This window comes from Pituophis catenifer, unplaced genomic scaffold (assembly GCF_029215685.1).
Source record: "Pituophis catenifer annectens isolate HBS135680 unplaced genomic scaffold, rPitCat1.0.hap2 SCAF_11, whole genome shotgun sequence".
NCBI classification, from domain to species: domain Eukaryota; kingdom Metazoa; phylum Chordata; class Lepidosauria; order Squamata; family Colubridae; genus Pituophis; species Pituophis catenifer.
In genome coordinates this window covers 27,507,597-27,577,656 of record NW_027256891.1, presented here as the reverse complement: position 1 = coordinate 27,577,656, position 70,060 = coordinate 27,507,597, and the positions used below count along the sequence as shown (strand labels likewise).

The 70,060-nt window shown below is 48.4% G+C and overlaps 2 protein-coding genes across 3 annotated transcripts; both read left to right on the top strand.

Annotated features, from left to right (window-relative positions):
• Positions 1–19,018: 19,018 nt before the first annotated feature.
• On the top strand, positions 19,019–54,256 carry PLS3 (plastin 3). Of its 2 annotated transcripts, none has more exons than XM_070951695.1 (16): positions 19,019–19,045; positions 40,303–40,390; positions 42,024–42,187; positions 43,356–43,485; positions 44,145–44,277; positions 44,421–44,502; positions 45,192–45,357; positions 47,212–47,354; positions 47,806–47,901; positions 48,403–48,598; positions 48,900–48,978; positions 49,090–49,204; positions 49,599–49,732; positions 50,087–50,210; positions 51,501–51,625; positions 52,537–54,256. In XM_070951695.1, the coding sequence occupies exons 2-16, from the start codon at positions 40,324–40,326 to the stop codon at positions 52,667–52,669; spliced, it is 1,887 nt and encodes a 628-aa protein (XP_070807796.1). In that variant the 5' UTR covers positions 19,019–19,045; positions 40,303–40,323; the 3' UTR covers positions 52,670–54,256. The 2 variants fall into 2 exon arrangements, with proteins under 2 accessions (XP_070807796.1, XP_070807795.1); XM_070951694.1 differs by lacking the exon at positions 19,019–19,045 and adding an exon at positions 27,234–27,407.
• A 5,940-nt stretch (positions 54,257–60,196) lies between these two features.
• AGTR2 (angiotensin II receptor type 2) lies at positions 60,197–61,511 on the top strand. The gene has a single exon (XM_070951874.1). It carries the CDS (start codon positions 60,197–60,199, stop codon positions 61,325–61,327), a length of 1,131 nt encoding a protein of 376 aa, XP_070807975.1. The 3' UTR covers positions 61,328–61,511.
• The last annotated feature ends 8,549 nt before the right edge of the window (positions 61,512–70,060 follow it).

The window sequence follows — 70,060 nt, the reverse complement described above, 5'->3', positions numbered from 1 at the left end:
TGGGACTTGGGAGGCAGAGAATAGATGGGGGCGGGGCCAGTCAGAATTTTTACTACCGGTTCTCCGAACTACTCAAAATTTCCGCTACCGGTTCTCCAGAACTGGTCAGAACCTGCTGAAACCCACCTCTGGTTGGTCCGTACATCTTCTGGACCTCAGTTCCACATTTCCCTGCACTAGGAGAAGATGATCTTCCTTTCACCTTTCTTGTATCTCCTGCCCATCAGAGGAAGATCCCCCTTGATCCCCCGTCTTGATTCAGTTCTCTCCTTATCGGTTTTTTGCTCTCAGATATTTCCCAACTTTACCCATTTTAACAGGTGTGGACTTCAATTCCCAGAATATCCCAGCCGTTTCTGGGGGTTGAAGTCCACGCGTCTTAAACTGGCTGAAGTTGAGAAACCCTGGGAGAAACGAACTCTCTGGCTCCTCTCCCAGCTGACCGGCTCTTTTCCTGCCCAAGTTGAAGGTCTTCACGAAGAGATGCAGCCATCCAAATAATTATTCACGGAAACCCACTTCTCATGGCTGCCAAACAAGATTTATGTGTCTCCCTTGGCGTTTCTGGTCACTCAAATCAACTCAGGCATCACCTGTGTGCCCATGAAGGAAGTAGATTTTTGCTTCAAAAGTGTTTCCGTTGATGTTGGCTTCAACAGAAGCTGCCCAGATGTTTTTGACGCCGTTGATGGACACCCAATTCCCAACTGGGAGGGATTCTTTTGCAGCTCATCATGGTCTGTGAAGTTGAAAGCATTTTGGTGGGCATCCACTGCTTCCCCTTGCCCCTCTTTAGGAAGGTCCCCTGGGTGTGCCCTCTTTCTCTGCCAGACACCCAGTCAGTGCCACTTTTCTACTGCCAGCCTTGTCAACATCTCCTTGAAATCTCATGTGCACATTTGCCACATGGCTTAACAATAAATAAAGTAGGATAACCCTTTGTAGAAATCAGGCCAGTTCAACTTCAGCGACATCCGTTCTTCTCTAACATTAATGAAGGAAACATACACTGAAGGAAGGATCTGACCACTGAGATGTAATGTTCTCTCTGGATGATTTGTCAATTTTTCATTTGTTAATAAGGCTTCATCTCCTTCCTTCCTTCCTTCCTTCCGTCCTTTCTTCCCTCCCTCCCTCCCTCCTTCCTCAGGTTAGGGGTGGATCCAGTGGTGAAATGTAAAATTTGTTACTACCGGTTTTGTGGGTGTGGCTTGGTGGTGGGGTAATGTGACTGGGTGGGCGTGGCCAACTTTTTTTTTTCTTTTAAAAGCATTTTTTCTGCAACCAAAGAGGTTGTAGAAAAAATGCTTTTAAAAGGCTCTGACGATCCCAGCTGAGTTGCCTGATCATCAGAGGCTTTTTTTTTTTACTTTTAAAAGCATTTGTAGAAAAATGTTTTTAAAAGTAAAAAAAACCCAAACCTCTGATGATCGCGTGGCTCAGCTGGGCATGGGGGGGGGAGGGATTTCTACTATCGGTTCTCCGAACCACCCACCGCCATCGCTACTGGATCGGGCGATCCGGTCCGAACCAGGAGCATTTCACCCCTGGGTGGATCTCCTTGTCCGTTCTGAAGACCAACTGATGTCATTTAGGAGAAACGCTTGAGCTGGTTTGAACAGGCCTCTTGCTGTTGGTTCCATCCAGCTGCATGTTCCTTCCATCTTGATAAACAAACACCTGATGCGGGACGTACGGTGCGTTTTCCTTTTGACAGCAAGACTCACAACGGCTGTCCATCCACGGGCCAACCATGCTTGTCTGCTTTTAGAAGTTGGGGCAGCTTCCTCTATTGTTACAGATATTCCTCCTCCTTTTCGGTAGCTTACACTTTCGGAGAGCTTGTGGGCAGGAAGTGGCCACCCTTCATTCTCTTTGCTACCTTTAATATGCTTTTCTAAAAAAAGGCCTGCTTTGGAAGAGGATGTGATAATTGCAGGGGGGGAGCACAGCCATGCAACAGTGGCAGAGGCAAAATATACGGGGATTGTCCTCGGAATGTGTCAAACGGGTTACGATGGTGGCCAGTGATGCACCCAGAAAAGGGGCAGGGTGGTGACTTCAGCAACTGAGTGGTCAATGCCTGGAATGCACTACCTGACTCTGTGGTTTCATCCCCAAATCCCCCAAATTTTAACCTAAGGCTGTCTACTGTTGGCCTCACCCAGGGGTGGGTTCTACTTACCTTTACTACCAGTTCGCAGCAGGGCCACGCACACCCTTCTGTGCATGCGCAGAAGCATTTTGATGACGTCAGGGTTGGTGGACGGAGCCTCCCACCAGTTTTACTACCGGTTCTATAGAACCGGTGTGAACCGGGGGCAACCCACCACTGACCTCACCCCATTCCTAAGAGGTCTGCAAGGGGCATGCATAAGAGCCCAGCGTGCCTACCGTCCCTGTCCTAATGTTTCCTCTATTTACCTTATTACCTAATACATTCTTGACAAATAAAATAAATAAATAAATAAAATGTTGCCTTTTGTTGACAAACACATATAACCCACGGAGGCATCTGCAAATACTTCCTGGTATTGTTCTAAAACTTGCTTTTGTGTCCCTGTTCTACTTAGTTTTCTCTTTCCCCTGGATTTCTGGACCCCGTTTAGAACAAAGTTGGCTTCAAGAAATGTTCGGCCCTTGGTGTCCCCTGGCATTGTCCATGCCGCTTTCTTGGAAGTCGTTGGCACTGCCTGCCTGCCCTTTTTGCCTTCTAATTCTCCCAAAGGAAAACACCTCCCCAAGCCTCTAGGCCAGCCCTTATACCCACCCTGCTGCAGCCTCACAAATCCATTGTCCAGAACAACATCTGGGACTGCCACGCACCCAGGGACCCACCTTGCTGAGTAGAGTCCAGGGCCACCTGAAATCCCACCTTTTGCACTGCAGGCGACTTCTGCTGATCACGGGCTGCAGTTGGGTCTCATCAGGCTCAAGGTTGACTCAGCCTTCCATCCTTCCGAGGTCGGTAAAATGAGGACCCAGGTTGTTGGGGGCAAGAGGCTGACATTGTAATATGCAGAGCCTGTAATATGTAATATACAATATCAATATGCTTAGAGAGAGCTGTAAAGTCCTCTGAAGCGGTATATAAGTCTAAGCTATGGCTATTTATTTATTTTTTTTGCACTGATATTTTTGGAGAATAGCTTCCCATGAAAAGAAAGCCAAACCTTGGGTGAGGTGGCCCACCTGATTGTTTACTTGGCACGGAGCTAAGCCGGGAGTACAAGAATAAAATAAATTGCAGTCCCTTGTCCGCTCTGGAGCTCAGACCATTAATCTGGCTGCAAGCTGGAAATTATTTGCACTCCATATACTTGCACGCTTCACTTATTGAACCATAAGGCAACTTGCTCTGGGCATCCTTCAGAAGAAGAATTTAAAAGTACAATCTCGCCGCCGTCTTTCTCATTCTTGGCTTGGCTAGCTTCTGTTTGACTTGCTCTTCGTTCAGTTGGACCTGAACCTCCTTCAAATTGCCATCAACTCATGCTGGCTTCAAGGTCACCTCTGTGGAGATGCCTTCAACAAATGTGAGGACGTCATTTGCCATCCCCTTCTTTTCAGGATGGTTTAAATGTCTACTTTAGAAAGTAGGCTGTACTTCCTGAGAATGCTCAGGAAGATAAATCTATCTCAGCATCTCCTTCTGTCCTACTATCGCAGCACCATTGAGAGTGTCCTGACATACGACATTCTTGCATGGTATGGGAGCAGCTCTGTAGCGGACAAAAAAGCTCTACAGAGAATCATTAAAACTGCCCAGAATATCATTGGACTCCAGCTACCAGCCCTGGATGATATCTTCAAATTTCGCTGTTTGAGAAAGTAGCATAACATTCTAAGAGACTCTTCCCATCCTGCTTACAATCTTTTTAGATTGTTGCCTTCTGGCAGAAGATACAGAACAATTAAAACTCAGACCACACGTCTTCTGAATAGTTTTTTTCCCAGAGCTATAATTGCACTCAACCATGAACTAAAGGGCCACCATCAGTGAGCTGTTGGACAGCATTACTTGGTCTGTTGTGTGGATATTTGGGTGGTTTAGGGTTGGGGAATTTTTGGGTGGGTGGGGGTGTTTTGGGGGATTGTTATGTGTGTTGGACCTGGTCTTTGGGTGTTAAGTGAATTTTGTTGTATGGGTATAATGTGTATACATGTACAGTGACAATAAAGTTACTATTATTAATATTATTATTATTAAAGAAGGATGTCCCAACCGAATGCTAAAGTAATCTGACTCTGCAGCTTCTCCATCCAGAGAAGATCAGCCCAGTGGGATGACATGCAGATGTTACAACACCTGGACCTGGGAGAAATTCATGTGGGCGTCAATCACGCTGCCTTCATGCGCCCTCAATGTGAACTGAACAAAGCTGTGCAATGGCAACAATTGAACAACTCTATCACACCACGCTGAAGACCAGCAATTGGTGGTTTCCTTGGGTGAGGTTCCTGGCCTGCTCAAAATCACCAGCTTGGAAGAAAGCTACCACCAATTGCCTCCGAGAATGGGTTTCAGGGCGGTGCTTGAATGCTCCGGTCCAATCCAACCTTTACTCCTAATTTTTTGCTAAAGAATTCTAGATGTACCACTAGATGGCAGCAATAGGCACTTCTGTCCCTCTAGGCTGCCCTCTGCAGCTGCAAACAGGAACAGTTCTTAAGAGCAGGCCTGCAAGGAATGGAATTTGGAGCGTGTGAACAAGATGTGAAGCATTCTCAGGAATTTCAGCTGCTTTTTCCCAAGTAGTAAGCAGTCTGCATATTGATCCTTCAGTCAGCAAACTGCTCTAAAGTGAACACTTCCGGCCTGAAAAACTCTCAAAAGTTAAAATCTCGCAGGTTTCCTCCCTGGCGGAAGTTGGCGGGTGGCGTCTTTCTCTTGACTCTTGGAACCTTGCTTCTGAGCAGCCAACTGGAGGATGCTTTCAGACCTCCCCCCCACAGACCCCTCCCCGTGGTTTATTTATGCCCTCGGCTTTTAGTCCATTAGGTGTCCATTAAATCCTCTCAGACTCAGAGAGGCTGAAAGCTGGTTCAGCTCAGAGATTTGACACTGAGGATATGCAGCCAGCAAACGCCAGCAGATAAAAAGAGAGGGGGGGGTTGCAGGGGGCAGCAGCCAGCAAGAGGGACAAAGGCCTCAGCTCTCTTTTCAAAGAACAGAGACAGAAAATGGAGCCTTAAAAAAAAACAAAAAAAAAAAAAACTCCGCAGTCTCTGGGGTTTTTTATTTTTAGAATATGCCACCTCACCAGAGGCAGAATTGTGGGCTGGTGCCTTTCAAGCATTCTCCTCCGCTGGATATGGAGGCCAGCTGGGCTGAGGCCGGCAAGACAAAACCCCGGTGCCCCTCCCAAACTGGAGGTGGTATTTAGCCCCAGAACCTCTTTAGGGAACCAGGGCTAAAATCTCACTCTTCTGCCCAGGAAGTGAGCCATTGAGGCTGAGAAGGCTGATGCCAAAATGGGCACACATCTGGAAACTCAACAGAAGGAAGAAAGAAAGAAAGAAGAGAGCGAACGGGCCGTCCTTCTTAGCAAACCCCAACTGGATTAGGACGGAGCCTTCTCTGCTTGTGCCGAAATTCTGTTGGGGAAGAAGCAGAAAACAGGGAGGGAGGGAAATGGAAGGGAGTGTCATGAAAAAGGGCCGGGCCAGCTGGCAGGAGCAACAGCCCATCCTGCAACCCTGTGTTGCAGTTCCCAGCTGAGTCGGGTTGAAAAGAGGATGGATGCTTTGAGAAATCAGGAGCCAAGACGTTGCCTCAGAGCTCCGTGGGTTTAGCAAGGCTCCAGAGGAAGCGATTTTCAGGAAACCTTCCTTGGGTCACACAGCCACACAGTTCTTCTCGCATATGACAGATTGCAAAGATTCACCAAGAGAGCCTGAAATGCTAAGTTTCAAAACCTCCACACACTGAAGTGTTGTCATCTTCTGACAGTGCAAACCCTGAGAAACTGCAGCATAATTTCCTGCCAGTTTGTTAGTCGAAAACAGGCTTAATTTGGCCAGCATATGATACAAAGTCCTTCTTTTCGCTGAAAGTGCCAAAGAGCCCCCCTCAATTCCCAGCTGTGTGTCACAGTTCCCTCCCCCCCACCTAAAAAGACAAAGGCACGCACGCACACACACACACAAGCATCCAAGATGAACCCCACCCTGACTTCTCCAAGGTGGATTGTTGAGGTTCAGAACAGAAGTGGCTCACCCCGGAACAGCCAAACTCCACCATCTAAATTTAAATCTCCAGCCCTGCAGAGCCCCAAGAAAACCAAAATGCCCTGCTTCCACAGCCCCCCAAAAAAAACACTGGGGGAGAGAAATGCCCCCCCCCAAGACACCCAAGCCTTTTGCAGAGGCACCAGCTGAGCAGGAGGTCCCCAAACCTGAATGTTTTCATTCAGGGCCAGCAGCTCGTCTGCTGCTATTTTTGCAGACGTTTGGCTGAGATCCGAAGGCTGTTCTTAAGCACGAAAAGCTGAGTGCAAATTTGAGAGGTAAGAATTTCTTCTCATCTCCCCAAACCACGGCCTGGAAGGGGGGGGGAGGTTAAATTTGGCTGTTTTGAGGCCGTCTTAAGAAACCTGTCTCCTATTTCTGCACAGTTCCAAAATAAAGAGCTATATCCAGAGCCCCTCTTTAGCCTCCGTGTTTGGATATCCCGCCCTCCATGCGGTGAAAACACAAGTGGATCTGGCCCTTCCTTGCCAGGGCAGCTGGTGAGGAAGGTGGCCGACCCCTTCCTCATCTCAAGGCGGTCTCGAAATAGAAAGGGTTAGATTAGAGGTGGGTTTCAGCAGGTTCTGACCAGTTCTGGAGAACTGGTAGCGGAAATTTTGAGTAGTTCGGAGAACCGGTAGTAAAAATTCTGACTGGCCCCGCCCCCATCTATTCTCTGTCTCCCGAGTCCCAGCTGATCGGGAGGAAATGGAGATTTTACAGGATCCTTCCCCTGCCATGCCCACCAAGCCACGCCCACAGAACCAGTAGTAAAAATTTTTGAAACCCACCACTGGGTTAGATGTCCTAGGATGAGCCGCAGGATTATGGCTGTCATGAAAGAGAGCTCAACAAGGGGCGCAGTGGTCCATACCAGTGGTGAGTTGCTCCTGGTTCTGTCTGGTTCTATAGAACCGGTAGTAAAACCGGTGGGAGGCTCCGCCCACATGCCACGACATTATCATTGGTGATCTGTGCATGTGCAGAAGAGTGCGCACGCACGCGAGTGAACCAGTAGTAAAGGTAAGTGGAGCCCACCCCTGGTCCATACAGGATCTTCAGCTGAGCCCCCCTCCCCAAATGGAACCAAGATTCATGGTGAAGCTGAATATTTGCATAGGTGTCTTTTGCAAACATTTATTTGAGATATTTCTGATAAGAAGGCAAACTCTATGTGCACCAAAAAAGTGAAAATCATGGACCCAAACAGATCAGATTCCACCACAGGGGAAGAGAAAAAGTTTCTTTCTCCAAAATTCTGCAAGTGTCCATGATGATGGGGACTTCTCAAAAGCCACCTGAGATGATGGCAGCACCGCTGGCTTCTTCTACCGGCGCCTGTGCCATAAGCACAACACACACTGCATCAGGGCAAGGCTTGGCATCTTCTGCTCCAGCATTGGTAGCGGAGGGTGGTGGAGCTGCTCTGGTCCTTCAGAGGAGGAGATGTGTCTGTGATGTTATTACAGGGGCCCAAGAAGGTCTGGGAGGGAGCTTTGTCTCCAAGGGGGAAGTGGGGGAGACAGGCAGCCCTTGGGAAGGGGAAGCAGGAGACATCAGCAGAAGGGCCTGGGTGGCTTCCTCCTTTGGCAGAGAGACCCAAAACCTTCAGATGCTCCTCGGCTCACTTTGCAGCCACTTTTGAGGACGACAATGGAGGAAATTAGACATTTTGTGGTTCAGGAGGGAACATTTCTCCAGGGCAGTCATTTCAAAACCATTTTAGGTATATTTAGCTTTGTCTTCTGCAGCTTTTAGCCTCCTATTGATCCACTGGAGGTGTTTTTGGAAGGCTTCATCGGATGCACCACTTCAGCCTCCTTGTCAAGGGCTTCTTATCTTTTGGAAGGCAAAGTTGCTCTGCCAAACAGAATATGAATGTAAGATCATCTCATCCATCTCCTCCTCCTCCCCTCCTCCCCAACCCCATTCTCTTCTAGCACTGATGATGCTACCTAGTTTGGTAATGAAATGAATGCAAGAAAACAATTAGGCTCAGAGTACCAAGTACCCCACAGTTTTCCTCCTCCTCCTCCTCCTCTCCTTCCCCTTCCTCCTCCTCTCCTTCCCCTTCCTCCTCCCTCTCCTCCTCTTCTCCTCCTCCTCCCCTTCCCCCCCTCCTCCTCCTCCCACAGTTCAAACTTAAGCTGCAAATATTGTCTGCTAGTTGAGGATTTCCCTTTTCGGGTGCAGTGACCAGAACAGCAAACAGCCTAGTAGTTCCACCTAGATTTTACAAAGGGGATTATTATATTGCAGGATCCAATCTGGGTCAGTCACTGAGATCAGAGATTTACTCTTCTGAGGACCTGGACTCCTGCTGGAGCTCATCCTCTCCAGGAGAGAAAAGGGAACTTCCCTCTAATGCAGGGGTCTGCAACCTTCAACACTCAAAGAGCCATTTGGACCCGTTTCCCACAGAAAAGAAAACACCGGGAGCCACAAACCCCTTCCCGTCCCTGACTATTTCTTGAGCGGCCACAAAACTAGCATATGTAGTTGAATTAAATGTTCTGGAACTTTTCTTGGATTTATCCATGGTTGGCCTACCAGGGGTTGAAAAGCTCAATAAACCGTGTGCTGGAAGATGTCACACATTGACAGTTGTGATGCATATTTTGAGTGACCGGGAGCCGCAGCAGAGGGGTGAAAGAGCCACATGCGGCTCTAGTGGAACGTGGGCTTTGGGGTAAGATTTGCAAGTTTATCCTGGGACACATATATTTGCCTTTGTTCTATTGGCAGTTTCATTTCCAGTTCTTTAATCTGTCCTACCATGGACTTTCTGCTCTTCTTTTTATAGCAGCCACAGACCAGGGAGACATTTTCCATGTGCCTGAAGAGGACTTTCCTTGACCAGATCGACCAGGTCTGGGGGAAACAAATGTTTCTAGAAGTAACCCATCTCCCTGAACTTGTTGTGACCTAGGCTTCCCGAGTCATTAAAACACACGAGTAGTCCCCAAAACCTCTTTTATTGCAACAGCTGTGAATTACGTTCATTCACAGCTGAGTCCCAATTAGCTGCAAAAAGTCTTTCAGGATAATCACCAACCTTTATCTCCCTTGACACCCTGCCAAAGACCTACTTGGCAAAGCCACACGGAGTCCAGAATCAAACAGAGATGCCGACTGGGAACAGAATTAACAATGTTGCTCTCTTTTAAGCCTTATGGGAGGGGCCAATCATCTCCAGGCCTTACTCCCAAGTTGTCCCTTTTGTTTTAACTGTTCTTGCCTTCTGGCAGCTCTGCACATGCGCACACTAAGAACAGGCTCCTCCTGTTCCTCTGCCTCTCTGATGTCCGACTCTGGAGGCTCCGGAGTCTGCACATCGCTCCAGGATGGCCCTGATCCCATCTCTGCCTCTGATGCAGAGCCCTCGTCCGAGCCTTCCCCAGACTCCAGGACTGGCCCATGTTCCTCCCCAGCCTCCTCACTGTCCGACTCTGCTGCCAACTCCGCAGGCTGCTGGCGGACCACAACAGAACTCCTACAGGCTAGAAAGAGGAATATATTTCAGGAACAGTCCTGAAAATGGCCAAAATGGGATAAAATAGGATGTGAAACTCTTGTTCTCTTTCCATTAACCTCAAGGTCTGTGCGAGCATTAAGCCTCCGGTAGAAAAACCCACCATGTTCCTCAACTCACATCTGTTCAAAAGGGAAGGGAGTTGAAGGCATAAAGCCTGAACATCTGGCACTGAGTTCAGTTTTATCTGCCTGGATTTTCCTTCTCCCCTTCCTCCACATGAATTTTAGGGAGAGGGTTTTTTTAAAGGCCCCCACTCCCATTCGAAGTGGCCTGTTATCTGAAAGGAGTGGGGGGAGGGCTCTGCAAGGTGGCTGGGGGTGGGGCGGGGGGGGAGCAGCCCTCTTCCTTCTCTGCCGCTTGGAGGCTGCAAGCGAAGGGCTGCCCCGAAGCCAAAAGAAACCACAGGAATGCAGTTCTGTCTCTGAAGGGGAGCTGGGGAGGAATGCTTGGCAGTTGGAAATAAGAAGTCTGCCCTGCAAGGAAGATGGAGGGAAGGGATCATCTCGTCCTGGTGGAGAGGAAGCAGGTCCCAAGAAGCTGGGATGCAGGCTCAGGCAGATGCAATGGGAGAGGGGCACGTCCTATGGATGAAATTGCAATTACTTTCCTCCCTGGTTGCAGGGGGATTTGGCTTCAGGATTTAAGCAGGTTCCTTGGTTCGGAAAACAGGTGGATTGTCCAACCTGGGGAATCTGGTACCTTGGCTGTCAGAAAGAACCTTCAGCAAAGATCCAGAGAAACTGGTCCAGACTCTGATGACAACAGAGTCTGAACCAGATCAGGGAGGGAAGTGAAGCCCTCCTGCCTGGGGGAGAGGAAGAGAGCTGGGATGTTGGCCTTAGAGACAGGGGTCTCCAAGCTTGCCACTGGCTGAGGAATTCTGGGAGTTGAAGTCCATAAAGTTGGCCAAGGTTGGAGACCCCTGTGGTAAAAGGAGGCTGCTGTGTGATAGCACACTTCAGGAGGTTACAGGGAAGTGAGTCAAGAAAGATGCTCCACCATTCCTCAGGGTCCTGTCAGCTAAACAATGCCGGCTGGCGGGCCCACGGAGTAGGGACTTCTCTGTGGCTGCCCAGCTCTCTGGAACCAGTTATCTCCTGAGGTCCGGACCATCCCCACCCTATTGGCCTTCCGAAAAGCGGCGAAGGCCTGGCTCTTCCGGTAGGCCTGGGGCCGTTGATCTGGGAGTTGTAGTCCACATCTGAAGAATTATTTAGGCCAAGGATGAACTATTTCCATCCAAGTCCATCCATCAGTTGACCTGGAAAAGGAATTCCGGACTAAGAGAGTCAGAGTGAGGCCCTCTCCTTCATAGATATACCGTCTGTTTTCTGGCTTTTGCTTTGGAACTGAATAGAAAATGTTTTTAAAAAGATCCTTTCATGTAACGCGAGTGCTACAGGGATGAATTTTCCAGAAGGACAAGAAAAAAAAAACAAAAAAAAAAAAAAGAGAGGGAGAGATGCTAAAAGAAATCAACCACAGACAAAGACTCTTTAATATAAAAAGGCCCCACAAGAGGCTATTTTTTCTCGTAGCTTTAGTCCCTTTGCTTTTCCGATGGAATTAATTTAGAAAGTAAAATATATATATATATAAAATCCAAAGTATTGAATGGGCGACTGTAAAATTTCAGTTTACTTGATACTCCGATGATTAAAGATTAAAGCAGCCGAATGAGATGGAAATGAAAGAAATGCGGTTAAAGGATGGAGAATGGAATTTATGTTAAAAATTATTCAAGCGGCTTAGTTTACGTCAGAGCAGACAAAAGCAAAGGATTTTTGTTTTTATTGTCCCTGGTATACAATTTGCGGGTGTGTGTGTCAGCAGTGAAACTGAACAGCAGTTAAACAAGCAAAAGACTTTTAACTAGCATTGTAAATTCTTCTCTTCCAAATAAAACTGAGGTCAGAGTTTGGGTTTTCTGAAATTCACAGCTGAAATCATCAGTGCATTTGTTGTCTGTCTGAATTCATACAATGTGTTCAGCCGAGTGAGTTGTAAACCTGGTGGTTGCCTGCATTACACAACAGGTTGATTTCGGTCAGTTGCTCTTTTGAGGGGCGAAGTGTCGTGCAAGAGACTGCTCAGATCAGCAACCCCCTTTTTCATCTGGCTGCTCCAGGAAGGAAAACTACAAGGGGGAGGACCCCATGCTGTCCCCCACTATTCACTTATGATGTATTTATTATTTATTGGGTTGATATCTATCCACAGAAGTGTGAAAATACCACTCTCTTATCAAGGAATATTTACTGTGCTCCAGTGGTGAAATCCAATTTTTTTTATTACCGATTCTGTGGGCGTGGCTTGGTGGGCATGGCAGGGGAAGGATACTGCAAAATATCCTTTCCCACCCCACTCCAGAGGAACAATACTGCAAAATATCCTTTCCCACTCCACTCCAGGGGAACAATACTGCAAAATCTCCATTCCCACCCCACTCTGGGGCCAGCCAGAGGTGGTATTTGCCAGTTCTCCAAACTACTCAAAATTTCTGCTATCGGTTCTCTGAACTACTCAAAATTTCCACTACCGGTTCTCCAGAACCTGTCAGAACCTGCTGGATTTCACCCCTGCTGTGCTCACTCTCTTTTGCTAACCCCCCTAATTTTGAAAAAAAAAAGGGAAAGAAAATGACTGCAAAAGCTCTTAAGAGCTGGAAACAAAAAAGTAGATCTAAAATATGGAAGTAAAATATGGAACTAAAATATTTGTGAGCTTCCCAATTCACAGCTTGTTCCCAATATGTGTTAAAAATAAGACTTGCTCTGCCAGAGTTTCGGTAGCGTGACGCGAGTATTAATTCCACCCAGGGCATACAGAGGAACCCCTGAGTGAATATGGATTGGGCTAAATGAAATTTCACCTAACAGCAATAGCAATAGCACTTAGACTTATATACCGCTTCACAGTGCTTCACAGCCCTCTCTAAGCAGTTTATAGAGTCAGCATATTGCCCCCAACAATCTGGGTCTTCATTTTACCGACCTCAGAAGGGTGGAAGGCCGAGTCAACCTTGAGTTGGTGAGACTTGAACTGTCGAACTGTAAGCAGCTGGCAGTCAGCAGAAGTAGCCTGCAGTACTGCAGTCTAACCACTGCGCCTCTTGCCAAAAATCTACGTTCTACGGCTACGTTCTAAATCAGCGGTTCCCAACCCTTCCCGTCTTACAATCTGGTAGTGGCGGCCAGCTGTGGCAGGGGAGAGGGGATGGATTCAGGCGTGCAAATGGAGATTTGCACACTCGCCCGTCACTTGCGTGGCCCTGTTCCCAATGGGACACAGACTGGTACCATTCTACAAACTGGAGGTTGGAGACCCCTGTTGTAGATGATTAAACCCTTTTCATAGCTTGCTGCAATTCAAAGATCCTTAGGAGATGATCCCAAAAGGTGTAATACAATCACAGTTGAAACATGTATTGTAAAAATACAAACTTATATAGGATGAGACAGGTAAAAACAAACAAACAGTTGCAGGACAATCTCCTTGCTGAATTAATTTGGTTTCCAGTCTCTTACTGAGGGCCTCAAAAGAGAGGGAAAGTCAAGGGAAAGTCAGTTCTAAACTTTAAGACTTGTGGACTTCAACTCCACAACTCCGCAAAGCTGGCTGAGGAATTCTGGGAGTTGAAGTCCACAAGTCTTAAAGTTGCCAAGGTTGGAGACCCCTGTTCTAAACAACAGTTGTTACCACAAAACATCAGCAGTGCCTCAACTCAGCTCCCCTGGAATGTGGGACCCCCAGCTCTTGTCCCTTCACAAACAAAGTGGACTTCTCAGCAGCGTGATAAAGAAAAGTCTTGGGAGACATTTCTGTGGAAAAGTCCCAATTCAGGTTTTAGAGGATCCTCATCTTAGGAGAGGTGGCCCATTCGTTGGAGATTCAGTTCCCCTCTAATAGCCTTGACCTTGGGAAAAAAAGAACAATACCAAAAGCTGAAACAGCTACCTCTTTTTCTCATCGTTGTCATGAATTTCCACTGCAATTATCAAATGTTTTTTGTGCGTTAATAACACGGGGAAGTCCAGAGTTTCCCCCGCAGCCTCTTTTACTTCTCTTGTCTCTGCTTTAATGATTTCCTTTCACTGGAGCGATTTGGCTGATTTCCCTCGCTTGCTTTAAGAAAGACCCGATTTGGGGCATTTTGCAAATCAAATCAAAAAACAGGGAGAGGCACTTCCAAGATAAAGTTCCCAGGTCAGGGGCAAAGTCAAAGTCACGTTTTCTGCTTTTTTATGAAAGCAAAATTTATGAAAAACCAGCAGAAGCCTGAAGGTCAGCTTTGATGGCAAGACATGATAACTTATTAACGGTCCAAGATGTCGTCTTTTACTAGTTTTATTCTCTTAATTCACCCATCATACAGACAGCTTAAGCGGAGGTGTTGGAGCACGGGTGTCAAACTCGATTTAATTGAGGGCCACATCAGGGTTGTGTTTGACCTGGGGGGCCAGGGGGGCATGCCCAGAGTGAGCATGGCCAGCTCGACATCACTCGTCAAGGCTCCGTTTTTGGCCGTGACGGCCTCCTGCAGCCCTCGGCCAGTGAAAATGGAGCCAGGGAGCCTCCTCGGGCTCCATTTTCACTGGCAGAGAGCTGCAGGAGGCTGTCATGGCCGAAAACGGAGCCCGGGTGTGCTGAGCTCAGCCCTCCCAAGCAGAGGTGGGTGGTACTTACCTTTACTACCGGTTCGCAACAGGGCCACACGCACAGAAGCTACCTGATGACATTGGGGTCGGTGGGTGGAGCCTCCCGCCGGTTTTACTATCGGTTCTTGCGAACCGGTCCGAACCAGGGGCAACCCACCACTGCTCCCAAGCTCCATTTTTGCTGGCAGAGGCACCACGGGCTGGTTCTTCGTTGTTTCCAGGGCAGCCCCAAGGGCCAGATCTAAGTACCCCATGGGCCGGATCTGGCCTCCGGGGCCGTGAGTTTGACACCCCTGTGCTAGAGGGAACCCCGATCTCACACAGACCAGAAAATTGGGTTCAGGAAGGGACAGAGATGAAGGGTCCCTCTTTACTCCCCAGATGTTCAGTGTGTTAATGCTGATGAGGTCAATTGCACGAAGCTCCGCTGATGGGCTAGAACGATTTGTTTTTGCTCGCTCCTCATGGGTTTGGAACTGAGAGGGTGGCAGCGAAAGCTTTGATCCAGAGCAACCTCGGGAGGACCTCCTCCCCCCTTCAGTCATGGGGCTCAAGGTCATTGGGCCCCTGCAAGAGATGCTCCTTGTTCTCAGGAGCAGTCGCTCACAAAGGTTATTCCTGTAATCGGTTGTTGTTCCTCTGGCCATTGTCATTGGCTGATGGCAATCACTCTTCCTCGATAAGAGATCAGAGCCAGTTTGTATCTGAATTTTTTTCTGACGTGTCACAAAACTCTTGCGGCAAGAATGGGCGCCTTTAACTTTGCATATCACTAGCTTTATTCACATTTTCTCTCCCTCTCGAGCTGTTAACCCAGCCGTTGGGCAATGTTCTTTGGGGGGGGTGGGGGGGGAGAGCACCCAAACCACATCCTCCCTCCAGTTTTGTCTCTTTTCATCACCTTTTAAGTACATTTCTTGAGGCCCCAGGAAGTGGGAAGGGCTGCGACACAAATCAGATGTGGAAGGTGATTCGATACTGTATTATCAGCCTGTGGGAGGCAGAAGTCAGCCTTAATTCAAAGAAAGGGGTCAAAGATCGCCTCATCCTCCTCTCCCCCCACCAACCGCATCAACCCCCTTGCACAGGGAGGAGCAAAGATCAAGGTTTTCCCCGGCCATGAAAAGGCCTTAAAAGTGATCAGCTGATGGCGGCCATTGTTTACCGGACTTGTGATCAGTGGGAGGGCTGGGCTGCAACCGGGAATTTGAAGCTTCTGCTACCATGTGCCAGGGGTGTATTTGTGTGTGTGTGTGTGTGTGTGTGTGTGTGTGTGTGTGTGTGTGTGTGGAGTCCTAGATAAAGTCATAGCTCCTCAAAAAGGAACCCTTGAAGAGTCCCAGTTTGGAGGAAATGAACTTGCAATTAGGCGACTCCAGAAAAAACACAAGCGATATTTTCATTTCTGCTTAAGCCGAGAACTCTTTGCCTCCCTTCCATGTTGAAGAAAGACCATGCACAAACGTGACTTCCAGCTGACTAATATTAGTGTAGGACTTAACTCTTCCACAAATCATCAAGATAAAAATATGTACAGATTGTCTTAAAGTCCAAATACAAAACTCTTTTATTGGTTCCTAACCTCTTTTTAATAATTGATCTTCGTATTTGTCCTCGTTTGTTGAAATTCTCTTCTTCTATCCCCATTTCTAGCAGAGCCGTTTGGGTACTGTTTTATTTCTCCTGATGGGTTGTTTTTGTAGCATTGCTATTTTTTTTTTCTTACTAAAGGTACTTTAAAAAAAAACTGTTTAAAAGCACTTCTAAGAGGGCAGTTGGATTTTTTAAAACCCTTCCACAGCTGTCGCTGCCTCCAGCCCCTCTTCACCCCAGCCTTGATCTCCAGAGGAGGACTTGGAGGGTCCTTGGCTAATATTTTTCCTGGCCACGTTCTTTCTTCTGCTGCTTTGGACTTTTTTCATCCAGCTGGGTACCCGGAGGGCCCCAAGTTCCCCTCCCCAAGCCTGGATTTTCTGTCCCCCCCCAATGGCTGCTGAGCAAGTGGCTCTCAGCCTGCCACCAGCTCTGGCTTGGACAGCTGCCGAGGGACTCATGTGGCGTTAGAAGAGAGGAAACCCCAACATTTGTTTCCAGGAACAAAAGATGTTTGGTTGCATGAAATCTGTTTTTGGCTTGGAATGCTAGGAATTCCGCTGCCTGGTGCACACACACACGCAGCATGCTTTGCACCATCAGGGACACCAGGCTGCCAGTAGAGTGTGATCAAGATGGCAAGTCACAATAATGGGATCAAAGTTCTCCCTGGTTTTTGGGTGTATCAGACTGTGGTAGCTACCACCTTGATGTGTGTTTTTAAATATATATTTTTGATGATGTCCTGTGGATACCCCTGCATGACTGCAGAAGGCTAGAGCTCCAACTTCCTTGGGTGATCTCAGTCCCCGCAGCTTCTGGACCAGTTGAGCAGGTGCACTTCCACCAATCGTGGCTTATGGAATGATGGCCTTTTGAGCCCCCCCGTGGTTTATGGGATGTCTAGACCAGAAGTGAAAGGCAACGGGCCCCTCCCACAGGAGAGAGAAGAGGCCCCCAAGGATAAAGAGGAGCATCTTTAGGAAAAACAATGGTTCAAGCAGTCCCTGCTTCAAATTAAGCAAGCCCACCGAACTTCAGAGAAGGCTAATGGGTGAGAAGGAAATGCTGGATGTGTTTAAGGGGCACCTGGGAATCTCCAGGTCTGCTGGATCTGCAGCTCGCCGAAGCTACGCAAGGGACCCACTGGATTTTCTGAATTCAGATCGGGCTGCTTGTGGTTCCACATGAGGAACTATCAGAGAGGTTTTGAAGGACTATCAGAATGGTTTGGGGGGCATTTTTAGCCTGGGCCGTCTGCTTGATTTAACCCTTTTAGCTGTTTTTACGTTTCCTCTAGTTTTCTGCACCAGGCAGCGTCCACTGGTGTCAGTGGCCAACACTTTTAAATAAATAAAGGAGATATTTGCTTTGGTTTGTTTTCGTGAGAGCAGATTCAACCGACGGCCCCTGTGTTTTGCATGCACAGAAAGTTTATTTTAGAGTCACTTAGGTTTGCAGGTAGACAGGAAGTCCCACTTGAGCAGAAAATAACATTGGCCCCGAGGTTGGGTTGACCGAAGGGAAGCTACAAACGGTGAACAAATCCTCCAATTCTGCAGAGCCCACTTCAGCCAGCTCTTCCTTCGGAAAAGCAGCTGACAATCCTGGCCAAGCAGGCCGGGATTGTTTGCTCCACAGCTCTGCACATCCTGGGCGGAGACCAGGCGCTGACAGACAGAGAGTCCCGTGACAGTCTTGCCAGGCTCTGGCACTCGTGGCGAAGTCACGCAAAATCAGCATGCAAAATCCAGCATTCTTCACCTGGCTACAAAACCCGACATTTCCAATACTTTACAACATTTCTAGCTTTAAGTAAAGTTATCCTGCTTGGGGATGTCTACCCAGGATGTTCCTCACTAAACTTTTCAACAGATATTTTTTATCCTACCATGTTTCCCCGAAAATAAGACCCTGTCTTATATTTTTTGGAACCCTGAAATAAGCGCTTGGCCTTATTGCCATGCACTCAAAAGGCCGATTGGGCTTATTATCAGGGGATGTCGGGGGAAACAGAGTATGTACAAGCAACCCAAGATGGTGAATGTATCTAATCCTCCTCCCTCCTCCTGTTTTATCCACAACAACAATCCTGTGAGGTGGGTTGGGCTGAGAGAGAGGGACTGGCCCCCGTTGATTTTTCATACTCTCTCATTTGTAACCTAATTTAGGAACCATTATTCCTAAAGCATAATTCATTTTTAGGGTCTTTGAATGCTTGACTTGACCAAAATAAGGCAGCTCAGCTTGGTAATGTTAGGTTCCAGTGGTTATTTCTGGCTTGGGGAGGTTTAAAACTTGCTTCTTATTTTTACAGAGAGAGAGAGAGAGAGAGAGAGAGCGCAGGGGTCAGAGGGGCTTCCAAGCAGCCCCGGCCCTTCCTAGCAGGGGGAGGTCAGTGCTGGAGGGGGAAGAAGACCCCCACCCTCTCCTAGCACCCTCTGGGCCAACTGGGGGGGGGGCGGAACCTGCCAGCATTGCGGACAGCCCTGGCATCGGTGTCTCTCAACCAGCGGGTTGGACTAGAAGACCTCCAAGGTCCCTTCCAACTCTGTTATTCTATTCTATTCTATTCTATTCTATTCTATTCTATTCTATTCTATTCTATTCTATTCTATTCTATCGGCAGAGGGAGGGAGGGAGGCGTCCGGGATGAGCCGAGATCGCCCCCAGAGACCCCAAAGCGCCCCCGCTCGGCTGGGTCGAGAGCCCCCAGTTGGGTAGTCACGTCCCCCAGCCAGGCCCCTCGGGTTACCCCCTCCACTCCCTCCCCCCCCGCCCCGACGCTCCCGCGGCAGAGCAGCCCAGCCGGCGCAGCAGCCCCCACCCCCAGAAGCATCGGGGGGGGGGATTTACTCCCTCGCCCAACGCCCGCCCCCGGCCTTGACGGGCGGCGGCTGGGCCAATGGCACGGGGCGGGCGGGGCGGGGCGGGGGTCGAGGGCGGGGCGGCGCGCGGTGCCAGCCGGAGCGGAGAGCCGCGGCGAGCGAGCAGCGGGCGAGCAGCCGGAGGGCGGAGCGGCCGAGCCGTGAGTGGTGCAGCGGCGGGGCGAGTGGCGGCTGCGGGCGGGGGGCCCCGGGAGGGAGACAGCTCCTGGGGAGCCTCCAGTTGGAGGGGCAGTCTACCTCGGCCGCCAAAGCCCCCTCCGAGGCAGAGCCCCAGCAGATCCCCGGGGAAACGGCGCACGGACTGCGGGTGGGGGGGGGGAGGCGGGGAGCCTCTTCCCGGGCATCTCTGGGGCTCCTCCTCGGTCCCGGCCTGTGTCGGGAGTCGCCGGGTCGCCCGATCCTCCCCGCGGGGGCCGGGGGAAACTCGGGTGGGCAGTTCGGAAGTTTCCAGCGGGGCTGCCGGTTCCTCGCGAAAGCGCGAAGTGGGTCTTGGGGGCTGTTTGTGTGGGGCTGATGGGGGACTTGGCGTCCCGTGGCCGGCCGGGGCCTTTTCACCCGCTAAGCGGGGCTGGGGGGGTCTGCAGGCACCGGGCTCCCCCTTTGAATGAGGCCTCTGCACGTGGGTTCCCCCGGCCCCACCCGGCGCTGAGCACGCTGGTGTCTCCTGGCTCGTGGCCACGCGTGATGGCTCAGTCCGGGGCTCTGGAATCCGGCTTGCCCATCAGGGCAAAGGGAGCAGGAGAAAACTCGGTTGGCCTCCCCCCCAAAAAACCCAGTAATCGAAGGAGTCGCCCCCAGACCCGTCTTGACTGCTTGGCAAAGGATGCCCCAAATTCTGCCCCTCTGGTTTCCAGGGCGCCCGTCCTCCAGTTGATAAAGGGAAGCAAAACGAATCTTCCTGCCCGTAAAGGGTGCCTTCTCTCTCTCTTTCTCTCTCTCTCTGCTGCACCCCAACAGCTGGGCTCCCCAAGGCTCCTGCCAGGGCCTCCCCCTGTTCAGCCTTGCCTGCTGGCATCATCGCATTCAGGGCTGGGGTGAGCCTCGCCCCTGGAACAAAAGCCTGGCTCCCTGAGAGGTTTGCCTCCGCCCAGAATTGACTTCCGTCCCCGGGCAAAACTCCCCCCCCATCACCCCAAAGAGCTTCAGTAGTGGCAAAACTCAAGGAAGCCGAAGCACCCCTCAGAAGTTGGAGGCTCTTGGGTGAGATTTCTGCAGCACTCCCTGGATCTGGGTGTGTCCACGGAGCTCTCGCTTGGGGGGGGGGGGGGTGGAGGGAGGAGGTGGGCCGGTTGCCATTCTTGTGGCTCTGATGCGGACTTTTTCAGCCTAGATAACTGTGGACTTCAACTCCCAGAATTCCCCAGCCAGCTGTGGGGTATCCTCAGCTAGCTAGCTGGGAAATTTGGGGAATTGAAGTCCAGGTGTTTTACAGTTGCTGAGGTTGAGAATCACTGCTCTGATGAATCCCCTCCTTTTCTTTTCTTTTCTTTTCTTTTCTTTTCTTTTCTTTTCTTTTCTTTTCTTTTCTTTTCTTTTCTTTTTTTTTGATGCCAGAAGCCCTAATTCTGGTTCAAGGGTCAGGGCTGAACCCCTGCTGGCTTTGGGGAGGGGGAGACATCCCCTCCGGCCTCCAGGGCGTCTTCTTCAATGGGTTGATTCAAGGCTGATCTGGAAGTTCCCCAGGTCAAGCTCTCCCATAGACCTACCATTCAGCCTGGCCAGATAAGAGTGTCATTCTCCTCCAGAAGAGGGGGAAGGGCTGCTGGGGGGCAGCAGAGGGGGGAGCACTGGGGGGAAATTCAGGCACCCCAGACACAATGAATGTGCCAAGAAGCAGGAGAAGGCAGCCCTGAGCATTTGGGTCAAATGCCGGCAATTCTGCGCATGAGGTTTCTCCGGTAGCTCCTTTCATTTTCTTTTATTTACGATTCCAATTTATATAACTGCCCGTCTTACATTTATGACTCTGGGCAGCTTACAAGCCATTTCTCTTCTCTCTTTTTGGCTCCGTGCCTGCTTAAACTTCTCCTGTCAAATCTCAGAAGTTGCAGAGTTTCAGAAGTGAGCTCCAGCCTCAGAGCCAAAGCATCCAAGGAGAGGAGGGAGTTAGGACCACTTGGGCTCCCGAGACACAGCTGCAGCCGAGCTGCATCCTGCCTCCAAAATTAAAGCCAAATCTTCTCCTTTAGTCGAGAGAAAAATTCGACCTCAGAAAATTGATTTCTGGATTTACTCTCCCCTTAAGATGCTCCCCCTTCCTAAAAATATTATCGGTAACTCCCGAAGGAAGCGGGGCTGAGGGGGCCTGGGAGACTACGGTTAATATATTGCATAATCCCTGTGGAATGTGAGGGTATTGCCCCAAACAGTGCTTCCTGTTTTTATTCTTTTCTCTGGATGAAAAAAAAGCTACTCAGTACAAGGGACGCCTCTGAATTTACCTTCAGCGGGGAGAGCTAGGCATGAGAAACGAAGCACAGGGCATTTTTTAAAAAGGGATTTTGACGGCTGTTTTTTTTTTTTTTTTATCAAATAACTGTGGGAGTCACCATACAGCTCCCCCTGCTCTCCACATGGCTCCCTCCCGATGGACTAGACTACAAGGACAATCCTGCCAACTGGTTGGGGATGATGGGTGCTTAGCCTGACAACCCTGGGAGGCTGGGAAAGCTGGCCAGGGAAAGAGAAAGAATTGGAAGGCACACACCTTCCAAAGGCAGAGGATTCTGGCAGCCCCAAGGCAGGCTAACCACTTTCATTAAAAGGAGCTTTCGTAAAACCTCTGCCTTTTAATAAAATTAGCCTGCCACGGGGCTGCCAGTCCTCATGAACCTTGGCTAGCTTCAGCTCTCCTCCTGCAGACCTCGTTTGGGGGGAGGGGAGACTTGGGGAACAGAGTAAACCCACTGAATGTTAGAACTTTGGGGTGAAGTCCAAAGGGGAAGGCTGGCACCGAAACAAACTTTGGGTTGTGCTGGAGGGGCGGTCAGTCATCTTCCAGTAATGGATTTTACCTGCAAACACGCCTGGCAAAGTTACCCTCGGTGGATGAAGAGTTTGGGAGGGACCAACATTGCTGCCAAGCTGCCCTGTCCGTTTGAGCTGGGGGAGATCCCAGCCCTAGCAGCTTGCACCCCTTGTTTTAGGACTGAATGTGATGTGTGAGCTTAGCTTAGCCAGGTGGTTTATTTTTTTTTAACAGCAACAAAGTTGGAAGGGACCTTGGAGATCATCTAGTCCGGCCCCCTGCTCACGCAGGAAACCTGTACTAGGGATTCGAACCGCCAAACTGGCGACCCTTTCTGATCGACAAAGCTCAGCATCTTAGCCACTTGAGCCACCTAGTCAGGTTTATTCAGCAAACAGTAGCGTGGTTTGATGTGTGATCCCGGGGAGGGTATTTTTGAGAGAGAATCATAGTTGTCACCGCTGTATCTCTGAGAAAGTCAGAGACCTACATTCTGAGTGAGCCTTGTGGCTGAAGTCATTTGCGTAACCGAAAAATGAAGTATGGTAGCCCTGGAAAATCTGCACCCGATTAGAAAAATGTCAGAGTAGGGGTGGGACACATGATTAAAAATGATGCTGTAAATGTTGAATTGCAGTTGGGTTCCATTGCATCTTCTCTGAGGAGACTTTCTGCTGCCCTCTTCTGACGGCAGATTCCAGGGGACTTCCTTGCCATAAGCTGCCCACCTGGTCCTTTCCTTGCTCTTTGAAAACATTGGTCTCCTTCCTCATCAGTTCAGGGTTATTTTTCTGCCCTTCCTCACCTGCTGACCATTTTTTTTAATTCTGCTGGAATTCTGCTGGAAATCAGTCCTATCTATTACTTGTAAGTAAGGCTCTTAAATTCAGTGAGATTTACTTCCAGAAAACTTGTGGAAGATTGTAGATAGCTCAGAGACCAATCTGAGAAATTGCTTACTTTATTATTTGCAGACTGCTGTATTTGTGTTTTTGGAAACACGGTCGTAAAAAATGCTTATTTGCCAGAATTACTTCTGACTTGGTACGTAAAGCTGATGGAAGTGACTTGCTGGGACTTCTTCTGTCTTTGTGATTACTGCAACATTGTCATAGCAAAGATGCTTTATTTTTATGTAGTTCCTCATTCCTTGCTAATGTAAAACAGATGTGGAATATTTGGAGATGTTAGAAACGCAGTTAAGGCTGAATCTGATCTTGCAGATGTTTTAGGAGCCTCTCTGAAAATACCACAGGGTGGGTTATTTTTAGAGTGAGTGGTCTTAGCTATCTTCCATCTCTCACATAATGTATCCCTTACTCATATCCCAGTTATGGCTTAAAATGCTATTGTAGACATGTTTCTGCTCATTCGCCGGCCATCTGTATAATGTTCTTGTAAGGGCTAATCAAGATGGCACAACAACATGGATTTATTTTTGATTTCTCTTGGGAGGTGAGACATTACAAAAACCACAAGTTGGGGAAAAGGCAAGGGAAAACCCCAAAGTAAGCCAGATACTTCACCCAGGAAGTCCACCTAGCTGGCTGGGGAATTCTGGGAGTTGAAATTCATAAGTCTTAAAGTTACCAAGTTTGGACACCCCTGATTTAAATTGTCTCCTTTTGCAATTTTACAGAAATACTCACTCTTGGTTTGATTTCTTTCCTTCTTTCCATCCATCCCTCCCTCCCTCCCTCCCTCCATCCATCCATCCATCCATTGCTTGGTTGGCAAAATCTGCATTTTCCTAGTTTTCTCTGAAACAATTCCTCAATCCACAATGCTTAGGGCATTCTTCTTAGCCAAGAAGAAAACTTCCTCCCCCACCCTCCCGCCTCTAGTTGTGATGGGAATTGTAGTCCAGCCAATCTGGGGAGGGGCCGGTTTCAGCAGATGATAAAACGGCAGATTTCTGCCAGATGCTACATTTGCCAGCCAGCAGCCGCAAAAAACTCCACTTCCTTTGCTGTTGTTAATGCAACAACGTTCACCTCAAACATGTTTTTGCAACTCACTTTAATTCTCCCTCCAGTACAGACATTCTGGATTTCCTGTTATCTTTGACATTTCGCCTACTGGATATTAGGGTATATCTACTTCGACTATGGGAAGTCAGCAGGACACCAACAATGGATCATCTTCGTTTTTCCTTGCCTCCAGTGGCAGTTGTGATGGAGGGTGTAGAAAGTGTGTTTGTAATACAATTTAGTTGGTGCTTTGACTGTGCACCGAATTTGCTTTGCAAGGGCTGAAGAGTTCCTGACAAAGGAGGCAAGGGAGGTTTCTCTCAACCTCTCTTCCTGTCCTCTTGGCAGGGCAAGTCTGCCAGAGCTGATGGCTACAGCAGCTGGCAGATCAGAGAGGGGGGAGTTGGGGGGGGCAGGATATGAACATTGTAGTCAGCTGACCCAGCCACAGACGATGCAAACGATGGGAGAAAGTGCCCTCCAATTATGCAAACGCCGTCCAGCTCTCTTATGGATGGGCATGTTTGCTTTTTAAAAAAATTTTTTTGGGGGGCTCTGTGCTAATCATAAACTCTGAACCTTCTTTCTGAAATTGCAGGAGTTGAATTGTTCGAAACCGACACTCTTCTCAAAATTATACGTTTTAGGCAAGGCGTGATCCTAGCCTCGCTAAATTTGGAAAGTGGTTATCACTCTGAATGGGCAACCTGCAGGTATAACCCAGTGATAAGGGCTGCATTTTGCAAGAAAAAAACTTGCTCAGGAGATTGCAGCCAATATGGACGTGCCTGCGCATATTGTTCTCCCTGGGTGGAAATACAAATGAAACAAAGTCCTTCTTCAATATGCTCGCTTGCTTTCTTCTTTTCAATGGAGTGTGATTTGAAACCAGAGGCTTGGTGGAATTTATTTTCAAGAGCTTTGCACTGCATCTGTCCAAACACTCTCTCCTCCAAGCAGCCTTGTGGGACAATATTAGCAACCCACAGCAGTTGTCGAGACAGGTTCTTTTTAAGTCCTCAACCCCACAGGATTGGAGAGATGCCCCGAAGACCCCACACCCCTCACGACAAGTGTTCACACAAAGCAAAAGTCTCTCTCTCTTCCCTCCAACAAATGTTGCCAACAGCTGCTGGGGACACACTTGTGTGCAAAAGAGAACAGCCACATGGCTCTCGGTTGCACTGCAGACTCTTCCAAGTCTAATGTGCTAACTCAAAACATACACATTTCAGAAACATAAATATTTTATTTTGTTTGTTAGATTTCTATACTGCCCTTCTTATCTAAATGACTCTGGGTGGGTTTACATCATCATAGAATATAGAACAGAATAGAATTCTTTATTGACCAAGTGTGATTGGACACACAAGGAATTTGTCTTGGTGCATCTGCTCTCAGTGTACATAAAAGAAAAGATACGTTCATCAAGAATCATAAGGTACAACACTTAATGATAGTCATAGGGAACAAATAAGCAATCAAATCATATTAGGAAACAGCCAATATAAATCGTAATGTTACCAGCAACAAGGATACAGTCATACAGTCATAAGTCGGAGGAGATGGGTGATGGGAACGATGAGAAGATTAATAGTAGTGCAGACTTAGTGAATAGTTTGACAGTATTGAGAGAATTATTTGTTTAGCAGAGTGATGGCATTTGGGAAAAAACTGTTCTTGTGTCTAGTTGTTCTGGTGTGCAGTGCTCTATAGTGTCGTTTTGAGGGTAGGAGTTGAAACAGTTTATCATCATCATAGAATCAAATAAATACATGAATAGGAGTGTAGATGACAAACAGAATCCATACCTTAAAAATGACAAGTTAACAACCAAAATCAAGAGTTACCAATTTAAAAAGCAAAAAAAGTATCCAAAAAGGAAATGTTGCTTCTATATAGGAAGCAAAATGGATATATTTTTTTCTATCCACAAAGTAGCACTTTTATTTTTCCTCCTTGTCCTTACATCAAAGTTTCACTTTGCTACTTTTTATTCATTCTTCCTTTCCTTTCCTCTCAAAACAAACCTGTTCCAGTCCTGTGCTTAAGAGGAGAAAAATCCGGGGGCTGTGAAGCTTGGACGAGTGAAGTGTGCATGGCTGCCTTTGGGGTTAACAACAACCGCCAAGTTCCTAGATCCGGCTGCTTTCAAGAGAGACCTATTTCAAGGGCCCCAAAAGAATCCCGAGCAGCCATGGTGGGCCTGCAAGGCAGCTGCTCTGCCCTAGCAGATGTTTTGTGGGTCTCACTTTATTGCACCAGGGCTGAGTGATTCCCACAGGCCTCTGTGGGCAGCCACAGGGGACGCGTTCCTGAGAACCGTAGTGCTCTTTGGGAAGAGCCAGCTTCCCCACTTCAGGCACCTGGTTCGGAGGAGGCTTTTCTCCCCTGCGAGAGCCTTGGCCGCTACCTTTAATGGCTTGGCCAGAAACTCATTTTGTTGTGAAGTCCAGACATGACCTCCACCTTTGATCTGGCTTCCTGCTTGCATTCCTTTCTTGAAATGCACAAATGCTGAGCTCATTCTGGGAAGTGACTCTTCAGGCAGCTGAAAAACTCCTCAAGAGGCCACTGAGTGCCGCAGGGGCCCAGAATCCCGTTCAGGGTTGGGCCTCCCTAGAGCCTTGGTCCCCTGGGGTTTCCCAGACAGGTTGAACTGCTCCCCCATAAAGCTTCAGTCAAAACACCGAGGTGCAGCCTGGCATCTCTGGTTGCTTCCCTAAAACGCTTGACGCTTCGCAAAATAAGTAGAGATAGCATCTTATAGGCAAGCCAGATTAAAAGATGATTTCCCCGAGAAGCAAATAGGAAGGATTATTGGTTTTTATACTGGTGAATCTAGAGCTGACTGATCCAGAAGGACATCAGATGCAACGGCTGGTCTGTCTGGGTCAGGCACACATGGCATTTAACCCTCTTTCTGTGGACGGTGATGCTTTTCTGAAGAGGGGGTCATTTCCCTCCCCTTCCAGCTCCGAATGCGGAATCCGCAGGTGCCCCCGTCCATTTGGCTCGCTTGGTCTGGGAAGGGATTTTAACAGAACCGAACAGGAACTGTTGCCCTCTTTGCATTTCAAACCTTCTGTACCTGTACATGAGCACAGCTTCTGTTGGAAGGAGGCCCATTTTTTGGCTCTGCTTTGAAAGGGGGCGTGTATTAGACTAGCAACTTAGGGTGGGGCAGCCCCCAAACACCCCCGGCCAGTTCAGACCTCTCCCAAGTGGAAACTAGCCAAATGGACTTCTTATTGTTGTCCTGGATGTGTTCTTGTATTTTTAAAAATCCCAAAGCTGTGAGGTCATTTCCTCTAAATACCCACGAGGTGGATCTATAAATAAAGGTCGCCAGGCTCCAGCCTTTGGGGAACATAATGGTTATTTTGGCCTTGCTGGAGCCTGAGACACACCCAGGTGGGGGTTGTAGGAAAAAGGGAGATCTTTACATCTCATTTCCATACGGGCAGAGAATTTGGAACAGGGCAGACTTAAAAGGCCCCAGGAGAAGGCAACCCTCTTCCAGGTCAAGGAACCCACACGGAACCCCATTTCAGGAGGATCCAGGTAAACGCAGTCTCTGTGAATATCACCTGGTGGTCTCCGCTTTTGTCACACTGAGTCTTTGCTTTTGGGCAGAGTGGCTGAATGAGGAATAAACGGAAGGAGGCCACATCTGTAGGGTGACCAGCAGCCTCTTTCCTGCAGCCGCCAGCAGATATATCTGGGAAGTTTCTCCCAGGGTGAAGTCCGTAGCATTCAGCACTGGGAGCCTGGAAGGCTATGGAAGCAAAGGGGTTCCCTTGCCAAGGGGGTCTGGCGGGTGGGGGAATTCATCTTACAAGCCAATAACACTCAAAGAGAAATGCTTTCTGGTAGCCTCCTGGGGGAAACAGATGTTTTGTTTTGGAAAAGTCTGGAGCGATTTTCCCTGCTTGGGATGGGAAGTGGTTAGAGATCGTCTGGAGTTTTTGAGGTTTATCCCAGTTGGGAGAATTCTTGGGTAGCCATCGGTAGCTGGTGCATCGTGGTGAGGTTTATCCATGGCTCTTGAAATACATCATATTCTCCTTAGGAAAACCAGTGCTATTGCTGTAGAGAAAATTCAGAGTGCACGGCTCTAAGAAAGAAGGCCAGCTTCATTAGACAAAAAACCCGAGAAGGCTGCATTTTGGTCTCCTTTCTAGGAATCCCAAGTGAGACGGGAATCTGGGCTGCCCCACTTGAGTCTGAAGGTAAAATACCCTGAGGATGAAAGACTCACCTTCCCTGGTTGCGAGCATAGGAGGCGAGAGAGGCAAATTCCATCCGCCTGAAGTGATTTGTTTTCCTTTCGGAAAAGGGCTTTACTCCCTCGTTTCATCTTGTTTCGTCTCAGCCTGACGTCGTCAGAGCTCTGTTTTCCTGTGCCTGGATTCCAATGCTGTGGTGGATTAGTCTAGACTGGGATGGGGGGTGGGGGGGCAATTGTGGTGACTTAACAACAGTGGTGAAATGTAAAATTTGTTACTACCGGTTCTGTGGGCATGGCTTGGTGGGGGGTAATTGAGTGGGTGGGCGTGGCCAACTTTTTTTTTTTTTACACTTTTAAAAGCATTTTTTCTTTTGGCTGAAGAGGTTGTAAAAAAATGCCTTTAAAAGGCTCTAACGATCCCAGCTGAGCCGTGCAATCATCAGAGGCTTTTTTTTTTGTTTTAAAAGCATTTTTTCTACAACCTCTTCGGCCGTAGAGGTTTTAGAAAAAATGCTTTTAAAAGTTTTTTTTTAAAGCCTCTGATGATCGCAGGGCTCAGCTGGGCATGCGGGGGGGAGGGGGGGCAAGGATTTTTGCTACCGGTTCTCTGAACCACCCACCGCCATTGCTACCAGATTGGGTGATCTGGTCCGAACTGGGAGCATTTCGCCCCTGCTTACTGTAACAACCTGTGGACTTCAGCTCCCAGGATTCCTGAGCCACCATCACAAAACACAAGGATAACGATGACAAAGAGGCACACGAGGGTCAACGAGGAGACAAGAAAGAAGGCAGAAAAAGCACCCTAACCCAAAACGGAAAGATTTTCAGAGCTGCTTTTACCGATTCTGAGCACTTCAGAATTGTAGGGCTGAAAGCATCACCTGAACACAATGGAGACCCACGTCTGGCCTGGAGCCTATAATAACTGGCTTCGACCCATTCATTTCCTGATGCTGCCAAGCTCCGCCAAGCGAGAGGCGAGGTTTAAATTTAGCTCTGAGTCACTGGCATGACTCCTCTGCCTCCGAATGGCCGGCAGGTCTGGGAACGCAGCCACAAAGATGGGAAGCAGTGTCTTCAACAGCCCACAGTTGGAGAAGGCTTGGAGGCTTTGCCCCCACGGATGGAAGGAGAAGAGATGGAGACATGATATACCAGATCCTCAAGGGTGGAGTTTGATGCCAATGGAGGTCACAGTAGCCTTGTGGTTCCTTGGTGTCCCATCATCCGAAGGTGGGAATTGCGTGCGTTTCATGTGGAAGCCCAACCACAACACTGCTTCAACATGAAATGTGCTCTCATGTGCTAAAAACAGCAGCCTGGCCCTGCCTCCCTCAGCAGCATTGACCCTAGTTGGATGCCTCCCCATAAAGTCAAAGCTGCTTCCAAGCCACCCAAAAGGCTGCTCATCTCGGTCTTGGATGATTAAACATCAAAAGCTCTCAATGATTTGGGGGATGTGCTCCTAAACAAAGACACACTGAGAATGCAGGATTCCTTCCCTTGTGACTTCCTGATCAGGGGTGAAATCTACTTACCTTTCTTACCGGTTCGGAAGCAAGCGTGCGTCACATGTGCACACACACCTTCTGCGCACGCGCAAAACCTTTTGTGCATGCACAGAAGGTACAAAACAGCACTTCCTGGTTAAAACCAGGAAATAATGACACCCGGGCAGCAATTGCTACCAGATCACCGAACCACAGGGAAAAATCACTACCGGATTGGATGATCCGGTCAGATCAGGAGCATTTCACCCCTGTTCCTGATGCTTAGGAAGAAATCCATTTATTTTGGTAGAATGAGGGTGGTAAAGTCAGCTACTTTTCATCCTTGATGATGAATTAGTTTAAAGCTTTTTTTTTTTTTTTTTTTTGGCTTCCTTTGGGCTTCTTCTTTTATTCCAACTCCACTCTCTTCATTCTCATTGCTTTTTGGAGGCTCCCACCCTGTTTGCTGCCCAGGAGATCTTGGGAATAAGGCCTCTTTTGCTCCCTGCAGGCTTCAGAAGAGGATTCGGGACTCCTTTCTGCCCTGGTCAAAATTTGCAGTATTTCCCACCCAGAGGCAAGAAATCCCCACCATCCTGGTCTCTCTACAAGCTTGGAGAGGTGGAGAAAAACAGGGCTGCTGCTACTGCTGCATGGCCCTCTCCTCCATTCAACAAATCTGCTGTGTCATCCTTTCCGAGAAGAGCAGAGCGCCCTCCCCTCCCCTCCCCCCCCCAGCCTTCCTCCGTAGCTCTTGAGGGAACGGAGTGCAGGAAAGCAAGCAGCTTTTTTCCCTGGCAGAGAGGCCGAGCCTGCCGAGACACGTTCAGGCAGGTGACATGGGAGTGCTAGGAAGCCTCATCCTCTCCTGGTCCAGGGTGCGGCTGGGGAGGTGATGCCAAAGTAGGTCAAGCTGGCATCTTTTTAGGAATCCCGGGGCCATTTTCCTGCCTTCTCATTTTTGCAGGCATTCCTCGCTCAGGGGCAAAGCTGGCTCCCACGGGCTTTTTTTGGCCTTGCTCGGAGGAGAGGTTCCTCCACGGTTGTCCTCCTCCTCTTCCTCCCATCTGGGTTATTCCAGCTTCTGCCTTCGACTTCAGGGCGTGGAGCCGGGCAGCCGATCTTCTTACGGTGCCAAGCGAAAGCTGCTTGCTCCCGATTTCAGCATCACAGAAACCTGAGTCCTTAGCAAGGCCCCGCCAAGTTTCATTGAGGGATCATTTCCCAACGAAAGAGCCGCTTTCCCCACTATTTTCCTGCCTCCCTCTTGACTGAGGACCCATTTTACTTGAGTGCCTCCTTTGCGGCGGCCCAGAATTCAAAACTGAGGATTATCTGCCTATTTGGAAAACTTTGAACTATGAAGGTAGCTCCTCTTTCCCAGGCTAAATCACTCTCGGCAGGGATTTGATTGAAGGAGGAAGAGGAAGTGGTAGTACTAGTGCTAGTAGCAATTCTAAGAGAAGTGGTAGTAACTTCTGACATCAGCAGGATGCAAGAGAAATGGAGTGAATCCTCCCCATTTTTCTTATTCAGGTTGTTACCTCTCTTTCCGCAGAGCTCTTTTCCCCTCCTTTCCCAGGGGTTCAGGGGTCGGCAATCTTAAACACACAAAGAGCCATTTGGACCCGTTTCCCACAGAAAAGAAAACACCGGGAGCCACAAAACCCTTCCCGTGCCTGACTATTTCTTGAGCGGCCACAAAACTAGCATATGTAGTTGAATTAAATGTTCTGTTTTCTTCTGAAACTTTTCTTTTCTTGGATTTATCCATGGTTGGCCTACCGGGGGTTGAAAAGCTCAACAAATCGCGTGCCAACGGGTGTCACACATTGGCGGTTGTGACGCATATTTTGAGCAACAGGGAGCCGCAGCAGAGGGGTGAAAGAGCCACATGCGGCTCCAGAGCTGCAGGTTGCTGACCCCTGCCCTAGTTGAAAGTCAAATAATAATCATTTGGGCATCTATATTCATCAAAGAGTTAAAAGCTCCTGGCTAATGTGTGGCTGGACCACAACCCAGTAGCCCCCCCAAACTCTGGGCTGGATGCAAGTGAGTTTTGCCACACTTGGGAGAACTTCTTACTCCGGTGGTTGCTGATGGCTGATCTGCAAAGGCCAGAAATGGGAGTGATGTGCACATGCCTGATCTCACGTGTGAGAGCGAAGCCTTTAGTCAGCCGATGCTCTCGGTCCTGTGCTGCAGGGTGACAAGGCGAATGCAGCCTTGATAAAAGGAGTGGGGGGTGTCCCTGGGTTAGCTCACCCTGCTTAATGCAAGGATGCGTGGTCTTTTTTATCTATCATGTACATGGAAGGTGGCCTTTAATTTTGTTGTATGAGGTGCAACGACAATAAAGTAAAGCTTGCAAGGAGCAGGACAACCACCTGACTCCCCGAAAGCTAAGCAGGGTCAGCCTTGATGACTGTTTAAAATAGGGGTCCTCAACCCCCAGGCTGCAGCCCACTATTGGGCTGTGAGCCGTTTGTAACCGGGCCGTGGAAGTGGTGGGTGAGCGGCCGGCCGCACACATCCCCACTTGGGAGAGCAGCAGGCACTCCACGCAAATGGAATATGTGCACACTTGCCCACTGTTCCTGTGGAACCATCCCCTCTCCGGCCGGTCTGCAAAGGTTGGGGGACTCTGGTTTAAAAGGAAGCACCCGAGCGGAGTGCCAGGAGAGAAGGGCAGACGGGCAGTTCAGGAAGGCCTCGAAAGAAGGCTGGGATGGGCTCTTTTCATACTGATGGAGACGTCTGGCTGGCAGATTCTCGCTCTCTTCAGGGCCCCTGAAGGAAGCATTAGATGTCTGCCTGCCCTGCCACTCAGGCAGGTAAGAGCGGAGGAAGCGAGGTGAAGGGTTGGGCTGGCATCTGCTTTGGATTCTTTGGGGGGCAGAAAGAGAGGTAGGAAGAGGACGTCTTCCTGGCAGAAGACTGATGTGGCCGGCCATTCACCCCTCACCTGTTTTCCTTCGGAGGACGCTGGCTCTTTCCGCTTGCCAGGAACACAGGTGAGCAAAGAGGCTGCCTTCACCAGGCAAGGAGGCAGCCTGGGGCAGCCAGTGTCCTCCGGTAGCCTTCTCCCTAAGGAATTGACCGGCTCTTTCAGGTGTGCAAGAGGGAGGCGCCAGCTGATGCCAGAGCCATCCTCGGGAGCCTCAGGTGGCTCTGTCCCAGGAGTCCCCCAACCAGACAGCAGTCTGCCAGCAGGCTCCACTGGGGGAGGGGGGAAATAATCAGATCTCCTTGGCAGGGGGGGGGGGGAGAGAGAGAGATGGCACCACTCTCTTGTGCCCAGACTGGCAAGGCTTCCCTCCAGCTGCTTGCTGAGACTTGCTTCTTGTATCACAGGGAGAATTTAACTATTAATGTTCCACTGGCTTCTAAGTGTTGTTGTTATAACCAATGTAACAACCAATATATGGGTTATTATACTGGTTATACTGGTTAGTTGTAATTGGTTATATCAACCAGGTGTCATTATATTGGTTTATGGGGTTTCTTCTACTCTATTCCCCCGCCTCAACGTCTAAACTCTGAGAGAGGAGGAGGGGGGCTTTCCCCACCTCTCCGATTCCGAAAAGTCATCCAGAATAACAGAGTTGAAAAGGGACCTTAGAGGTCTTCTAGTCCAGCGGTCACCAACCTTTCGGAGCTCAGGGACCACTAAATTCATAATTTTAAATCCCGCGGACCACTAATATGAATTTTTTTAAAAAGATAAGTAGTATTTTGTGCAATATAAAAAATGCAAATAATTTTTCTGCGGACCACCAAAATTTTCTCGCGGTTGGTGAGCCCTGTTCTAGCCCAACCCTCTGCTCAGGCAGGAGACCCTGTAAGCATTTCAGGCCAATGGTTGTCCAATCTCTTCCGGTCTCTTGCTGGGGACCAGGAACATTGGATTTAAATTCTGGCAGGTGGAGAGAGGGCCCTGAAGGGCTTTATGTTCAGCCCTGGCACATGGACGGGAGGGAGTCCGGTGGCTGCTCTGCACCCCTTCAGCCCCACAGGTGGCCTTTCGGGTGGGTGGGGGGCGTCAGGTGGAGGGCCTGGAGCCGGAAGGGAGGCCGGACACTCTCCTGGGCTGTGATGTGTGGATGGCTTGGCTCCCAGCTCTGGTCTTTCACACACCTCTCTCTCCCCCCCCCACCCTCGGGCACCTTGGCGAGAATCCACTTTGGGAAGCAGCAGGAGCAGCCGCCGAGTTCTGGGTCAGGGCTAGGAAGGGTCACTTCTCTGGCTGATGGAAGCCCTAAGCGTGGAACTGTCGGGTTTCTCGGAGCCTCTTGAGAAATCTTGAGGTGGGGGCTCCATGCACACACTGTTGGGTTGGCAGGGCCCCCCACTCCTGCCTGGAGCAGAAGAAGAAAATGCTGCTGGATGGAGAAGAAAAGCCCTTTACGTCTGAGGATGCCCACAAATGACACAAATGGGTGGGGGTCGGGGAGAGGCCTGTGGTTTTCCAAGCAGCCCCCCCCCACTGCCCCCTTCTTGCTGCTGTAATTATCTGATGCATTCAGCAGCAGGCAGCAGGACTTTCGGGAAAGCTGACCCTGCTCCCGACAGGCTGGATCTATGATTTGTCTGCGGCAGGCGAGGAGAAGGCAGTCAGCAGGGGTGTGTGTGTGTGTGTGTGTGTGTGTGTGTGTGTGTGTGTGTGTGTGCCCCTGCGCAAGTGTTCAAGTTTTGCTGTGTAATGCACGATTCCAGCCCAAGAGGGCCGACAGCAGCAGCCTCCTCTCATTTGCTGGCAGGAAATGTTTTGACTTGCTTGCCTGGAATTACGGCTGTAAAGAATGCTGGGCTTCCAGATCTAACGTTCGTTCGGGGCGTGGGAGAAGGCCCCATCTCGGGCCTGGGCTGGGCTGGGCTGAGAAGAGCTGCTCCCTCAGGGGTCCCACCGGGAGAGGTAAGGGGGCTCTGAGCCTGGCTCCACTCTGCTGCAGTGCAGGTGGGGGGTTTGTGTGAGGGACGTGGGAGATTCGGCTTGTCAACCTTCCTTCTGTACACTTAACTTTTCTTCTGTCTTCCTCCGCCTTCCTCTCCGTCTCGGGTTTCCTGCCAGTCTGTCTGATGGGAGGATGGAGGAAATGAACGCTGAATGACACACACAAAGAAGAGAGAGGTCCTTTTGGATGTTTGTGTATTCTCTGGGTCCAGCAGAGCTGCTCCCTTCCGCTGTGCATGGGGAGACTTTGGGGGTTCACCAGCTAAGAGCGCCGGTTCTGATTTGCTTCCCGTTGAGAGCCTTGGGAAGGGGGCCCGTTTGCTGACTCGCACTGGGGCGGAGCAGCTGGGAACAGTCATGTAGCACATCTGGAGAAAGTCTAAGATGGAAGTGCGAGTCAGCGTACCGGGTAAGGAAAAACATCTGGCCGGTGCTTTTCTTGTGAGAGGCTGCAGCAGCTGCTGGGAGGCTGCTCTGCTGGAAATCCTGGGGGATCAAAGAGATCCAGAGAGGCCTGAACTTTGGAAGGTCCCAGAGAGCCCCGGGAATCCTGACCTGGAGGTGGCGGAGGCGCCATGCTTGCCTAACTGGCGGAGTTGATCCTGTGCTGGCATGACTGGCGGTTTGTAGACAGAGGTGTGCCGTTGTTTTCAGCAGGAATTCAGTGTGGGCCGTGATGTAATGCCAAACGGAAAGAGCACCTTGTGTCTCTCCTCCTGAAACTGGTAACCGGATGCCCAGCAGGTACAAGATTTGGGAGCAAGACAAGGGAGAGGGAGAGGATGCCCAGGCTGGTTGCAGTGATTCCAGATCACTCAAGACAGGAGGTCTGAAATGCAGCCTTGTGCAAAGGCCGCTGAGGGTGGTTGGGTGGGAGAGTGTTTCCTTTTCTCCCCAGGAATGTCTTTGCCAGCATGTTGGGAATTCTCTCTTTCCCCTCCCACCCCGCCACCACCATCCCGCCCCCTTCCTTCCTCCGGAATGTGCTGTTATAATCAGCAATATTTGGGCCATCTCGTGATTGGGGCGGCTGCTTCTGCCTGGGACTTCTGAGCAGCTGAATCTGCTGGGGGTGGGGGGTGGGGAAAGATATTTTCTAAGAGCATTTTTCTCCTTTGGAGGTGGCAAAAATAAATACATGAACCATGTCCCTGGAGAACCTCCCTCTCAAAGAAGGGAGGCCTAAGGGACAACGGCTGCTCCTCCAGGTAGGGCTGTAAAAAAAAAGTTAAAACTTTCCTGGAGCGAAGGCACTTCAGGAAATACAAGCTCCTGGGAATTCTGCGATACGGGTAGCCTGCCTGAGTCACCTTATCTGAGCAGTGGCTAAAGAGTTGGAGAATACAAGAGATTGACCTCCTCAACTTGCTTATTTCATAACCAACTGATCGATTGCTTGGAAGAGGAGCTAACTTCTCCCTGGGGAAGCAGGGGGGAGCTGCAGGGTGTGTAAGGTAAAGGTAAAGGTTCCCCTCGCACATACGTGCCAGTCGTTCCCGACTCTAGGGGGCGGTGCTCATCTCTGTTTCAAAGCCGAAGAGCCAGCGCTGTCCGAAGACGTCTCCGTGGTCATGTGGCCGGCATGACTCAACGCCAAAGGCGCACGGAACGCTGTTCCCTTCCCACCAAAGGGGGTCCCTATTTTTCTACTTGCATTTTTTTTACCTGCTTTCGAACTGCTAGGTTGGCAGAAGCTGGGACAAGTCACAGGAGCTCACCCCATTATGCGGCACTAGGGATTCGAACCGCTGAACTGCCGACCTTTTGATCGACAAGCTCAGCATCTTAGCCACTAAGCTATAGGGTGTGTAGATTCCCATACAATAAATGGATAGCTTCTTTCTTGGATGCCTTTGCAAAACTTTTTTTTTTAAAGAAGAGCTGTTTGTTATGCTATCAAAGGACTCTCCGTGCACCGAGTAAACCTATGTTTCATTTCAAGGTGCTGAGAGGTTTGTAAAGTATGTGGGCAGTGAGACGCCCTCCCTCCCCCAGGTCACCCTTCTTGGTGTGATAAGAGCAGCAGGTGCATCCTTCCCAGCCTGGAATTGGGGAGGGGACTGGGCTCACCCCTCCCTCATTGGAGCTGACCTTAGAAAGCGCTAATGCATTTCTCTCCACCTGTTTTTCTCAAATTTCCAAGGAGAATTTAAGAGCATTAACTGAGGCGAAGATGCATCATGTCTAGAGAATTTTCTGTGTCTCCCACCCCCTCCATGTCCATTTTGCCTGTTGCACATTTAAAAGAGGAAAGGACTGGTCCTCACCAGGACCAGAAAGCATGGGGAAACTCTGATTAGGCTTCATTGAGAGCAAAATCTCACCACTGCAGCTAGTTGGAAATATTTTAGTCCATCCCTGCGCTGTGTGTGTTCCGGTCTGTGAGAATTCATTTGGAAAAGATGCACCTGGAGAAAAACAAATTCAAATCCCCCCCAGTGTTTTCTTTAGCAAGATGAATGGGAAAGGCAGGTGTTGTGTGCAAAGATTCCAGCAGTCAAACTGTATTCTGTGGAGCACCGATATATGATATATCTCCCGCATGTTAGGGTGGAGTCTCTCGAAGGCTTTTTCTCACAGTCTCGTAGTGCCCCAGAGGGGAGGCGTCTCCCTTCACTGAGGGTGGGGAGGTTTGCAGTTGGTTGGATCTTTATCAGTCTGGGAACCAAGACTTAGATAGGGGTGGCCGTATGTCCGGGTGCTGCAGTGATTGATTCCTTCCCTGAACGGGGAGTTGGACTGGATTAAGGTTTTTGTTTTGTTTTTTTTTTATTTGATTTATATGCCGCCCTTCTCCAGAGACTCAGGGCGGCTTACAATGCGTTAAGCAACAGCCTTCATCCTTTTGTATATTTATACAAAGTCAGCTTATTGCCCCCACAAACTGGGTCCTCAATTTACCTACCTTAGAAAGGATGGAAGGCTGAGTCGACCTTGAGCCTGGTGAGGTTTGTTTGTTGGACTAGATCAAAGAAGAGGGAGTCAAGCTATTCTCCAAAGCCCCTGAGGGTAGGACAAGAAGCAATGGATAGAAACTAATCAAGGAGAGAAGCAACTTAGAACTAAGGACAAATTTCCTGACAGTGAGAACAGAAACTTCTAACCAGTGGGACAGAAGGTGTGGTGGGTGCTTCATCACTGGAGGCTTTTAAGAAGAGACTGGACAGTTACTTGCTTGAGCAGGGGGTTGGACTAGAAGACTTTCAAGGTCCCTTCCAGCTTTATTCTGATTGATGGATTCCCAACCTTGGCCACTTGAAGATGGGTGGACTTCTGGGAGTTGGAAGTCCACCCATCTTCAAATGGCCAAGGTTGGGAAACCATGGACTAGATACTCTCCTTCCCTTCCACGTGGCCTCACCGTTGACTTTCCCTTCGGTTTCTGGAAAAATCAGATGCCAGCCAGCTCCTTTCCAGTAGGGAAGAATGACCTTCTTCCCAAGAGGCCTTTCAATGCCCTTTAAGCTGACCTTATTCAGGAGCCCACAAATGTTAATGCCACTATGTGACCTACAATAAAAAAAATCACAGTTCCCCCCAGAAAGTTTTCCAAACCCCAAGTCTGGAAAACTTCCCAAAGCAGAGAAGAGGCTAGGAAGAGCAGTCTCTGCCCTCTCCTCGCCATGCTCCTACTTGGAGTACAAAACCCCAAACCCCAATGGGAAAGGCCGGAGCCCTCCAGGAGGTGGAAATGGATCTCTGCCTGTTGACCTCCTCCTGGATCTCCTGCAGCTTCTGGTGTGGCTCTTGGTGGGTCCGTCTTGAGTCAGGCTGATGTCATTGAGGCTGGCGACTTCCTCCAGATTGTCCTCCCGCCTGGGCGTTCCCTGACCTCGGGGTTTACTCCTACTAGTAAAAGCAACACTTAACTAATTAGGGAGCAAAGGCGTCTTCGGCTTAAAGACATAACCGTCTCATCAGCAAAACGCAGGTTAGAGGGGTAGCCTGCAGTTTTGTAAAGTGGCAAATTCTGTTCCGTTTTCCGAAATGGAGGGCCAGCCTGATGGTTCGTGCCTTTTAAAATGGGATAATTTCACGTCTCCCGGTGAGCCGCGGAGTGTTATGCAATGCCTGGGCTATAAAATAGGGACGATATTTTGGCATGGAGAGAATTTAGCAAACAAGGAAACGGCTCATCCCTTCGGGCTGCCAGGCGGCTGCTGTTGCAGGAAAGTAGGAGATGGTTCAACACCCCCTCCCTGCTTGTTTACCTAGAAGAAAATGGGCCTAAGGACAGGAAAATTCCCAACGGAAAAAGAAGAATTGCTCCAGATCAGAGATGAACCAGCCTGTCTACCCACGGAAGGAAGGAAGGGAGGGAGGGAGGGAATGTCAGGTAGCCTAGTGGTGAAATCCATTTTTTTTACTATCGGTTCTGTGGGCATGGCTTGGTGGGCGTGGCAGGGGAAGGATACTGCAAAATCCCCATTCCCTCCCCACTCCTGGGGGAAAATCTCCATTCCCACCCCACTCCTGGGGGAAGGATATTGCAAAATCTCCATTCCCACCCCACTCTTGGGGGAAGGATACTGCAAAATCCCCATTCCCTCCCCACTCCTGGGGAAGGATACTGCAAAATCTCCATTCCCAACCCACTCTGGGGCCAGCCAGAGGTAGTATTTGCTGGTTCTCCGAACTGTTCAAAATTTCTGCTACCGGTTCTCCAGAACCTGCTGGATATCACCCCTGAGGTAGCCTCTTCCAACAAGAAGACCCAGCCGACCGACCGACCGACCGGTGGAGCCAAATGATTCTCTGGGCTGCAAACATTTTCATTGCGCTGGATGGCTTGCAGCTGGGGAAAATGTGTGTGTGGAGGGGGAGAACTACGCCGCAAACAGGGAGGGGGTGTTCCCTGGGCATCCACCAAGCAAACCTACTGGCAGGCAGCAGCTTCCGCCGTGTGATGTACTTGTTGGTCAAGGCTGCTTTTCTGGACACCTGTTCCCTGGCCAGAAAGATCCACGGAAAGCTCCTGGGTTTACTTTTCCTCCCTGCTGTTTGTGAGTTTTCTCCAGCTTTTCACCTGGTGGATTGAGCCTGGGCCTGGGCGGAGTTAATTCCTTGCCAAGGGGGTGGCCAGCTTTAATCCTGGATAGTTACTACCCCCAAGGGAGGAGGAGGCGGCCTCCCTGCTAAAACCCTGAAACTCTGAAACTGCCTTGGGTCAGTTTCGGTTCTCAATCCAGCCTCCCCTCCCTCCCTCCCCCCCCCCATCTCAGTTGTATGTGTGCTCAAGAGCTCCGTCCTCACCACCGAGTGTTTGCTAGGACCGTTTGTGTATTTGCTTAAGACCTGGATGTCCCTTGGTGACAGAAAGCCAGGAGGCCCAAACAAGTTTGAGAAGAGGACCGAATGAGGAGGGGATCTTTTCAGCCGACACGAAGCAGCTGAAGCAGCGCAGTCTTTTAGCGCCGGTGTTAAAAACAGGGTGTTTAACAGATCCCACAAAAAGCACTGATGAATTTCAGGATTTGTTGTAGCAAAAAATCCCGAGTCTGGTAATGCCTTCTTTGAACGTCTTAGAAGGTTTTGTGGGCTGTGGCTCTACATCTTCGGGGGTTTACTCTAGTGTAACGTAGAATCCTTCCTAAAGACTCAAGCGTTTCTCCATGCCGGATGAGAGGTGTAACCCTTTAGCTGCGTAATAACACAACCCTGGCAAAATTAATCAGCTGAATGAACCTTATTAGATATGGATTTGTGTTCCTAATTTATTGGTTTTTTCTTTTCTTTCTCTCTCTCTCTCTCTCTCTCCCCTCCCTCCTGCTCCTTTTTTAGGTGTTGTGTTAATGCGCAAAAATGGCCAACACCACACAGATATCCAAAGATGAGCTAGAGGAACTCAGGGAGGCTTTTTCCAAAGTTGGTAAGTGGTTCTGTTTGTGCCAGAATCTGCATTTGGCTTGGACCCGTTTCCCAGAACTTTGTTTATTTTTGCCATCATGAACATTTTCTAGTATTTTACTTCCTTTTCACCAATTACACTTATTTAACTTCTGATTTGGAAAAAGATAAGGCTCCCTCCTTCGATTTCAGTACAGGTAGTTCTTGACTTAATGACTGGCCACTTAACAGCCATTTGAAGTTAGGACGGACCTCCCCAGAGCTACTCACAACCCAGTTTTGAAGTTCCAAAGGCTGCCCCACCCCCACCCACCCCTGCAGTCATATGACTGCATTTTGGGTGCTCGGCACAGGCTCACATTTATGGCTATTTGCAGCCTCTTGTGGTCTCGTGACCATGATTTATGACGTGTTTTATGGAAACCAGAGTTTACTTTTAGTTTCTAGCAGAAAAAATAAATAAAAATGCTCATTGGATACAGTGGGTGGACTTAACAACTGTTGTAAAACAAAAGTTGTAAAATCCGGCACACTCACATGTTGAGCTGTTGAACCAACTGTGGCTCCAACTAAGTCAAGGGCTGAGCTGTATTTGGGGTGCATTTGATAGCACCCTGAAGGCTGCTCTTCAGGTAAGGTCAGGCCCATTTGTTGAGAGGGAACGGATCCTGGTGGAGCCGGCATCCAGTTTCTCTCGCATCTTCTGGATGGACAGCTGGGATGCGGCTCTTGTTTTGACAGCCAGAGAAGGATAATATACAGCCCCCTTCCCCCCCCCTTTTTCTGTCTCAAAATAGTCTTTATGACTTTACATTTCCTTGCTGGCCAAAAAAAGAGAGTATCTCTTTCTAGCTGTGACCGTTTTGAAATTAGCCACCGAAACCTGAAAGAATTAAAGGTGAAGGTTCCCCTCGCACATATGTGCCAGTCGTTCCCGACTCTAGGGGGCAGTGCTCATCTCCGTTTCAAAGCCGAAGAGCCAGCGCTGTCCGAAGATGTCTCCGTGGTCATGTGGCCGGCATGACTCAACGCCAAAGGCGCATGGAACACTGTTCTCTTCCTGCCAAAGGTGGTCCCTATTTTTCTACTTGCCTTTTTTATGTGCTTTCCAATGGCTTGATTGGCAGAGGCTGGGACAAGTCACGGGAGCTCACTCCGTTACGCGGCACTAGGGATTCGAACTGCTGAACTCAGTGGTGGGCAAACTGGTAGTAGCAGCGGTGGGAGGTTCCGCCCACCCGCCCGGACAAGCTCAGCGTCTTAGCCACTGAGCCACTGCGTCCCATATTCTGAAATAATTCTGAATTCTTTCAATTCTGAAAAAATTAGCCTTGCAAAAAAAAAAAAATCTGCAGAATTTAGCTTTAGCCCGGGCAAGTGGAGCAGGAGGTGGCGAATGGCCTCCAATGACTTTGGATGTTGAGCTTGCAGTAGGACAGGGCTCTCCAACCTTGGCAACTTTAAGTCTCGTGGACTTCAACTCCCAGGAAGCTATGCTGGCTGAGGAATTCTGGGAGTTGAAGTCCAGAAGTCTTAAAAGTTACCAAGATTGGAGACCCCTTCAGTAGGGTGTGGGCATAAGGGGGCTTGAGATCAGGCCCCTGCCTTGTTCCTGCTCCGATTTTCCCAATCTCTCTTTGTCTTCCACCTGAAAGATCTCAACAGCAACGGTTTCATCTGTGATTATGAGCTGCACGAACTCTTCAAGGAAGCCAACCTTCCCCTCCCGGGATACAAAGTCCGAGAGATCATCCAGAAGCTCATGATCGAGGGAGACAAGAACAAAGATGGAAAGATCAGCTTTGAAGAGTTTGTTTACGTAAGGCTGGAAGCGTCCTGGTGTTAGTCCTCTGATTCCCCCAAACTCTGGGCAGCGGCTTCTCCTGGAGACCATCCTTCAGTCCTTCATACATGCATTTATTCACCCTGTTATTCTACCACCCATCGCAGCCATTTTCTGGACAGACTTAAAATGTGTGAAGCACCAAAACAATGTTGAAAGCAGCAGAGCAGAGAAAGCCGAGCCCGCAAATTGGGGGTTCCTCAGAATTAAATTACGGTGGATTAATCCAGGACCTTCTAAAAGGTTCCACCTCTGGGCTCCGGTTTCTCTGCTGCTGAAACCCGAAAGAATAATAGAATAAGCCTTGATAGTACAAGGGTTTAGTGCACCCTGTTATTAACACAGCTGCCTGCAATTTCTGCTGGTTCGAATCTCTCCAAGGCTCAAGGTTGACTCAGCCTTCCATCCTTTCTAAGGTAGGTGAAATGAGGACCCAGTTTGTGGGGGCAATAAGCTGACTTTGTATAAATATACAAAAGGATGAAGGCTATTGCTTAAAGCATTGTAAGCCACCCTGAGTCTCCGGAGAAGGGCGGCATATAAATCAAATTAAAATAATAATAATAATAATAATAATAATAATAATAATAATAATAATAATAATAATAATAATAATAATAATAATAATAAGAGTTGGACAGGACCTTGGAGGTCTTCTAGTCCAACCCCCCTCCCCAAGGTAGGAGACCTTATTGCAAATAGCTGTCCAAACTTTTCTTGTGATGGAGCCCCCACAACTTCTAGAGACAAGTTCTTCCACTGATTAATTTTCCAACTGTCAGGAATTTTTTCCTTACCTCTAAGTTGGTTGTCTCCTTGATTAGTGTCCCTGCATTACTTCTTGTCCGGCCCTTTAGAGAATAGGTTGACCCCCTCTTCTTTCTGGCAACCCCTCAAATGTTGGAAGACTGCTATCACGGCACCCCTAGTCTCTCAGAAGAGTCTTCAGGATTGGTGTGGGACTCTCCTGCCCCCCAGGTCCTCTTCTCTTCTCTCCCAGAACTTATTCTGGGTTCTATCCCAGGATTCTACTAGATCCTGGCTAGATAGACTTTGGCAACTGTGACACAAGACCCATCCATCTTCAGATGCTTCCACAAGACCCTCAAGTCCCTGAAATAATTGTGCACATTTACGTTTGCAGATCTTCCAAGAAGTGAAAAGCAGCGATGTGGCCAAGACCTTCCGCAAAGCCATCAATCGGAAAGAAGGCATCTGCGCCATCGGGGGCACTTCGGAACTGTCCAGCGAAGGCACCCAACACTCGTACTCAGGTGCTGCCCGGGAGCTTCATTTCCCCTCCTGGCCCTGCCAGGCCTGTGACTGGCCCTTTTCTGCCCTTCCTACATCTGCCGTGAAGTTCTCACAGCTGCCCAAACATCTTCTGTAGACCACAACACCCTTTGTGGCCAAAGTCCCAATGATTAAGCCAGTTTATTTTCTTCTCCACCTTTCTTGACAGACCCAATATCCTAATATCCATTAGGTCTGTAGTCCCGGTTCTTGAGTGATCTAAAGCAGGGAGAAAGTCTATCTCGGGATTTTTCTAATACAGGTAGTCCTCAACTGACCGTTTGTTGAAACACAGTTCAAAGTTATAATGGTTTCTGGTCAAAAACCATTTCGGTTCCAATTGTGGTCATAAGTTGAGGACTGTCTGTAATTAATGCAGCATTGATGCATTGGTGCCCAAGGGGACGAGAAGGGTAAGATGGAAGACATGGTGTTGCAATGCAAGCCCCACCCTTCCAACTTCAAGGGGAGAACTGGCATTGAGTCTCATATCTATTCTCTTGCCTTGGCAAACTGTTGTACCCCATCCCATCCTACTGCCCCCCCCCAGGTGCCAGTGGGGGGCTTTGAGCTGCAGCGTTGGTCGGTTTGCCCACTGGTGTCCCTTGAGTGTTAATCTCGGGGCCTCTCTCTACTCCAGAGGAGGAGAAATACGCCTTTGTGAACTGGATCAACAAAGCTTTGGAAAATGACCAGGATTGCAAGCATGTCATTCCCATGAACCCAAACACAGATGACCTCTTCAAAGCCGTCGGGGACGGGATCGTCTTGTGGTGAGTCTCCTGCTCTGGGGCGATGCCCATGGCGGCGGGAGGTGGGCAGGAGAAGCCCCCGCGAAGAGGAAGCCTATTCTCCGTTCCCTCTAACGCCGTGGATTCCCGGCTGGGTGTCCGTTTTCCTTCTTCTTTCCCTGCAGTAAAATGATCAACCTCTCCGTCCCTGACACCATTGATGAACGAGCCATCAACAAGAAGAAACTTACCCCATTCATAATTCAGGTGGGGGTCCATTGTTTCCCAGGTCTTCTCCCCCCCCACAGCTTAAATAATGCTGGGTTTGTTCGAGATCCAAGGGGGCGGCTGGGAGAGGGGATGGGTTTTGTTTGCTTTTAATTATTAAAAGAGGCTTTTGTGCTGAACTCTTTGTTGGACGTTGAAAGCAGAACCTTTCCCAACAGAAGAGAGGGTGCTCACTAAATATTAATTGCAATCAAAGAGGAAGAGAAGCCAATGCTGCATTTGGCATCTATTCAAGTGGGGAAACTGTCAGGAGCTTTTCAATTAGATTGCCCCCTCTCCACTTCTTCTCTTCCTCCCTCCCTCTTTTTCCTCTCTTTCTCTTTCCTCCTCCCTTTTTTCTTTCCTCCTCCATCTTTTTTTCCTTTTCTCTCCTCTCTTCCCTCCTTCATCAGTTACCGGCGCCTCAAGTCTTATCTTGCTCTGGCAGTGAGAAAGCAAGACATTTCTCTGTTGTTTTCAGCCTGCTATCTCTCCCGTTCAAGGTTGGCAAGGCAGGGAGTTTTAAATGTTTTGGTTCAGAGAAGCATTTGTTTAACGTCCCTCATCGGGTGGCCGATGGTGTGGAACAGATTCATGGCCTCTGTAGGCGTCGCATCCTGAGCTGACCTGAATCTCACAGCCTCAAGGCTGCAGATGACTTCCTATTTAAAAGACTTCTCCGTTTGCAGGAAAATCTGAATTTGGCTCTGAATTCTGCTTCCGCCATTGGGTGCCACGTGGTCAACATTGGAGCAGAGGATTTAAGGGAAGGAAAGCCCCATCTGGTCCTTGGCCTTCTCTGGCAGATTATCAAGATTGGCTTGTTTGCCGATATTGAACTCAGCAAAAATGAAGGTAAGAGAAGCTCATCTGGGCCTCTGCTGGGAGGTTGCTCCATTGCCAGTGGCTCATTTCCACTGTTGGTTGCAGAGGGGTTTGAGCATGGCTGGACTAGCCTTTGACGGGGGAAAGTTATAGGATGGGATGAACAAGTAACGGTATCAGAGGTGGATTCCAGCAGGTTCTGACCAGTTCTGGAGAACCGGTGGCGGAAATTTTGAGTAATTCGGAGAACCGGTAGTAAAAATTCTGACTGGTCCCACCCCCTATTCTCTATTCTCTGCCTCCTGAGTCCCAGCTGATCGGGAGGAAATCGGGATTTTGCAGTAACCTTCCTCTGGAGTGGGGAGGGAATGGTGATTTTACAGTATCCTTCCCCTGCCACGCCCACCAAGCCACACCCAAAGAACCGGTAGTAAAAAAATTTTGAAACCCACCACTGAACGGGATGGGAATAGAATAGAATAGAATAGAATAGAATAGAATAGAATAGAATAGAATAGAATAGAATAGAATAGAATAGAATAGAACAGAACAGAACAGAACAGAACAGAACAGAACATAATTCTTTATTGGCCAAGTGTGATTGGACACACAAGGAATTTGTCTTTGGTGCTTAAGCTCTCAGTGTACATAAAAAGAAAAGATACATTTGTCAAGAATCATAAGGTACAACACTTAATGATAGTCATAGGGAACAAATAAGCAATCAAATCATACTAGGAAAACAATCAATATGAATCATAAGGATACCAGCAACAAGTTACAGTCATACAGTCCTAAGTGGGAGGAGGTGGGTGATAGGAGCAATGAAAAGATTAATAGTAATAGCAATGCAGACTTAGTGAATAGTTTGACAGTGTTGAGGGAATTATTTGTTTAGCAGAGTGATGGCGTTGGGGAAAAAACTGTTCTTGTGTCTAGTTGTTCTGGTTGTGCTCAACATTCATTTAAGCGCTGTGCAAGGAATGGGATATGCCAGCAGGATGTCCACACTGGTGTTTTTCAAACTTGGCAACTTTAAGAGGTGTGGACTTCAACCCAGAATCCCCTAGTTAGCATGGGGAATTCTGGGAGCTGAAGTCCACACAAAGTTGCCAAATTTGAAAAGCCTTGGTCTAAATAACCATCAGTTAAGCCAAAATGTTTCCTAAATGGGTTAGTTCAGAAGTGTACAGTATCTCCTTTCTTTCTACATAAGAATAAGATGACAAATTTTGTTTTCCAAAGGCTAAGCATTTGCTCCCGCCCTCTTCGAATACCAAAATAGCCACAGTCTCTCTTGGCTACATTGAGTAGACTGGTTTATGCTTCCCATAAATTAAAACCCTCATTTGACCTTATTTTGGTTTCATAATCCAGCATAATAAAAAGAAAGAAAGAAAGAAAGAAAGAAAGAAAGAAAGAAAACATCTGCCAAGGACTTAACCCTCAAAGTCATTAATTTGCTTCCCTTGTAAATAAAGTGAAGAGATCAAATCTAAGGATTAAGATTTAGCAGAGGCAATTTTTAAAGAATTCTAATAAACCGCTTAGCGTTCAATTGATTTCTCTGAATGGTTTTGAGAGCCAGCATGCTGTGGTAGTCAAAGACTTGGGCCAGGACTAGGAGTTCCCTGTCCAAATCCACCCTCAGTCCTGCAGACTTATGGGGTGACTTTGGACCAGTTGCCCTCTCAGCTTCAGCCCGGTCCATCCTTTTGCAACAGTGGGGGTGAAATGAAGAGACCTCTCCATGGAAGCTTCCAGGATCTCTTGGGGCACATGAGGGTTTGCATCTACTGAAGAGACAAATGAAGTGTGTTCCTTGGGGAGGGTGAACCATGAACTGGGGGCCTGCAGTGAGACTTCCCTCTCTCCCCTTTTCAGCATTGGCTGCCTTGCTGTGTGATGGGGAGACTTTGGAGGACCTGATGAAGCTGTCCCCAGAAGAACTTCTCTTGCGATGGGCCAACTACCACCTGGAGAGCGCCGGGTGGCACAAGATCAATAACTTCAGCTCTGAGATAAAGGTATTGGAGGCCTCGGTGGGAGGAGGTCCATGCAAGTCTTCCATTTGGGAAGGGGGGGGGGGTCCAGGGAGTTTGCTCTGGATTAAGTGACTTACATCCTTAGCCTTCTCTCAGTCCAAATTATTGTCCATCTAACCTTCTTAATTCTCTTCTCCCCTATGCTGTCCGGACTTTCTTTCTCTTTCTCATTCTCTCTCTCTCCTTTGGCTTTTTCTCTTTTGATTTTGCAAGCTTTCCGACTTCCATAACTCTGTCAAGGTACTGGAACCCTTCCTACTTCTGATTAACATATTACATCACATGGGATTGATTCATAACGTTGGGCTGAAAAAACTCAGCTGCTTCTTTCTCAACCTCAGGCTGGCTGGGGAATTCTGGGAGTTGAAGTCCACCCATCTCAAAGTTGAAAGACCCTATTCTAATCCCCTTTGTCTGGTTCTGCCTCCTCCAGGACTCCAGAGCCTACTTCCATCTCCTCAACCAAATTTCCCCCAAAGGACAAAAGGAAGGAGAACCACAAATCAACATCAACATGTCAGGCTTCAATGTGAGTATGGGTCTTGGTGGCCTGCTGGGAACTTTGGAATTACCATTCTACTAATCCTCTCAATAGAAGCTGTATTTCCCGTCCAATGATGTCGGTGGCCAGCATTTGGGGTTATTAGAGGGTTCTAACATTATTAGAGAGAACTTGGTTCTCTCGTTGTCTTCTGGTTTCAAGCATTCGCTCTACCAAGCAACACTTAGGAATTCACCAGGGACAGTCTAGCTGGTTTTCACTGTCAAAATGCATGTAATTCTTTATTTGAAGACCTTGTAGAAGGAGGTCCATGCTAGTCTATGATGGTTCTCTTCATCAGGAACTCCTTCTGTGAAGAACATCCCAAAGGGGGGGAAACATAAAAAGAAATCAAGGCCCGATCGTGGCTGCCGTCTTCATATCCCTGTGGGTCCTGTGGTCTTCCAGATCTCAGAGCCCACCTTTGAAAAGACTTCTCCCAAAGTAGTGGCTTCAGAAAGTACCATCTGTGCCATTCCTTCTCTGCAGGAGAAAGATGACCTCAAGAGGGCCGAGTGCATGCTCCAGCAAGCAGATAGACTGGGCTGTCGGCAGTTTGTTACCCCGGCAGATGTTGTGAGCGGCAACCCCAAGCTGAATTTGGCCTTTGTGGCCAACTTGTTCAACAAGTACCCAGCCCTCACCAAACCTGAAAATCAAGATATTGACTGGACATTGCTAGAAGGTGAGAAGTTTCTCCTTCTGTGTGATTAATAGGAGTGGGTGAGAGAGAAAGAGAGGGGAGGAGGAGAAGGAGGAGGGAGAGAGGGAAGGAAGGAAGGAAGGAAGGAAGGAAGGAAGGAAGGAAGGAAGGAAGGAAGGAAGGAAGGAAGGAAGTTGTCTTTGCATCTTTGTGTACTAAAGACGACTTCTGCTTTCTTGGTTTAGCATTTTTAGGACATTTGCTTTAGTTTTGTGTCTGTAGTGTTGTCCATATGTAGAGAAGCAAAGGCAGATTCCTTCAACAGCATCTCTTTGTATCTTAGGAGAAACCCGTGAAGAACGGACGTTCCGCAACTGGATGAATTCTCTTGGTGTAAACCCTCATGTCAATCATCTCTACATGTACGTCCGGCTGTCTTTCATGAGGCCTGGTTGACACGACCAGGATCCCATCCGCAGCTCTTTTTTGAAAACTCAACTTCTCAGTGAGCAGATTTCTGTTTTGTCTTCTAGTGACATGCAAGACGCCCTGGTGATTTTACAGCTCTATGAGAAGATCAAAGTCCCTGTTGACTGGAACAAAGTCAACAGACCTCCATACCCGAAACTTGGGGCAAACATGAAGAAGGTGCTGGAATCTGGTTGTTCCTAAACTAGCCATTTTCAGTTCAGTTCAGGGAAATCCTGTGGCTTTAGCCCATGTTGTTAAAGGAGTTCTAGATGCTGACCCAAATAGCTGATAGCTGATGCCCACACTTCACTCCACGCAGGGTTGGGCCAAAGAGCTGATTCCCCCCACCCCCCTTGCATTCTGTGAAATGAGAGCCTCTCATCCGGGGCAAAGCCCTTGCTTGACTTATAGAAAAGGCTTTTCAAGCTCCAAAGTCTTCTGGCAAGGAGAGATGCAAAGAAGACCACTAAGGCAGCTTCCTGGTCCCACCCAAGACTTAACTGTGATCTCTCTCTCTCTCTCTCCCTCTCCCCCCCTCTCTCCTCCGATCTCCTTCTGTCTCACCAAACAGCTGGAAAACTGCAACTATGCAGTCGATCTCGGAAAGCATCCAGCCAAGTTTTCATTGGTTGGCATCGGCGGCCAGGATCTCAACGACGGGAACCCGACCCTCACCCTGGCTTTAGTCTGGCAGCTGATGAGAAGGTATCCTTGCATCCGTATCACTTAGTCCGAGTCATTTGAGGCTCACACTCTCCGTGAAAAACCTACTTTTCTAGGGGTTCAAACATGCCTAGAAGTTCCCTCAGAGGTGAAATCCAATTTTTTTTACTGCCGGTTCTGTGGGCATGGCTTGGTGGGTGTGGCAAGGGAAGGATACGGCAAAATCTCCATTCCCTCCCCACTCGAGCCAGCCAGAGGTGGTATTTGCCGGTTCTCCAAACTACTCAAAATTTCCACTACCAGTTCTCCAGAACCTGTCAGAACCCTGCTGAATTTCAGCCCTGCCTCAGAGGCTTTTTGTGTGCTGAGTAACTTTTCTGTGTCTCCTTTGCCCAGATACACTCTGAATGTTTTGGAGAACCTCGGAGATGGTCAGAAAGTCAACGATGACATCATTGTAAATTGGGTGAACACGACTTTAAAAGAAGCTGGGAAATCAAGTTCTATCCAGAGCTTTAAGGTGGGTAATTTAGATCTTGTTGTCACAAAGAGGCCATCTTATGACTGGGAGCAATTGGAGTGAGTGAATCGGGAAATGGACAAACGTTGCTCCTTAGAGCAGACCCTAGAAAAATATCCATTCCCCCCACCCCATTCCAGCAGCTGGATTTTTAAAGGCTTACTGAGCATCTGAAATAAATAAATGAATAAATAAATAAAGTTGATTGTCATTGTACATTTATACACAGTATACCCATACAATGAAATTCACTTAACACCCAAAGACCAGGTCCAACACACATAACAATCCCCAGACACACCCCCACCCACCACAAATTCCCCACCCCTAAACCACCCGAACATCCACACAACAGACCAAGTAATGCTGCCCAACAGCTCACTGATGGTGGTCCTTTAGTTCATTGTTGAGTGCAATTATAGCTCTGGGATAAAAACTATTCAGAAAACATGTGGTCCGAGTTTTAATTGTTCTGTATCTTCTGCCAGAAGGCAACAGTCCAAAAAGATGGTAAGCAGGATGGGAAGAGTCTCTGAGAATGTTATGCAACTTCCTCAAACAGCGAAATTCGAAGATGTCGTCCAGGGCTGGTAGCTGGAGTCCAATGATATTCTGGGCAGTTTTAATGATTCTCTGTAGAGCTTTTTTGTCTGCTACAGAGCTGCTCCCATACCATGCAAGAATGCCGTATGTCAGGACACTCTCAATGGTGCTGCGAGAGTAGGACAGAAGGAGATGCTGAGATAGATTTATCTTCCTGAGCATTCTCAGGAAGTACACTTCTTCTGTGCCTCCTTTGCAAGCATGTTAACATTCATAGTCCATGAGAGGTCCTTCGAGATATAAATGCCCAGAAATTTAAAACTACCCACCCTCTCCACCTCCTCACCATTTATGTACAATGGTAAATGTTGCAAAAAAGTTTTGCAATAAAATAATGCTGAGTTTTCTGCTCATTTACAGTAATAACTTTCCTGGCCATCTTTAGATAGCTGCCTTGTCTCCAAAAAGCAAATCAATCAGGCATTATTGAAAAATTTATCCTGGGCACCGCCAGGAAACGGTTTCGTATCTTTACTGGCAGAAAAAGATGTTGATTGTGCTTTGCACAAACCCTAGAACACCACAAATTTGAGCACTGCTCCAAGCGGACCAGACACATCACCAACTGACCAGTCCTTCTCCAGCGACTGGGTTCCTCCGTGTTCTCCCCCCCCCCATTTAAAATGGGTGGTGTTCATCGGATGCTTCCACCCTTTTCATTGATGTGACCCTCATTTTTCTCTCCAGGACAAAAGTATCAGCAGCAGCCTGGCCGTGGTGGATTTAATCGACGCTATTCAACCCGGCTGCATAAATTACGACCTTGTGAAGACAGGCGATCTCTCCGAGGAAGACAAACACAGCAATGCCACGTGAGAGGCCAGATTTAGTTGCCCTTTCAGTCTTCCTCTGGGGCCTGGCTGGTTCAGACGGCACGTTTAATGTTGGTCTAAGCTCTGAGCTCGGCAATTTGGTTGCAAACGTTTCGTCACCATTCGAGGAGACGTTGTCAGTGCACTTTGAATTGTGCTCGTCGGTTAGAACGCTGGTCTTTAAATACCTTTTTATGTGATGTAAATGAGTGTGGATGTTGTTTGTTCCTTCTGAGTCATGGTCTGATTGTTGTTTGGCTGTTGTTACACAGTCTTTGGTTTTGAGTACCGTCTGCATGATGTAAATTAGTCTAGTTAGTTCGGATGCTTCTGAGTCTGGTTTCGGACTGTTTGGCTGGTTCTGAAACCAGACCATGACTCAGAAGCATCCAAACTAACTGCACCAATTTACATCACACAGATAAATAAAAAAGGTCGTATTAAAAAGGAATTTAAAGACCTGTATTCTGACAGATGATCACAATTCAAAGCGCACGGACGGCGTCTCCTCGAATGGTGACGAAAGGTTTGCAACCAAATTTCCAAGCTCGGAGCTCAGAGCAACAGCCCAACTACCAACCCGAGCTACTCATATTCAAACACATCTCAGGCACGTTTAATCTCAGGTGGTGGAGGAAGGCATCGTCAGTAGTCATGCCCAAAGACCTGAGCCACGGCACCAGCTGTGGCTGGCAAGTCATAAGAGCTGGGCTCACCTGTTCTCGATTCAAGAGAAGCCAGCCGGACTCCCTCATCTGGCATGTCTTTCGCCAGGTCTCTGGGGGCAGCTTAACCCATCCTTCTCCATCTATCCCATGGGTGTTTGACTGGTCCAGGGTTCAGGGCCTCCTCTGCTGGGGTGCATGCAGATCTCTTGCCCAATCTGAACACGCCCCTCTTTCCTGTTTTAGATACGCCGTTTCCATGGCCAGGAGGATCGGTGCCCGCGTCTATGCCCTGCCAGATGACGTGGTTGAGGTGAAGCCCAAGATGGTGATGACCGTGTTTGCCTGCCTGATGGGCCGAGGGCTGAAGCGTGTTTAAGGAGCAAAGACCCCCTCCCAGCCTGCCCCCTCCCCACCCCCAGCACAGATGCCCGACTGAAGTGCTCTGCTCCGCTTCCAGAACGGTGGACTCTCTTTGGCTCAAGGACTCTCCGTTGGGCTTGGCAACCCAGACCAGGAGATGCCTCGGAGAGGGGACGGGAACCAATCCAGCCACCTCCCACCCTCCCTCCCTCCCTGTCTTTCTCCCCCCCCCTCCCTCCTTCCCTTCCTCAGAAATTTCAAGGTTGAATCTCCTCAAGTGCCCAAGGGAACAATCCGCACTCATGCCGGTGGCCGGCACACCGACCAAAGCTTTCTTTCCTCCTCCAGAGGGGCCATTTTTGGGAGAGTTGCCAGTCATGGGGTTGGCCTTAAGGCTCCCGCCTGACTCTCCTGTCCTGAAAGGAAGAAGGAAAGAAAAGAAAGTTTCCTTTAAAAAAAATAATAATAATAGAAGTTTCTAGTGGTCCAAAGGTTTTGAGATGGGCTTGATTTTTTTCTTTCTCTTTTTAATTTAACCTGCTGTTCGGTCATGGGTGCAAATGCAGAAACATTTTAAAGCCACCCCTTTAAAGGAAACAAAACCTAAAAACCACTTAGTAGAAATCATGCAAAGTTAGGCAAGAAGGCATAAAGGCTTTTTTTTAAAAATTTACATAATTTATCCGGTTGTGGAAGCTATTTTGGCACACTCCGTTCTTCACGATTTAGTCACAGAGGAGGAGGAGGAGTTGTGCCACTGAAAGTCTTAGGAGACCCCCTCTCTGGCTTCTGAGACTCCCAACTGTCTCTCACTTTCAGTCCACCTCCTGAAGGACTAGAAACTTGGTTTGGTTTTGATTTCAGTGTGTGAGTTTCCCACTTGGGGAAGCGGGATTTGGTGCCCCGCTGCCCCTTGTGGTGCTCTGGCACCTGGCCGGGTTCAAGTGGGCGAAGCTCGAGCAGCTGCCAAGCTCAGTCTTCCTGCAGTCTTCTGAAATCCTGGTGCTGCCTTCATTTGCCTTCACAGCACAACACAAGTGTTGTCGCTTCCCTTTTCCGACAAAAGCACAACACGCTTTCCTTTGTGCGAGGTTTTTTATTTCCACGTTACTCATTTTTATGCGAGGTACCGCCTCCAAAGGTTACCGCCTTGCCTGAGCTTAATTGAGCCCAGAGAACTGAATTGATGCAATTTTTATGTGTTTTCTTTTGTATTTTGCCTGGACATATTTTTTTTAAGTTTTGTTTTTTTTTTCCAAAAAACTGCATGGAAACCATTTTTTTTTTAAAAAAATAAGGTATTTAAGTTGACATGAGCTGTTTGTTACAAACTGTGTGAGAAGGGTGCCACAGGTGAGACCGGGCCCGTTCTGCAAAAGGCAGGGACTAGTAACTTGAAGAGCAGAATGTGCCGAGATTAAAGAAACTATTTTTTATAAATAAAAGGAAAATGTTATCACCAAAGAAAAGGCTTTTATCCATAGGAGCAAGTATATTCTGGCTTTAGCAAGCTGTTAGCTACCCCTGAGATCATCTTGTTACATATTCACAGCATTGGATTATGGTGGCAAAGCAGTTGATGATGAAATAAAAATGGTTTATAAACCTGGCATCTGGATTTCTTTCGCAAAAACTCTTTGAAATTCAACTCTGGCTTGGAATCCTAGTTTTGACAGTGCAGGTCTTGGATGTCTCTCCATTAAATCCTTCTGCTTCTTCCTGCTAATAATCCTGCCAGTCAGCCGATGGGTTGAAATCATCTTTTACCCAATAGAAAGAATATAAATCGGGGGCATCCCTCAGTGGCTAAGACACTGAGCTTGTCGATCAGAAAGGTTGGCAGTTCAGCAGTTTGAATCCCTAGTACAGGTCTCCTGCGTGGAGCAGGGGGTTGGACTAGATGACCTCCAAGATCCCTTCCGACTCTGTTACTGTTAACCTCGGCAACTTTAAGACTTGTGGACTTCGATTCCCAGAATTCTCCAGCCAGCATGGCTGGGGAATTATGGGAATCGAAGTCCACAGGCCTTAAAAGTTGCCAAGGTTGGATGGCCCTGATATAAATGGAATGTTTACCTCACCACCCCTTCATTTCTGCCACTGTCAACATTCACACAGCCAGCTAAACGATAGTTTGCATAATAATAGTTTATTGGCTAAATCACTATGGGATAGGCTGGCGATGACACGTTTTGCCTTGACCCCTGATTCATTCACAGAATGCCTAGATTCACCCAACACACCTAAGCCGGAAATCTACCTGTTGGGTGGAGGGGTAAAGAACCTTATCAAAACCTTCCCAACAGTGAAGTCCAAAAATCAAAACTTGCAGAAGGGAGTTAGTAGTTATACATGAGTAAAGGAATTTAACGGAGTAAATTCAAGAAAAATGAACACTAGGGGGCGCCCTTAACTTTCCAATTACATGAGACAACTCTGGAATTCAGATTCGAAAAGTTAAAAGTAATTTTATTGTCCCAAATCTCAGCTTGATGGTGGCTGGGTGGGAAATGTGAGAGAGTGAGATCCCTCATTTCAACCCTGAGCTACAAATATTCCCCTTTATTGGATTGCTGGATATTTGCCAATCTGTTTTTGGCACAAGAATGACGTTATCAGCTAGCCTGCAAAAAGACCACTGGATGAGGCCTAGGGTTTGGGTTTTTCCCCCCTTGAGCCCCCTTTCTCAAGAGAGCTCCCTCCGGCCTGTGTCAGATTCCCTCCATTCCTTGCCAAAGCCCGCACCCCCTTCCCTCCCTTGTTCCGTTCTCTGCTGCTTCCTGCCTTCCTTCTTCCCCACAGCTGCCTCCCACTCCAGTCTCTATGCCAAGGGGGGCTTCTCTTGCAAAGCTGGCATGAACCCACCTGGCCAAGAAAAGCCAGCTTAATTTACCCCCACGTTCTGAGTATTGGGGGTTTGGCAGGGGGTCTGGACTACAGCCAGCCTGGCTGGGGGTGGGGATGGGATGTATCAGCTGGTATGTCTGTGGGGCAGAGGTGGGTTTCAGCAGGTTCTGACCAGTTCTGACCAGTTCTGGAGAACCGGTAGCGGAAATTTTGAATAGTTTGGAGAACCGGTAGTAAAAATTCTGACTGGCCCCGCCCCCATCCATTCTCTGCCTCCCAAGTCCCAGCTGATCAGGAGGAAATGGGGATTTTGCAGTAACCTTCCCCTGGAGTGGGGAGGGAATGGAGATTTTACAGTATCCTTCCCCTGCCACGCCCACCAAGCCACGCCCACAGAACCGGTAGTAAAAATTTTTGAAACCCACCACTGCTGTGGGGTAACTCCCCACAATTGCCAATTGGGAAATAAAGATGTGAGATTATTGAAAACTTTGCAGGTGAAATAATAGTTTCGGGGAATGAAGCCAGCCACGGATTGTCTTTCTCCTTGGCTGAAAGTGCTGCATAACAGGCTCTGCGTCTTCAGGATCACTCCCAATAATAACATTTGTTAGAGTAATACGGCTTGATTGCAAAATGCAAAGGTAAATGGAGTAATTCAGGGCATTTCCCGTAATCAAAAGCATCATGCTAAAAGTAGTTTAGATAAACAATGGGATGAAGAAGGAAAAACACCTCCCAGGATGTAAGTTAGTTGTGCAACTTATGTAGCAGAAGAAGTCCAAATATCACAGGATCAAATCCTAGTTTAGGATTTCCCAGCTAAAAAAAATCATGGAAAAACGTTTGCCCAGATTTTATTGATCCAAAGCTGGAGAAAAAAAAAAAAACAGAAGTGCTATTGTGAACTTCTAATCCATTTCCACAACTAGCTGCATCTTCAACCTCGTGGTTTCCTCAATCTGCAGAAGCCAAAATGTTCTCGCAACCTCCGTTCAGCAGTTTCTAGAGGCCATTCGTCAGAGTGCGTCCTTCTGCTTTTCCCCAAAAGTGCTTTTTTTCAAGAGGCCATTGGAGTTTCTTTGTTTTTCCTTGAAGACGTTTCACTTCTCATCCAAGAAGCTTCTTGGATTGAACTGAAGAAGTTTCTTGGATGAGAAGCAAAACGTCTTCAAGGAAAAACAAAGAGAGTCCAGTTGCCTCTTGAAAAAAGTACCTTCGGGACAACTGGATGACTGAGCATCTCCATAGAAGTTCTTCTGCTTTCTCAGAAATCCTGAGCACAAAGTTGTTGATGCTTTCTCTAGTGGCATCCCACAAACAGGACTCGGCAAGTGCAACGGCCTTCAGCATAGCTTGACCATCTCACCAGAACATTTGGAAAGGGTGCAGCGTGGAAACTTCCAGGAAAGAGCAGCATTTTAGTCCGTCTGGCTGCCAAAGCCAAGAAAGTATGTTTTTGTTTAGACATTTCTGCTGAAGGAGGGTGAAGGATTGTGTTGGAAGATCTCGTAGGGTTGTTTTGTTTTTTTTCTTTTCTTTTGCAAACCTCTTTGCAATGAATTATCTTCTGTCATACCTCATGACTAACCACATCGTTTGGCCGAGGGGAACACAACTCTCAATTCGTGTCATGTTTTGTTCACAGCTGGGAAACGGGGCCAGCTCCTCCACCCTCCAAGCGTTGGGTAATTAGTAAATTTAGAATGGCCTAAATTCTGTGCATCTCGGGACCCAAATCATCAGCTGCAAAAAGCTGTTTTTTGTCTGTTGACAACTATTTTCCTCACGGATGGAGAGAAAAGAGGAAGAAAGGGCTGCAGGAGTTCAGCTCCAGCTTCTCGGGGAAGTCTGAGAAGAGCTTCTTGAACACCTGAAGAGCTACCATCACGTCCTACTGAGATTGGTAGCTACAGCTAGTACCAGATTCCCTCCTCATTTTTGGTTGTTGTATGAATCCTTTTAATTAAAGAGGAATAAGTGGAGACTTCTCCATCCTGAAAAGCCAAACACAGCCACTGTCCCCTCTGCTGTTTCAAGAACGGCCTCCAGAAGGATTCTAAGAAAGTTGACCTAACCTCAGAATGTCAGCTGAGCTCACGAACTTCTCCCCAAAGTTTTCCCTTCCTAATATCTGTGATCAGAGAGCAGCAGAATGGAAGAAGTGCTGCTATCCCAAAGGCCTAGCCTAAAAATCCCCCAGGTTGATCTAGAGCAGGGCTCTCCAACCTTGGCAACTTAAAGACTTGTGGATTTCAACTCCCAGAATTCCTCAGCCAGCGTTTCTCAACCTTGGTGGACTTCAATTCCCAGAATTCAATTCCCCATGCTAGCTGGGGAATTCTGGGAGTTGAAGCAGGGGTGAAATCCAGCAGATTCTGACAGGTTCTGGAGAACCAGTAGCAGAAATTTTGAGTAGTTTGGAGAACCAGCAAATACCACCTCTGGCTGGCCCCAGAGTGGGCTGGGAATGGAGATTTTGCAGTATCCTTCCCCCAGGAATAGGGAGGGAATGGGGGTTTTGCAGTATCCTTCCCCTGGAGTGGGGAGGGAATGGAGATTTTGCAGTATCCTTCCTCCCGGAGTGGGGAGGGAATGGGGATTTTGCAGTATCCTTCCCCCAGGAATGGGGAGGGAATGGGGATTTTGCAGTATCCTTCCCCCAGGAATGGGGAGGGAATGGGGATTTTGCAGTATCCTTCCTCTGGAATGGGGTGGGAATAGAGATTTTGCAGTATCCTTCCCCTGCCACACCCACCAGGTCATGTCCACAGAACCAGTAGTAAAAAAAATTTGGATTTCATCAGTGAGTTGAAGTCCACACATTTTAGAGTTTCCAAGGTTGAGAAACACTGCTTTAAAGAGCTGGGATGTTTTTTTCCCCCCAGCTGCTATTTGTGGCTCCAGAGGCCAGTTCCTTTCCAGTGTTCCCCTCCTGGGTGAGAAGGTGGGAGTGTACATTCCTTGCAATCTGGCAGAAAAGATGGACCCCAGCTGGGTTTTGGGGTAATGCCAACTCCACCTCCCTGCCGAGCCTTTTTAGAGAGCGGGGCTTGGAGAGGCTGTCCCAGACCTCTGCTGTCCAAATGAACCCAAGTGGATACGTCCCCCCCCCAAACCCCACCAAGTGTCCACACACCCCCATCCCAAACCCAGCTCAGCTTGGCTGACCCTCCTCTCCTTCACCCCAACTTCAGCTGCCGAAGCAGGCAAGCAGTTAAACATGAAGCAGAGATTTAAGGGGTGGGGATGAGGGGATGCAAAAGGGGTTAAGAAAAGTATCCCCACCCAGCCAGCATGGGATGGGTGGCTACAGTGCCCGCCCATTTCCAGCCCCCCTGAACTCCCATTGGCTACAGAGAGAGAGATAGGCAGAAGGTGTCAGTTCCCTTCCCCTGCAGCTGCTGGGAGGCAGGCGTGGGCTGCCCTCTGGCTTCCTTTGGATCAGGGGCTGCTGCGCTCACTCGCTGCTCTGGGGACAGCCAGGAAGAGGCCAGGCTGCCCCTCTGGACCCTGCAGTGGCCAGCAGAGAGTGGTCGGTCGCTCTTCCGATGCAGGGAAACGAGGCAGTTATGAACATCTGAACTGTTCTGGGTGGGAAAAAGCCTCAGGACAGATTCCACAAACTCACTTTTTCAACCCGTAAGTGACAACTCTGCTCTTTTCAACTTTCTAAGTTTTCTTTCAAATGTTTCCGTCCTTTAAAGGACGGCACAGCTTAAAGATTCTGTGTATTGCTAAGGGAGCATCTTCAGCTGCGGAAACATCTGGATAGCATCCAGGACTTAGAGGGCGAACGGTTTTGCTCAGTGGTGAAATCCAATTTTTTTTACTACCGGTTCTGTGGGAATGGCTGGGTGGGCTTGGTGGGCGTGGCTTGGCAGGCATGGCAGGGGAAGGATACTGCAAAATCCCCATTTCCTCCCCACTCCAGGGAAAGGATACTGCAAAATCTCCATTCCCTCCCCATTCCTGGGGGAAGGATATTGCAAAATCTCCATTCCCAGCCCACTCTGGGGCCAGCCAGAGGTGGTATTTGCCGGTTCTCCGAACTACTCAAAATTTCCGCTACCGGTTCTCCAGAACCTGTCAGAACCTGCTGGATTTCACCCCTGGTTTTGCTGCCATCTCTTTTCACTCTTAGACTATCTCTATCCTCGTTTCTACTTTCCTTCTAATACCTTCAGCCACTGACTCTAGTTTGCTAATCAGGAATATCTGGGCTCCACCAGGCAGGAGAATCTGGGCTCTCTCAAACCAGAGGGCCCACCCACCCTAAATGTCTTTTAAAAGAACTAAAACTGGGACTTTCAAAACCTGGGACCTTGGGGAGAAGGAAAGCTTTCCTGGGAGTTCGTGGAGATTCTCCGTCCTCCAGGTCACCCTTGTCCCAAAGGTGCTTTTTCAAGAGGCAACTGGGACTTCCTTGGTTTTTCTTTGAAGACTTTTCATTTCTCATCCACTCAGAGCTGAAGAAGGTTCTGGGATGAGAAGCGAAACGTCTTCAAAAGAAAAAGAAGGAAGTCCAGTTGCCTCTTGAAAAAGCACCGTTAGTGCTGAAGAGTTGCAATTCACGCTTCTGTTCTGTTGTCCTCCTTCCTTTAAGAGCCAGCAGCATCCAGCCTCGGTAGTGCAGAGCCAGAAGTTCCATGTCTCAGAGTGTCCTGCAGGCCACCCCATCTTCTCTGACCCCAAGATGCATTTCAGGAACTTCTCCATCATCTTCGCCACCGAACAGCCTCCTCAAGAGCTGGCTCCCACCAACGTCTCCACCAGGGAGGCCTGCCTCCTCCGCTTCTCCAGCCACCAGTTTGTGGTCATCCCCGTGCTCTACTGCATCATCTTCATCCTTGGACTTGTGGGCAACAGCATGGTTCTCACGGCACTGTGTCGGCAGAGGAGCCCAAAGACGGTGGCCAACGTCTACATCTTCAACCTAGCAGTGGCTGACCTGCTGGCCCTCATCACCCTTCCCTTCTGGGCCACCAGCTATGCCAACGGGTACAACTGGGTCTTTGGCTCCATGATGTGCAAGCTGTCCGGCTCCATCCTCTGCTTGACCATGTTTGCAAGCATCTTCTTCATAACGTGCCTGAGTGTGAACCGTTACCAGGCCATTGTTCACCCTTTCCAGTGCCAGCAAGGAACTTTGGAACGGGCCTTCATTGCCACATTCACCGTTTGGGGACTGGCGACCTTGACTTCTCTGCCCACTTTCTGCTGGCGTGAAGTCAACTACATTGATGAGCTGGGCGTGAACGCTTGCATCATGGCCTATCCCTCCGAGAATTACGCCACCTGGTCAGCTGCAACAGCCTTAATGAAAAACCTCCTTGGCTTCCTGCTCCCCATGGCCATCATCCTTGGGTGTTACATCTGCATCAGGGTGCACCTGAAGAAGGCCCAAGGTTTCGCCAAAAGCATGAGGGTCAGGGACCGGGTGCTGAAGCTGGTGGCCGCTGTGGTGGTGGCCTTCTTGATTTGCTGGCTCCCATTCCACATCTTGACCTTCCTGGATGCCCTCTCCTGGATGGAGGTGATCAGCAGGTGCCACCTCACCTCTGTGATCGATGCGGTGCTGCCCTTTGGGCTCTCCATGGGCTTTGCAAACAGTTGCATCAACCCCTTGTTGTATTATTTTGTGGGCAGGCAGTTCCGGGATAAACTCCAGCATTTATTCAAGCTGAGCCTCTCCCAGTTCAACAGTGGCCGGGAAACCCTTTCCTCCAGCAAAACCAGCTCCCTCAAGACTGCTGGCTCCCTGAAGGAGGCTGACCCAGGAGGAGCCACGGAGAGGCCACTGACCCACCCACTGTGGGTTCCCTAATCGCCATCTGGAAACAATTAAGTGGCAGTTATGTCCTCTCTGTGACTCATGTTTTTCCTCTGGTCTCCCCTTGCTCATCTCCTAGGACAATCTGTCCATCCAAGACCATGTTTCCATTTGCTTTGAGAAAGGCTGTCTTGTAGGGGGCAATTAATTGTCAATAAATATCTTAACACTTTACTAACCCAGCTTATTTCTATGACTAAAGTGTGTTTCTCGTGGCCCTGAAGCGGAGGAGTTTGCAAAGTAAATTAACTTTCAACACCTTCCTATTCAGAATAGAATAGAATAGAATAGAATAGAATAGAATAGAATAGAATAGAATAGAATAGAATAGAATAGAATAGAATAGAATAGAATAGAATAGAACAGAACAGAACAGAACGAGTTGGAGTTGGAGTAGGAGGAGAATAGAATAGAATAGAATAGAATAGAATGGAATGGAATGGAATGGAATGGAACGGAATGGAACGGAACGGAACGGAACGGAATGGAACGGAACAGAACAGAACAGAACAGAACAGAATAGCTTTATTGGCCAAGTGTGGACACACAAGGAATTTGTCTTTGGTGCATAAGCTCTCGGTGTACATAAAAGAAAAGATACATTCGTCAAAGTACAATGTTGTAAGGCACAATGTACTAAAAGTCCCTTAGGGAGAGGAGAGAAACCAACTTCTTGGTAGGTGGCCTTCGAGGGTCAACAAGGACCTTGGGTTCACCTGGCCCACCTTCTTCAAGGGGTCAATTGTCCCAGGCGAGCTTTGCAGAAGGCAGAAATTTTGCAGCAGGCTGGCAGGTCAAACCAAGGCATGCCGTCAGCCGCAGGTTGTTGCTCCAGAGCAAAATAATTTAAGGAGGAGGAACAGAGTCAAGGACACTCAGGCAGGAAGGCCCCAGTTTGCCAAGAAACTTACCGTCCTGAGGAATGAGAAGTGTAGCCTACTACCAAGGCGGCAGCGTCCTTTGTTTAAGTTCATGCTTCCCAACTTTGGCCACTTCACGATGGGTGGACTTCAACTCCCAGAATTCCCCAGCCAGTTAGGCTGGCTGGGGAATTCCGGGAGTTGAAGTCCACCCTTCGTGAAAGTTGCCAAGGTTGGGAAACATTGGTTGAAGATGGAAAAACAAGGAAGTGCATATTTGTAACAAATAAAAAAAAGGCACTTGCATCAATCTAGGACAGCTTGGTTCATTATGGATAATTCATGCAATGAAGTCTGGCAAGGAGAGGCAACTGAACTCTTTCCTCCTTGCTCTTCTTCTTCTGCTTCTTCTTTTTTAAAAAAATCTCTTCACTCCCTGAAATAGAGATCCTTAGGACCCCTCCCAGCAGTTACCATGAAATGCAAACTTCCACAAAGTTGTTTGACAAATGTTTCGGTGTAGAGAGAAGGACACCCCCCCTGCCTCTTGTCAGCCTGCGTTTGCTGGTGACATTTATGGTATTGGGCATAATTGCTTGTTTATCCCTTGAATGTGCTTTTCAGTACAACATGTTCCTTCCTCCGGACACCCCTTAATTCCCCACCCCCAGGACACCAGCCACAACTTACCTTGGCTCTGCTTGGGCTGCCCATTCACTCTGATTTATGGCACCATGCAGCACAAAATCTTCTCGTCCCACACATCTGCAGCCAGATGGGTGTCCATAGAGCTTCCCAAGCCCTCTGTCAAAGCATTGCCCAATCCATGATGGCCTTGGGCCACGATTCCGCTTAGGCGGATGTTGCTTACTCCCCCCCCCCTCCCGTCATGGGGGCTGAAGAGTGAGGGATCTCATTAGCTACTTTCTTTTAGCCAGAGGACAAAATAGCCCGAGGCCTTGCCACAGAACATTGAGATGCTACAAAATGCCCTGTTATTTTTGTAGTCGACACCTGCACAGTTTTACCTGTGGAAAATGAGGCCAGCGTGTCCCTCCATCTGCGTCGACCTCCTACTTATTTTATGCGGCATTTCTAACCATTGTTCTTCAAAGAGAACATGGGACTTTGGGCCCCAATTTACAAATAAAATGTCCAATGTGATATCCAGATTCCAAAATTCTTCAAGTTATCCCTCCCCTCAATTTGTCAGTAACTGGGCTGGGAACTGAGCTTCCTCTGTTCTCTGACGATGAGAGGAAAAGCGACGAAGACGAGGCTGTGGCCAGATGGGAAGTCCACCTTGAGCTGCATCTCCTCCAGAACTAGAGGCTTCCCACCAGTGGCTGAAAACAGAGGTAGTTGTATGAACGTCACTTTTGTGACTCTCTTGGGCTTCTCCAATGCTTCATCTTATTTTACAGCATAGAAAGCATAGAAATTTGATCTCTCTTGCCGATCAGAACAGTAAGCTCTACACAACAATGAAGTGGCCTTCTAACCTCCAAGGTTGGGAATCTTCCCAACTCAAACTGACACACCTAAGGTCTCAGGCAGGGTGCTTCATAGCTTCAAGCTTTCCGTGAGGACCTCAAGTCCGAATGATTACCCTTTTATTAAGCAAAAGAACATGGGAGTGGCTTCCTATGTCAATGTTCTCCACATTCTCAGTTGCTGGTTGCTGCTGCTTCTGTTTTTTCCCCCGAGTTCTGTACATTATGCAGATAAGCCTTTTCTAACTGTCCCCATTTGTCATCTGGGGAAACCAGATGATGTGAGGTTGGACTAGATCATGTGTCTGCAACCTTCAACACTCAAAGAGCCATTTGGACCCGTTTCCCACAGAAAAGAAAACACCGGGAGCCACAAAACCCTTCCCATACCTGACTATTTCCTGAGAGGCCACAGAACTAGCATATGTAGTTGAATTAAACGTTCTGTTTTCTTCTGAAACTTTTCTTTTCTGGGATTTATCCATGGTTGGCCTACCAGGGGTTGAAAAGCTCAATAAATTGTGTGCCAACGGGTGTCGCACATTGGTGGTTGTGATGCATATTTTGAGTGACAGGGAGCTGCAGCAGAGGGGTGAAAGAGCCACATGCGGCTCCAGAGCCACAGGTTGCTGACCCCTGTGCTAGATGAACATTATGGAAAGTTCAGAGCTTTCTCTTCCTCATAGGCCTCATAGACTCACTTCTTGGCAATTGTTCACCGGGCATTGCTTGTGCCCCTTCCGTGGCAATCAGGAGATTTGATAAGTAGATGGCTTTTGTAGTCCGTGTTTTTAACCGGGGCACCAATTCATTTGAGAACAGAAAATAGCAAAAGAAAGAGTTATTTCAGAGGATGTAGCTAGAGTTCCATCTTGAAGAGGCTGGAGCTATGAGCTCCCTCTTTTCAAAATCTTCTATTGTCAGAAATTCAGCGGAGTCAAGTTTGAAGCTGGCCCTGCCTAATGCTTCTTCATAGACAGCCTGCCGTAGAAAATCTTCTATTTTTGGTTCTCGTGGAAGCTCTCCGGGGGCGGGGGGGGGGGCTGGCATCTCCTGCTGTGCTTTTTCTGGCAAGTAAGAAGCCTCAGTTCAAGAATTTGACCCAATCAGCTGTCCAAATCAAGGTTAGTGGGACAGGGGTGGAAGAGGCCTACAGAGACCAGAACTGCTGTGATGAATGGCTTGGAGTTTCTTCTCCAAACATCACTTGGGAAGCAGCAATCGCTCATGGTGTGTCTCCTTGGCAGCTGTTTTGCCAGAAACTTGGCTGTCCCGCTTTCGGGGAGGGGGGTGCAGTCCAAACTCCCCATCCCAGGCTCTTCCAGGGAAGGCAGAGGTCATTGCAGAAAGGAGCTCACATGCAAAGCAGCCAAGAGTCCCTTCGATGGTCCCAGGAGAGATGCTACAGCTCCACCAAGTCTGGAGTACGTGCCAGGTTTGCATCTCCTGATTTCTGATAGGCACGCCAGCCCAAATGTCACCGAAAACTAAAGTACTTGGAATTCCCCCGCCATGCCAAAAGTCGCGACAGGAACTTTTAAGGGATAGAAATAGAAACCATCTCCTTCATGAATGTGGGCTGAGGGCTGGAAAAGACTGGCCGCTTGCTCAGGGAGGAAATCTTGGCTGGGTCCCCCTCGTAAAAGGCCAAGCATGACCTCCTGCTCACGGATCCCCAGAGGTGTCCACAGGGTTGGGTCAAAAAGTCAAGATGGCCATCATGTCCAAGCGGATTCCAAGCTTGTGGACTTGATTGGCCTGCTTTCTTCATCCGGTCTATGCTGACCAGTCACTGAGGGCTTCAGGCATTTGAAGCCCAAGAGACAAGGAAGCCGAATTCTGCTCTGGCCTCCTTGGTTCTTCTCCCCACACCCTTCCAGACCTCTTCCTCTCCTTGCTGGTCCAGCTGTACTCTCAATCTTTGCAGCAGCAAGAATGAGCCAGGATCCCAGCTGGGCCCCTGCTTGGAGAACAGCCCTCAAGGTCTGTTGGGTTCTTTTGTTAAGAAAGCCCTGCAAGAAACATGGAACCTGTCCTGGTGCTGAAGTTCTGGCCCTGAAGAACCAAGGGAGCCCCACAAGGAACCAAAGGGAGCAGCCAGGAGACAGGGAGGGGAGGGGGCACTCAGGGGCTACTCCTCTCTCACTCCTACCTTGAGGAGCACGATTGGCTCCAGCTCTGAGAACGGCTGCGGTCAAGACAAGCAACACATTTGGTTTTATTTGCTGCACCCGCACAATATCATCAATCAGGGATGTGATAGTTCTTCCTTCTGCAAACTAGATCTCTGGGGACGCACCCAAAACGTTCAGGAGCGCACCCAGATGGGAGCTTCTGGTCTGCCTCCCCTCCCCTCCCCCCTCCTTTCTCTTTCATTGTTTTTATAACACAAGGCCCAAAGTTGCCTTTTTTCTTGCCAAGCCAGATCCTTGGTGTCTATTTTTGCACGGTGTTGCTTCATCCGCCTGAATGCGGCTTTTCAGGGTTTCGGATGCAACACGATTTTCCCAGCTCTGCTGGCCAAGGCATTGCACAATATGGAGACCTCCTCCCGGGACCTCTGGGGCACACAGCAGACTCTTTGGGGCTGGAATGTGCTGCCTTCAGTTTGCCCCACTTTGAGGCAGGGAGGGTTGCCTTCTTGTAGAGGCCTCTGCATGATGCCAGAATTAGCAGTCTTCAAGAGAGAGGTTCATCCCCTCTACCGTTCCCTAGGCCAGTGTCACTCAACCTTGGAAACTTGAAATTCCCAGAATTCCCCAGCCAGCATTCCTTCCTTCCTTCCTTCCTTCCTTCCTTCCTTCCTTCCTTCCTTCCTTCCTTCCTTCCTTCCTCCCTCCCTCCCTCCCTCCCTCCCTCCCTCCCTTCCTTTCCTCCTCCTCCTCCTCCTCCTCCTCCTCCTCCTCCTCCTCCTCCTCCTCTTCCATTCCAGATGTTTTGCAATCTTTGGTCAGCCCTTATAACCCCAAGTCAAACTCAGCTGGAGGATATGTCTCTTCCCCACGAGATGGCAGCACCCAATTAATCTTGAGGCTCTCCAAAAGCTACACAAGACCGTACCTACTAAACGGGGGACAGGAAATCACCAGGAGATTCCAGGGCTTTACTGCACACTAGACTAGGAATTCACCTCTATTTATGTGGTTGCTGGGCACGCAATCTATCAGTCAATCAAAGGAGTCAAAAAGTCATCCAGAAGAAGGCAGTCACAGACCATTGTTAAGAAAACCAGCTGGATGAATTCAAGGGATCCAAGGACATTGAACACAAAGGATTCTCCTTTAGGGTTTTAAGTCACTGGGAGTCCAGCTATTATACAAAACCCCTTAATGTGCAGCTATCCTAGATAACGGTATCTAAAGCCAATCAGTCATAGTAGCCGTGTACAACTTCTTGCATCAGAGGCAGCTTGCTTTTAATGCTAGCTGCTGGGAACTTCAATGTTGAGAATGTCATCAAGAAGGATTGGAGGCTTCTGAGAAGCATCTAAAGGAGCACAGTGAGAGGCAATCTGGTGACCTAGATGGGGAGTTGGGACTGTCCAGGGGTGGGTTCTACTTACCTTTACTACCAGTTCGCAATGGGAGTGCGCATGCACAGATCACCCATGATGATGTCATGGCAGGTGGATGGAGCCTCCCGCCGGTTTTACTACTGGTTCTATAGAACCGGACTGAACTGGGAACAACTCACCACTGGGACTATCCAACTCTAGGACTTTCCCTGGTTTAAATAACCATGGAAAAATTAAGCTCTAGTTGAAATTTCTCTTAATGAATTCAAGTCAGATTCTGAAAGTATTTGAGTTGGCAGTTCATCTTCAGGCCATGGAATGCCATCATGAATGATGAAGAGCTGAAGAATGCAACCTTCTGCAATGACTCCGGTCAACCTTAGCCCGCTTCTTTTCCAGGTTCTTCAGGGACACAAAATCCCAAACCAAGTCCAATAGATGATCACAGTTATGGAGCTGTGTAATGTTCCTTCAACCTATTTTGTCAAACATCCTGCTGCATGCAAGCAATCCATGGCCAAAATCCTATGTCTGCAATGGTCTAGGGTTTCCTGCTTGAGCAAGGAACTGGACTAAAAGAAGACCTCCAAGATCTCTTCCAATTCTGTTATTCTGTTATACCTCCAGTGGCGAGATTGCTCCTCTTGTGCTCAGTGACCTCCAAGTATTTGGTTCAGGCTGTTACAAACTTACAACACTACGTACAGATGTTTTTATTGACCAATATTTTGCTTGGTCTGTAGATAGCTGGAATTTCTGCAAGATACAAACTTCTTATCTTATCCTAAGCCGGAGGAATGAAAGTGTATCTTCAGGGTTCTCTGAATAAGCTTCCCAATGCCCAGATAAAATCCATTCTACTATTTTTTAATCTTTGAGCAAGAGATAGGGAGTTAAAATTAGAAGGGGGAAGCTCTTTGATGGCCTTCTTCTAGGAGATTAAGATAGCAACGCTCAAAAGAATGTTGGTTATTGTCTATTCTTGAAAATGGTGGGTGGGGGAAAGATTTTACAACAGCTTTACTGGATTTGCTCTTTGCAAATCTCTTTCTGGCATGTGGAATTCAACCTTCCACACTTTCTCTCCTACATTTTTCTGAGCATTCAAAGGACAGGAATGAAGTTTTGTATCAAAGATTGACAAGGTGCAAAACAAGAACACCTCAACTTATCAAGCACCTGATCAAATGTGAAGATTTGGAAGCCTTGCTTAAGGGGTGTCTCTTGAGGGGTGTCTCCTCACCCAACACCCATGCCGTGTTCACACATGCAAAGGCAGGGGACATCCTTGCCATTGATTTGACTTGTTGCAAGATTTTATCCCTTTTCCTATAATGCAGTGTTTCTCAACCCTGGTAGCTTGAAGATGGGTGGACTTCAACTCCCAGAATCCCCCAGCCAGCAGCGCTGGGATTCTGGGAGTTGAAGTCCACCCATCTTCAAGCTTCCAAGGTTGAGAAATACTGCTATAACTGTTGTCAATACATAATTGATTAATCAGTGTATCGTCTGAGTACCTCTTCTCCCTACTCCTCAATTATTTCACACATCCTAATATTAATCATTTCATTTATTATGCCAATTCTCCCACCTTTCTTTACACTATTACTCTAGATATAGATCTCTTCTCCAACCAATAATAACATTGCCCCCATATCTTAAAATATTCCTATTCCTCTCTTTCTTTAAGTGTCAAAGTCAATCTATTCATTTCTGCACAACCAAGATTGAGGTTTGAAAGGGTTTGTGCGAACCCAGGTATCTTCTCCTCCTGGGTCCTATAATTGATTAAGAATAGATGGCAGACCTTGAGTTGAAGATATCCCTTCTGTTGACCAACTCCTGTGTGTAGACATGCATCTAGCTAAGAGAGCTTGAAAACAATTTTTTTTCATTCTTCTCTTTATCTCTAATTTGTGGGAACTGAATGGAATAATCTCTGCAGGTGGGCAAGATCTGGTGTGATCCACCCATTCCTAGTTAGGCCCAGATGACAACTACACAGCCTGGCAACTGATCAGCATCCCGGTAGAGGCCCTACTCAGAATCTTTCAGAAGGAGGAACCAGGAATAGAAAGAACAATACAATCATCTGTGGCCAGTTTTGAGTTGAGAGTTGGCTTTGTTTTCTTTTGTTCCACAATTTGAGACGGAGAGCTCAATATCACAATATAGGTCATAAACAGAAGACAAATCACCAAAGGCTCTATCCAGCATGGAGCAAAATTTTGTCCGAAGTCTTCCAGACTAAGATTTCTCCTTAGTTTAGGCAATTCCAGATGTTGATACCTAGACTCTCCAGGCAGAGGGAGGAACCAAAGGTCACGAATAGCATCTGAAGTTTCACTTCTTAGGATGATGTTGAAATAGAGACAGTACCCAATATTTAATCAGCTCATCAGAAATGCCTCAACAGCCTCTCAGCTCTGTGGGCAAAACCTTCCTTGCAATGCCAGGGTCAAAGAACACATGGAATGAATGATGGTTTCTGCTTTCTTCTTCCTACACAGCACTGGTTGCTGTGATCAGGGCAGGGCTCAAGTAACTCTCCTGATTTGACCTCTCAGTGGTTTTTGATACCATCAACCATGGTTATTTTCTGGACTGCCTGTGGGGGTTAGGGGAGGGGGGTACGGTGTCCCGAGGTTCTTCTCTTTTCCCTGTGGGCAAGACCAGTTGGTATGTAATTGGGGGACAGACTGAGCCAGAGACCCACCTATGTGGGGTGTCTCAGGGGATGGAGCTGCCATATATTCCCCGATAAATGAGATGATTTATGGCTGAAATTTAACTCCTTCCATCTCCAAGATTCTATACGTATCTCCAGAGGTGGGTTTCAGCAGGTTCTGGCCAGTTCTGG

What these genes read in the sequence shown, in the direction of transcription:
- PLS3 (XM_070951695.1), top strand. Translation starts at nt 40,324, where the DNA reads ATGGCCAACACCACACAGATATCCAAAGATGAGCTAGAGGAACTCAGG. An exon ending in TTACCCCATTCATAATTCAG is followed by an intron (nt 44,503 to 45,191) that starts GTGGGGGTCCAT and finishes CTCCGTTTGCAG; the next exon opens with GAAAATCTGAATTTGGCTCT. An exon ending in TGACTGGACATTGCTAGAAG is followed by an intron (nt 48,599 to 48,899) that starts GTGAGAAGTTTC and finishes TTTGTATCTTAG; the next exon opens with GAGAAACCCGTGAAGAACGG.
- AGTR2 (XM_070951874.1), top strand. Translation starts at nt 60,197, where the DNA reads ATGCATTTCAGGAACTTCTCCATCATCTTCGCCACCGAACAGCCTCCT.